This window comes from Harpia harpyja, chromosome 5, assembly GCF_026419915.1.
Source record: "Harpia harpyja isolate bHarHar1 chromosome 5, bHarHar1 primary haplotype, whole genome shotgun sequence".
Taxonomy (NCBI): domain Eukaryota; kingdom Metazoa; phylum Chordata; class Aves; order Accipitriformes; family Accipitridae; genus Harpia; species Harpia harpyja.
This window is the reverse complement of record NC_068944.1, coordinates 79,715,795-79,787,099: the sequence shown is the minus strand read 5'-3', so window position 1 is coordinate 79,787,099 and position 71,305 is coordinate 79,715,795. Positions and strand designations below refer to the sequence as shown.

At 43.6% G+C, this 71,305-nt stretch overlaps 3 protein-coding genes across 4 annotated transcripts; 2 read left to right on the top strand and 1 right to left on the bottom strand.

Annotated features, from left to right (window-relative positions):
• The first annotated feature begins 2,074 nt into the window (after positions 1-2,074).
• Positions 2,075-3,879, top strand: CCDC166 (coiled-coil domain containing 166). The gene has a single exon (XM_052788041.1). The coding sequence runs from the start codon at positions 2,325-2,327 to the stop codon at positions 3,345-3,347; it is 1,023 nt and encodes a 340-aa protein (XP_052644001.1). The 5' UTR covers positions 2,075-2,324; the 3' UTR covers positions 3,348-3,879.
• Positions 3,880-7,433: 3,554 nt separating this feature from the next.
• MAPK15 (mitogen-activated protein kinase 15) lies at positions 7,434-34,059 on the top strand. 2 transcript variants are annotated; one of them, XM_052788040.1, is made up of 14 exons: positions 7,434-7,617; positions 12,198-12,296; positions 12,742-12,771; positions 15,436-15,526; positions 16,075-16,205; positions 16,379-16,542; positions 17,474-17,613; positions 19,028-19,085; positions 24,112-24,249; positions 24,493-24,598; positions 28,448-28,748; positions 29,210-29,361; positions 32,376-32,603; positions 33,808-34,059. In XM_052788040.1, the coding sequence occupies exons 1-13, from the start codon at positions 7,549-7,551 to the stop codon at positions 32,580-32,582; spliced, it is 1,686 nt and encodes a 561-aa protein (XP_052644000.1). In that variant the 5' UTR covers positions 7,434-7,548; the 3' UTR covers positions 32,583-32,603; positions 33,808-34,059. The 2 variants fall into 2 exon arrangements, with proteins under 2 accessions (XP_052644000.1, XP_052643999.1); XM_052788039.1 differs by having other exon boundaries at positions 32,376-34,059.
• A 1,754-nt stretch (positions 34,060-35,813) lies between these two features.
• Positions 35,814-68,437, bottom strand: FAM83H (family with sequence similarity 83 member H). Its single transcript, XM_052788038.1, has 5 exons — positions 68,135-68,437; positions 47,438-47,898; positions 46,257-46,421; positions 45,778-45,902; positions 35,814-41,090 (listed from the first exon to the last, which is right to left on the bottom strand). Exons 2-5 carry the CDS (start codon positions 47,882-47,884, stop codon positions 38,444-38,446), a joined length of 3,384 nt encoding a protein of 1,127 aa, XP_052643998.1. The 5' UTR covers positions 47,885-47,898; positions 68,135-68,437; the 3' UTR covers positions 35,814-38,443.
• Between the last annotated feature and the right edge of the window lie 2,868 nt (positions 68,438-71,305).

The window sequence follows — 71,305 nt, the reverse complement described above, 5'->3', positions numbered from 1 at the left end:
CAACCCCAGTTCCCTCGGCTGCTCCTCATAAGACTTGTGCTCCAGACCCTTCACCAGCTTCATTGCCCTTCTCTGGACACGCTCCAGCACCTCAATGTCTTTCTTGTAGTGAGGGGCCCAAAACTGAACACAGTGTTCGAAGTGCAGCCTCGCTAGTGCTGAGTACAGGGGGACGATCACTTCCCTGCTCCTGCTGGCCACACTATTTCTGATATAGGCCAGGATGCCGTTGGCCGCCTTGGCCACCTGGGCACACTGCTGGCTCGTATTCAGCCAGCTGTCAACCAACACCCCCAGGCCCTCTTCCGCCGAGCAGCTTTCCAGCCACTCTTCCCCAAACCTGTAACGTTCCATGGGGTTGTTGTGACTGAAGTGCAGGACCTGGCACTTGTCCTTGTTGAACCTCATACAGCTGGCCTCAGCCCATCGATCCAACCTGTTCAGATCCCTCTGTAGAGCCTTCCTAGCCTCGAGCAGATCAACCCTCCCTCCCAACTTGGTGTCATCCGCAAACTTACTGAGGGTGCACTCAATCCCCTCATCCAGATCATTGATAAAGATACTAAAGAGAACTGGCCCCAAAACTGAGCCCTGAGGAACACCACTTGTGACAGGCCACCAACTGGATTTAACTCCATTCACCACAACTCTTTGGGCCCAGCCTTCCAGCCAATTTTTTACCCAGCAAAGAGTACACCTGTCCAAGCCATGGGCAGCCAGTTCCTCCAGGAGAATGCTGCGGGAAATGGTGTCAAAGGCTTTACTGAAGTCTAGGCAGACAACATCCACAGCCTTTCCCTCATCCACTAAGCAAGTCACCTTGTCATAGAAGGAGATCAGGTTAGTCAAGCAGGACCTGCCTTTCCTAAACCCCTGCTGACTGGGCCTGATCACCTGATTGTCCTGTACGTGCCGCATCATGGCACTCAAGATGATCTGCTCCATAACCTTCCCCGGCACTGAGGTCAGACTGACAGACCCATAGTCCTCCAGATCATCCTTCTGGCCTGTCTTGGGTGTCACATATGCTAACTTCCAGTCAACCAGGACCTCCCTGGGTAGCCAGGACTGCTGATAAATGATGGAAAGTGGCTTGGTGAGCACTTCCACCAGCTCCCTCAGTACCCCTGGATGGATGCCATCCGGCCCCATAGACATGTATGTGTCTAAGTGGTGTAGCAGGTCGCTAACCACTTCCCCTTGGATTATGGGAGATTCTTTCTGCTCCCCGTCCCTGCCTTCCAGCTCAGGGGGCTAGATACCCAGAGAACAACTGGTCTTACTATTAAAGACTGAGGCAAACAAGGCATTAAGTACCTCAGCGTGACCTGACAGGACAGATTCACAGAACCACCAAATAGTTGAGGCTGGAAGGGACCTCAGGAGATTGTCTAGTCCAGCCCCTTGCTTAAGCAGGGTTAACCAGAGCAGGTTGCTTAAGACAGTGTCCATGGCACACATTCCATAGCCGGATCTGGGAGGATGTTTCTTTAGCCGTTATCCCCTTTATGGTCATTCTTTGACTCTCTCTGTATTCATAAATACTTAGTTATCTGTGTCATATCTCAAATGACATTACAATCAAGACAATGTCCAAGAAGATACCAGTTTATGTTACCTCAGGCAGCAGAAGGATAAGAATGTGGTCACTCTCCAAAGTGAGCAAATGCCTTGACTGATCATTAAAGCCCTAGGTTAAAACTGGTGGCAACATTTCCTTTTCTGCTCTCATTTTGTAAGACAATACTGACTTAACTTTCTAAATCCAGGAAAAGGATGCAGCTATCTCTTCAAATACAAATACAGGAATCTAACATTGATGGAGGGACAGGGCTTAATGTGTACTACTGTCCATAACATTTTCTACAGGTAGCTTCCAGTCCAGCATGATGACTTAGCAGCTGTATTTTAGAATTTGCTTTATGAATTTCTAAGTTTCGGGCATGTCTCTGTTAGTACTTCAGTACTTACCTGCTGCTGAAGTTTTATGGACAAGATCTACTGCCTACAGAAAGACAGTACACAATATACAGCCATAATAATTCACCAGTGGAATTTGACTTTGTACTCCAAACTACAGAAATAACACAACATTATATGACAAAAAAGAAGTCTTAAAAAGATGTGTATTTTTAGATTAGCAGAACCACTCCTCCATTAACTAGGAATGTAAAAATGCACATGCACATGTGCATGTGTGCTTCAACTCAAGACATAGACGAGACATGAGAAATTTTAGGTGAAACATTTTAGCTGCCAAAATGATCAGTTGAAAACATAAGAACATAAGAGGGTATGACTGGGGAAAAAAGCAACAGTCATACATGTGGCATAAATGCTCGCTTAGAATTTGTAATTTTTCATTCTGTTACAGTTTGCCAGAGTTTGATACTCCCATACTCCCAGTGTGGGATATGGCATCCAAGACAAAGCAGATGAAACAAGATACCATGCGTGCTGGGAAAAACAAGCAAGAAGCAAGAACCAAGAATGGAGATATATCCAAAGGAATAAGTGACATGGAAACACTTGTCAAAGAGAGGAAATTGTACTTGCAGAAGGAATACAAGATTCTCACTGAACATATGAACACATACATGGGAAGACTGGAGCATTTCCTGCAGGAGAACAAATTTCTAGAAAAGGAAGCCCAACGGAATCAGGAAGAGAGCAATGCTTACCTCTCTTATATAACGAAACACAGCCAGAAGTGCCAGAATCTGATAATAACACTAAATGACCAGAATCACACTGATCTGTCTCAAGTTCGGATGCAGAAAGAGAAGGTAATCTCACAATACACAGAAAAAGAGAAGGAGGTAAGGAGCGCTCTGATGAATATGGAGACAAAGTACTCTCTTATGAAAAAGGAGGTTGAAGACCTGCAGCCTTTCAAAGATCCATCTGTTCAGCTGGAACAGATGAAAAAGATTAAAGAGCTGGAGGAGGAATTGTTGGTCACAAAGATACAGCATTCAGATGAAATGCAGAAAATCAAGAGCAGATTTCTGCAGGCCAAGGCTGACTGTGAGATGGACTTTCATCAGAAGATCCAAGTTCTCACCAAGAGAGCAGAAGCAGCAGCAATACAATCTCTAATTCAGCATATCAAACAAGTAAAAGCAGAGAATTGGCATCTGCGCCAGGAATTGCTCAGACTCATCCAATACTCAAAAATCCTTCAAGAAACCAAAGTTCAACTGAGAGAGCAGCAGCAGCAGCTTCTTCGGGAGAACAAATACACTCAGGACATGGCACACATGCACCACTGGTTACACCAGCATGAGGCACACAACACAAATGGCAAAACCTACAGCTCTCACAGCCCGTTCAGATGTGTCCCTTAACCTAAAAAAACACTTCTCCACTCCTTGCTCATGCCAATATATCAGTAGACATAGCTGGACTGTCAGCTGTTGCCACTATTAGTTAGTTAACAGAGTATACAGAAGTAAGTGTTCTGCAGGTGGATGAAAGGATTGATTTACATAGCTCATGCTCAGCATGCAATCCAGACCACAGATCTTAAAAGTAACCTCAGCTTTAGCTTTCATGACATCTGTATTAAGACATTTGGAACTGCAATCCTTTCACATCCCAAAATAAACAATGACATTTTCTCTTTGAGATCAGAATTTGATGTTTCATTAATTAGTAATTTACCATGGGCAAATTATATTCTTAGACATAGTAAGGCAATCTCTATGTTACTTTTCACTACAAACTACATCTACTGATACCATAGTATGAACCAATGTCAGCCAGCTCTTCCTTTCAGCAACATTCATTTTCCCAAATCTTCTACGTGGCAAGGACTTTATTTTACCTTCTGCTAGTCTCCAAAGGAGAGAAAATAAATATGCAAGCAACCAAATCCTTTAAACAATATAAGCAGTTGAGGTATTTGACCGTTGGTCATAACTATCAATAAAATACATTCACTGAATATATTCTTATCAATTTTTACTTTCTTCTCATTCTTTTCTTCCTTTAGTGTTTCACTTGAGAAGCAAGATGTAGAGAGTTCTGTTTCTAATAGACTGCTGCTACCTTCACTTTCCAAGTTTAACACTTCTGGATTTTGATTACCTCATCAACAATGACACCAGAGGTCGCCCTTACTTTAAGTTTTAACATTCACACTGGGATCTTTTATACAGAAGCAGACCTTAGCTGAGATTGGAAGAGACCTCAAAGAAGGGTCAAGCAGAGCAGGGCCACTTTCAGTGGCTTTTGAGTATCTCCAAGGATGGAGACTCCACAGCCTCTCTGTGCAGCCTGTTCCAGTGTTTGACCACACTTACAGTAAAACAAGTTATTTCTTACATTTAAATGGAATTTCAATTCCATCACAAATTTCAATTTCAGAACAGTCCGGCTCTGTCTTCCCCCTGCTCCACCTGATATTTAAACACTTTAGTAAGATCCCCTAAGCCTTTTCCAGGCTATACAATCCCAGCTCTCAGCCTCTTCCTGTATCACAGATGCTCCAAGCCTTAATCATCTTTGTGGCCCTTTGCTGGACACAATCCTGTATGTCCACGTCTGTCTTATACTGGTGTACTGGTTTTGTGCGGCAAGGTTTTGGTAGCGGGGGGGGGGGGGTTACAGGGGTGGCTTCTGTAAGAAGCTGCTGGAAGCTTCCCCTGTGTTCGAGAGAGCCCATACCAGCCAGCTCTAAGACGGACCCGCCGCCGGCCAAGGCCGAGCCAATCAGCGATAGTGGTAACACCTCTGTGATAACATTTTTAAGAAGGAAAAAAAAGTTGGGACGGCGGTATTCGGCAGCCGGAGAGAGGAGTGAGAACATGTAAGAGAAACAACCCTGCGGACACCCAGGTCAGTGAAGAAGGAGGGGGAGGAGATGCTCCAGGTGCCGGAGCAGAGATTCCCCTGCAGCCCGTGGTGAAGACCATGGTGAGGCAGGCTGTCCCCCTGCAGTCCATGGAGGTCCACGGTGGAGCAGATATCCACCTGCAGCCCGTGGAGGACCCCACGCCGGAGCAGGTGGGTTCCCGAAGGAGGCTGTGACCCCGTGGGAACCCCGCGCTGGAGCAGGCTCCTGGCAGGACCTGTGGATCTGTGGAGAGAGGAGCCCACGGAGCAGGTTTTCTGGCAGGACTTGTGACCCCGTGGGGGGCCCACGCTGGAGCAGTCTGTGCCTGAAGGACTGCACACCGTGGAAAGGACCCATGCTGGAGCAGTTCGTGAAGAACTGCAGCCCGTGGGAAGGACCCACGTTGGAGAAGTTCGTGGAGGACTGTCTCCCGTGGGTGGGACCCCACGCTGGAGCAGGGGAAGAGTGTGATGAGTCCTCCCCCTGAGGAGGATGAAGCGGCAGAAAATAACGTGTGATGAACTGACCGTAAACCCCATCCCCGTCCCCCTGTGCCGCTGGGGGGTTGGTAGAGAATCTGGGAGTGAAGTTGTGCCCGGGAAGAAGGGAGGGGTGGAGGGAAGGTGTTCTGAGATTTGATTTTATTTCTCATTATCCTACTCCGGTTGATTTGTAATAAATAATTTGTAATAAAACAAACTGAGTCTGTTTTGCCCGTGACGGTAATTGGTGAGTGATCTCTCCTATCCTTATCTCGACCCACAAGCTCTTTGTTATATTTTCTCTCCCCTGTCCAGCTGAGAAGGAGGGGGAGTGATAGAACGGCTCTGGTGGACACCTGGCGTCCAGCCAGGGTTAACCCATCACAACTGGGGAGCCCAGAAGCGTACAAGATACCCTAGGTGTGGTCTCTCAGTGCTGAGTAAAAGGGAAGGATTGCCTCCTTCAAACAGCTGGCAAGGTTCTTCCTAGCACAGCCCAGGATGACGTTTGCCACCTTTGCTGCAAGAGCACATCTGCTGGCTCACGGTCAACCTGGTGTCCACCAGGACCTCCCGGTCCTTTCCTGCCAAGCTGTCTTCTAGCGTGATAGCTGCCAGCCTGTACTGGTGCAGGGGATTATTCCTCCCCAGCTGCAGGACTTGCCTTTTTCCAGTGATGAAGCTCACAAGGTTCCTGTTGGCCCATTTCTCCAGCCTGACAGGGTCCCTCTGAATAGTAGCACGACCATCTGCTCTGTCAACCACTCCTCCCTGTTTGTATCATCTGCAAACTTGCTGAGGCTGCACTCCAGCCCACCATCGAGCTGATTAATGAAGAAACTAAACAGTACTGGCACCTGTATTGACCCCTTGAGTACACCACTAGCAACTGACCTCCAGCCGGACTTCACGTCACTGATGACAAACCTTTGGTTCCAGCAGTTCAGCAAGTTTTCAGTCTGTCTAACCATGCACTTAACTAGTCTGTACTTACTCAGTTTGTCAACAAGGACATTGTGGGAATCAGTGTCTGCCAGAACACGCTGCTAACAAGAAAAGATTTGCATTGTTGGCATTAGCAATAACGGTTGCTAGATTAAAAAAAAGTAGGAATTTTTTTTACAGTGCATTTGAATGATACCAGGTGCTGAGAGCAATGTCTGACACCCCCTGCTGACACTAGCACACTTTAAAGTTATCGTGGTTCAGCCCCAGCTGGGAGCCAAGCACCACACATCCACTCACTCACTCCCCCTGCTCCCAGTGGGATGAGGAGGGGAATTGAAAAAAAAGTAAAACTTGTGGGTTGAGCTAAGAACAATTTAATAACTAAAGTAAAATAAAATATAATACTAACAACAATAATAATAAAATATAGTAATAATAGTAATGAAAAGGAATATAACAAAAAGAAAAAAAAAAAAACAGTAAGAAAAGTGATGCACAACACAGTTGCTCATCACCTGCTGAGCAATGCCCGAGCAGCAATCCGCACCTCCCGACCCACTCCCCCCAGTTTATATACCGAGCATGACATGCTATGGTATGGAATATCCCTTTGGCTAGTTCGGGTCAGCTGTCCTGGCCGTGCTCCCTCCCAGCTTCACGTGCCCCTGCTTGCTGGCAGAGCACGGGAAACCGAAAGATCCCAGACTTCGGATAAGCGCTACTCTGCAACAACTAAAACACCAGTGCATTATCAACATTATTCTCGTGCTAAATCCAAAACACAGCATTATACCAGCTACTAAGAAGAAAATTAACTCTGTCCCAGCCGAAACCAAGACAAACGGCAGAGGACGCGCTACGCTGGAGAAGTTTTACCCGTGGCCTGCGCCGCTCCCCCGCCGCACTCCTGGGAGCGGAGAGCGGCAGCGCGGTCGCGGCCCGCCGCCGCCCGAGGGGAGTCGTCCGGCGGCACGGTGCTCCCCCAGCAGCCGCCCACGGAGCCAGCAAGCGCGGCCGAGCCCGCGGCAGCACCTCCGGCCGCCCAGCGGAGCGGAGCGGAGCGCAGCGCCCGACGGGGAAAGAGGAGGAAAAGCCGCGGCAGCGCCTCCGGCCGCCACCTGCGGTAGGCCTGGGGCCGCTTGGCGCACGCGTTGTGCGGGGGGGCTGTTTCCATAGCAGCAGAAGGCAACGGGAAGAGCGCCGCGCGCAGCCTAGCGTGCCGTGCGGCGGGGCGCTCGTCCGCTCGCCGGGCGCGGCGCCCGCCGCCTCAGCTTGCCCGCCATGAGCGTGCCGGAGGTGGAGGCCCTCGTCTCCCAGAAGTATGAGATCAAGAGGCGCCTGGGCAAGGGGGTGAGTGCCCTGGGGGGGGGCCTCGGGAGCTCGGGGAGCCGGGCGGCGGGGTCCAGCGCTGCCCTGCGGGCCGTCCCGGCGGCGCCTTTGTCTGCGGTCTCCCGGTCCCTGCCGCGGGCCGCCGACCTGAGCCCCGTCTAGTGCTGGAGGTCTGAGAGCTTATAGAGCTGAAGAAAAGCTGGACTCTGAAATATTTATTATGCCTAATAGAGAAAAAAATCGTTAATCGTAGCCTGATAACTTTCTGTGACTTCTTATAGTTGCTTCGCAGCTAGATTTCAGAGGAAGGTAAGTGTTACGATGTAGTATGTGGAACTGAAAATACCTTTAAATTCCCCATCAGGTTTTTTCCCCGTAATTTACTGGAGAGCAGCCACACAAAGCACCGACCTTGCATGTACACCTGGTTTATAGCCAAATGAATCTGAGTCTCAAAGTATATTCTCTTTGTGCCTGCCAGATTCTTTCACATTTACTGTAACCCCATTACTTCAAGTATTGTGCTGCATCAAGTAATTTTTCCCCATAAAATCATGTATTTTTATATGTGAGCCAGTGTTAATTTCTAAGATCTTTTTCCTCAGGCAGCCTCTAAACCCTTCCTGATTTTCTTTTCTGGCAGCTCTTTGCCATTGTTTAGTTGTGTTAATACTAGTAGTTAAGTATTTCATGTGCAATTACAAGGGGGCACTTGTGAGAGGCTCAATTTCTTCATTATCCTCTAAGACAATGTTTTGGTTTTCTCCTTTTGAATTCACACTGATCGTTCTTATGGCTATATTTAATTCTAAGTTTGGCTCTGACTTGCAAGGTTTGCTGCCATCTTGTTACTAGTTATCAGCTTTCTCCCTTTGACTGAATGTAATATATTACATCTTTTAACATGCTAGGTTCTTTGAACAGAATGACATTATTCTTTCATCTGAAATATCAAATTGTTTGAGAGTTCTATTTGGAGACTGTTTCACAAACATAACTACATACATTCAGGTCTTGAAAGGACTTTAGTGGCTTCAGGTCCATCATGTAGGCATCACTGACATTATCAAAACTACTAGTCGAGCTCTTAACTCAAGTGGTTCCAGCCTCCTAAATACCTGTGTTTTCTGCCTCTTGTATGCAGAAAGTTCTGTATGTATTGTGTATGTACACAGCTGATGCACGTACCTGAGCACTTAAAAGGCTCTTGGAGTCCCTGAAACACGTGAGGACTGCCCAAAAAATAAACAGAGAAGTGCAGCAGCAAGGGAGATAAGCTGTTCCTGTACAGTGAGGGAATTCAAAGAGTTCTTTTTTTCACTAAGGGAATGGGAACTTCTACCCGAGTATTCCCTATTCAGATGACTATGTGATACTTGCAAATGGTGATTACTCAGTCTCCCTTGTGGTACAGATCCAGTTTTCTTATTTTTAGGTCATAGATTTGAATCTTAACTTTCCACATTCTAGGAGATGCCTTACATCTGCACAATGGGGTCATTTCTCACTTAGAAATGCCCAGTTAATGTTTAAATACTCATACAAAGTAAAACAGCTACAATATGTGATATTGAGTGATTTTCATGCTTAAATACTCAGATAGCGACATCAAGGCAGACTTCCCAAGAATACATGTGATCCTGGAGTATGGGTTCAGGTCCTTTGCCATGCATCAGGAAGTATAAACAGTTGGCGGATAAGTGTCTCGAGTAAGTGCTATAATACTACACTGTTGGCAGTTGGGATGTCTCTTTTCTTTTTTCCCAAGTAACAAGTGATAGGATGAGAGGAAATGGATTCAAGTTGTGCCAGAGGAGGCTTAGGTTGGATATTAGGAAAAATTTCTTCACCAGAAGGGTTATCAAGCATTGGAACAGGCTGCCCAGGGAAGTGGTTGAGTCACCGTCCCTAGAGGTATTTAAAAGATGTGTAGATGTGGCACTTAGGGACATGGTTTAGTGGTGGACTTGGCAGTGTTAGGTTAACGGTTGGACACCATGATCTTAAAGGTCTTTTCCAACCTAAATTATTCTATGATTCTATGATACTGTCGCTACAGGCCTTAGTAAAAAGTCTCTCTCCATCTTTCTTGTAAGCCCCCTTTACGTATTGAAAGGCTGCAGTAAGGTCTACGCAGAGCCTTCTCTTCACCAGGCTGAACAACCCCAACTCTCTCAGCCTTTCTTCGTAACAGAGGCGTTCCAGCCCTCGGACCATTTTTGTGTCCCTCCTCTGGACCTGCCCTAACAAGTCCATGTCTTTCTTGTACTGGGGACCCCAGAGCTGGATTCAGTGCTCCAGGTGGGGTCTCACCAGAGCGGAGCAGAGGGGCAGAATCCCCTCCCTCGACCTGCTGGCCATGATTCTTTTGATGCAGCCCAGGATATGCTTGGATTTCTGGGCTGCAAGCACACATTGCTGGCTCGTGTCCAGCTTTTCATCCACCAGTATCCCCAAGTCCTTCTCCGCAGGCCTGCTCTGAATCCTTTCATCCCCCAGCCTCTGTTGATACTGGGGATTGCATCAACCCAGGTGAAGGACCTTGCACTTCACCTTGCTGAACTTAATGAGCATGTACATCTGCTATTGGCTGCTTTGGGGTCCAGGATGCTTGACCTTGTGGACCTTTGGTCGGACTCAGTGTAGACATTCTTAGTCCTTGACTCAACCAAGTATTGCTCATTGGCCTAACCTCTCTTTCTTCTAGGTAGCTGGTAATTACCTCTTCCTTCAGTCCCTCTGTTGAGTATGTTCTGCTTCCATACTTGTTGTGGTTTAAGCCCAGCCAGTAACAAAGCACCACGAAGCTACTCGCTCACTCCTCCCCACCCCAGCCCTGGTGGAATGAGGAGGAGAAAATACTCACTCTTCCCCTGCTCTAGTATGGGGTCCCTCCCACCAGAGACAGTCCTTCACGAACTTCTCTGGCATGGGTCCTTTCTGCGGGCCGATCTTCAGGCACAGGCTGCTCTAGCACAGGCTTTCCCATGGAGTCACAGCCATCTTTGGGGGCATCCGACTGCTCTGGCATGGGGTCCTCCATGGGCTGCAGGTGGGCATCTACTCCCGTTCACCTCCGTGGGCTGCAGGGGCTTTGCCTTCATGGGCTGCAGGGGCACCACCTCCTCCAGCGTACCTCCTCCCGCTCCTTCACTGACTTGGGTATCTGCACAGGGGTTTCTCTCGCATTCCAATCTCCTCTCCCGCTGCAGGCTTCCCGTCTTAAATGTGTTCTCCCAGAGGTGTGTATTGGTTTTGTGTGGCAAGGTTTTGGTAGCGGGTGGGGCTACAGGGGTGGCTTCTGTAAGAAGCTGCTGGAAGCTTCCCCTGTGTTCGACAGAGCCCATACCAGCCGGCTCTAAGACAGACCCGCCGCCAGCCAAGGCCGAGCCAATCAGCGATAGTGGTAACGCCTCTGTGATAACATTTTTAAGAAGGAAAAAAGTTGGGACGGCGGTATTCGGCAGCCGGAGAGAGGAGTGAGAACATGTAAGAGAAACAACCCTGCGGACACCAAGGTCAGTGAAGAAGGAGGGGGGAGGAGATGCTCCAGGCGCCGGAGCAGATTCCCCTGCAGCCCGTGGTGAAGACCATGGTGAGGCAGGCTGTCCCCCTGCAGTCCATGGAGGTCCACGGTGGAGCAGATATCCACCTGCAGCCCGTGGAGGACCCCACGCCGGAGCAGGTGGGTTCCCGAAGGAGGCTGTGACCCCGTGGGAACCCCGCGCTGGAGCAGGCTCCTGGCAGGACCTGCGGATCTGTGGAGAGAGGAGCCCATGGAGCAGGTTTTCTGGCAGGACTTGTGACCCCGTGGGGGGCTCACGCTGGAGCAGTCTGTGCCTGAAGGACTGCACACCGTGGGAAGGACCCATGCTGGAGCAGTTCGTGAAGAACTGCAGCCCGTGGGAAGGACCCACGTTGGAGAAGTTCGTGGAGGACTGTCTCCCGTGGGTGGGACCCCACGCTGGAGCAGGGGAAGAGTGTGATGAGTCCTCCCCCTGAGGAGGATGAAGCGGCAGAAAATAACGTGTGATGAACTGACCGTAAACCCCATCCCCGTCCCCCTGTGCCGCTGGGGGGGGGGGGGTAGAGAATCTGGGAGTGAAGTTGTGCCCGGGAAGAAGGGAGGGGTGGAGGGAAGGTGTTCTGAGATTTGGTTTTATTTCTCATTACCCTACTCCGGTTGATTTGTAATAAATCAAGTTAATTTTTCCCCAAACTGAGTCTGTTTTGCCCGTGACGGTAATTGGTGAGTGATCTCTCCTATCCTTATCTCGACCCACAAGCTCTTTGTTATATTTTCTCTCCCCTGTCCAGTTGAGAAGGAGGGGGAGTGATAGAACAGCTCTGGTGGGCACCTGGCATCCAGCCAGGGTTAACCCATCACAAGGTGCTACCACTGTGGCTGATTGGGTCGGCCTTGGCCAGAGGCGGGTCTGACTTGGAGCCAGGGAAGCTTCTAGCAGCTTCTCACAGGAGCCACCCCTGCAGCCCCCTCCCCTGCTACCAAAACCCCTCCACACAAACCCAAAACAACCCTGAAGGTCTGAACTGTGTTTAAGATGTCATAGTACACTTCATCTGTCCTTTTTTCTCCCTAGGCTTATGGCATTGTATGGAAAGCAATCGATCGCAGGACAGGAGAAATAGTTGCTGTTAAAAAGATTTTTGATGCTTTCAGGAACAGAACAGATGCTCAGGTGAGAAATCGTTGTTCTAACATGTCCTGAAAGATGTGGTGGGTGTTCATAGATATTTTCAGGATTTATATCTCTGAAAGATGTTAGTTATTTGACAATTATGCATGTAGTAATACAGTCTACAGCTATATTAGGATAAAAGGGAGCAATAAATGTCAAGCTTCGTTATATCATGGCATCTACTGTTTGATGTCCCTGAGGAAAAAGTGTCTTTATAGGCATGCACAATTTGATTCTCCCTTATGTTGTTATGCTATAGTGCCTAAGCACAGAGAGCACACTTGTGACTCTCTACTGAGCAACTGGGTTTTTCCTAGCCGGTCTACCATATAAGGGTTTCCTCTGCTTTAGAGATTAGAATGGATTTAGCCCTCTCATTGGAAGTCCATATTCTGTTCTGTCATTCTGTTGAGGTGACAATAAACTTTTTTTTGTTTATTTCCAGAGAACATTTCGAGAGATTATGTTCCTGCAGGTAACATCCATTTTTCCCCTTCCTCTGATTTTTAATTATCTCTGATATTGTTCACATATTTTCTTCCCATTCTTTTTCAAAATGTGCTGATCATTGCTGACAATTCTATTCACTTCTTTTCTGCACCATCTTGGCAAACAGTCTTTTCATCACTGGGCAAAAACACCTGAATGAAATGGAGAGTTGGTCTTATTTTTTCTTTGAGACATGCTCTGTCCTTTCACCATTTTTAGCAGTATGTGTACTCTAGGATAACCATATTGACTTGCACTCTCTGTCACTTTTTACATCTTTGTGGACGGAAAGCATTTTTCTTAAATTTTAAATGCCATGATTGAGAGGTGGGACTGGGGTGTAGAAGAGGTTTACATGCCAAAATTTTTTTCCTCTGTCATGTGGGAAGCAACTTGACCACTTGAAATAATCAAAGCAAAACTAAAAGAGATGTTCTGTATGGAATTACTTAAGGCTGCTTTTGTTTTGATATAATTGACCCCACACTACGCCTTATTACCTTATCAGTGGCATTAAGATTACCTGTCCATTACTGCACAGACTTACCATGTAGAAACATCAATGTTTTTGAATAGTGATAATGTTGTTATAGCTATGATTTTCTAAGGACACAAGGAAAGCAGGGCTCATAGGAAGAGGTATTTCCTAAGACTGTCAAGTTTAAGTAGGAAAGAGATGGGTTTTTTTTACTTTTTAATCATTCTTTAAGCCTGAAATAGAAGCTGCAAACTTAAGAGCTAAAAATGTATGAGAACAATTCCTTAGAAGTTAATTACCTGTAGGTTAGATCGTCTCTGAAAGTATAGCACTTCTGGAGTAGATGGGTGGAGGAGGAGTTGGGAGAAGAAAAAGAAGGATATTTCTCCTGAAGGAAGGGACGAGTCATTTGGGGGGAGGGAGGTTAATGTGCCATTAAGCCCTTACTTTCATGACTTTAGATGCTCAATAGACTTAAGAATTTTAGTTTCCCCCCCCTATTTTTGAAGGTATTTTATAGCTCTTTCTTGAGGTTCAGGACTGAGAGATCAAAAAGGGAAAGATGTAAGAAATACTCTTTCATTGGTGACTGGATGTTTGTCTTAATTTGCTTGTCTGTGCAAATTCCTTCCTGTGCATAATGATTGCTGAGTTTAATCTGTATGTTTATCATAAGGGCATTTGATGGACTGGATGAAGTTTATTTTAATTGAGAAGTGTTGATGTAGAATCTAGGCATTTTGATGATTTTCTTCTGGGTAATACGTAGTATGCTGCTCATTATGCTGCTTGCAGTTTTTATGCTTATAGTTCAGTATGGCTGCAGATCTGTTTGCTGTATTTTGGGCCACATTTTAGAATGTTATTTTTGGTAATTACTTTAGTGAGAGCATTGTTCTGTAAGCAAAGATAAGTAGGACTGGCTCTGACAAGATTTTTTTCAAGGTAGGATTTTTTTTAGTAGAGGTTGAAACTTTTTCATAACTTTCCATTATCAGTTCCAGGGCAAGACAGGGTGAGACAATGGGGTTTTCCTTCAGTGTGAAGTAAGTTCTTAAACAATACTCAAGTAACACTGTCAAGACTGATCTGCATCTCTGGAAAAATATCCCTTTTGGATAAAAACTTTCTTTAGATTATTTGGATGGGCATTCTGAATATTGTCCTCAGAATAAATGCAAAGGTATTTGATGGCCTAGGTGTATATTACTGCTTTGCAAGTGTATTTTCATGAGTCGCTGCAGGTGAGTGTGTTGGTTTGTGGATTTTTCTAGACGATGTACATTATAACCAATTCTTTTCTTGGCCTCAGAGTCTAGGAAGGTGATGGTGTTGTAAGACTGTGCTGGAGATAGCTTGATATTATGATTTATGATACTGTTTATAACTGAATTTGTGATAGATATAGGTAAAGAGTCTGTATTACTGGTTCAAATAACAAAAAAAACATTTATGTATTTTAGATACAAGCATAGGTTTTATGGTGCAGCTATTTATAATTTTATACTTGGGGTAGTTCATGAAAATGTTGGCGTATTGTGAAGTGTTCACAGTGCCTCTAGCTGCGCAGAAATGTTAGCTATAGGAAATAAAAGTTGTTAAGACTGAGGATGAAGTAAATGATCTTGACAGTATCATCAGTCTGCAAATGTGAGGATAGAATTCACCTACAGTTTAAGATACCTGTATTTAGGTATCTCTTTGTATGCTGACTGTCTGATCTCCAGTTACAGTCAGTTCAATCAATGCAGCCTGTAGTGTTTCAGCCTACCCTCAGATAGACACTTCCTGGTTGGTTGGGTTTTTTAATTATGAACGTTGATGGCAACTTTGTTCTATTTTCACTGCCACAATATTTCTTTGCGTTTAGTTGGAAATATGAGGTGCGTAAAGTTGACTGGATTTTATTCAGACAATGGTATGGAGGGATTTTTAGAACTAATGTCTCAGACAACAGAGATTTTGGGTTTTTAGATTAACTGGCTGGTTTCATACTGTGGAGCAAGTTTAAATCCTTTTTATTATTATTTCTTTCATTAGAAACATAATGAAGGAAATAGCATGTTAACATTTGTTCTAGACAATAATACAAAATGCGATAGGTTATTGTCCTTTTTTATGATTCACAAGCAAGACACTTGATTTTGACAGTTGGGTCTCTTCCCTCCGCAGGAATTTGGAGAACATCCAAATATCATCAAGCTGCTTGATGTTATCCGAGCTCAGAACAACAAGGACATCTACCTCATCTTTGAGTCCATGGGTGAGACTTAGCATTGCATCAGCCATTTAAATACAGCCTGTCTTATGAGTTAGTTACCTTTGTTCCCTACTTTGATAGTAGTGTGTTGATAATTTACATGAATATTCATGTAAGTAGACATATAAGTAGGAGCAGTACAGGGTTTTTTTATATATGTCGGTTGTGATTAGATGGGAATAGCAGTGAAACTTTTAAAGGACTAATAATTATATGAGAAGTGGCTGGTTGAGATGAAGATGGCAGAGAGCAATAAATTAGAAGTCTTGCAGAGACAGAAGAGTTGCATGTGGAACAGACTATGTACGACTTTATTATAACAAAAGTATGCAATAATAGAACAGTAACTGTAGCATGAGCTGCAAGTCAAACTGATAATATAGAGAGATTGCAGTACTATTAATAATTGCAGTGTTAATTTCTGTTGAGAATGCTCTTGAAAGATGACAGTTTCGACTATGATCTATTCTGGCCTTGCTTTGAGGAACTTATATTCACAACTGGGTAATCCTTTACTGATGTAGATATATTACTGATGTAATATATTACAGAGACAGATTTACATGCTGTGATTAAGAAGGGGAATTTGCTGAAAGATATCCACAAGTGTTACATTCTCTACCAACTCCTGAAGGCAACTAAATTCATCCACTCAGGAAATGTTATTCACAGAGATCAGAAGGTATATTTCAGTCATAGTCTTTATCCTTCACTCAAGTTTTCTGTTAAACACTAAATTTCTGTTAAACACTAAATTGAAAAATATGAAAAGGGACACTAGCAAAAGAACCGTGATAATAATCTTCTGCCGTTCAAAGAGTAAAAAGCTTATTAATTTTCCTTTTTTCAATTCAGCCTTCAAATATCTTGCTGGATGCAGACTGCTTTGTTAAACTTTGTGATTTTGGGCTGGCCCGTTCTTTATGTCAGATGAATGAGGACCAAGGCAACCCTGCTCTAACAGAGTATGTGGCAACACGCTGGTACCGAGCCCCTGAGATCTTACTTTCCTCTCGGAGGTAACTGCTTAATATGAGTGAAGGGATGAGTTTCTATAATTTCTTCACCACTGGGAAGATTTATTGTCTAAAAGTCTTAAATCTTTTCATTTTAGATGTCACCAGATGCAATGTCATGTCAGCAGTCCATTTTCTCAATATGCATTTAAACTTCAGTTCTGCAACATAAAAATCTCTCATTACATGTACATTTCCTTCCTGGCTTCTTAGATTGTCCATTTACATACATTATCAGCTCATCTGTTTGTCATCCTTTCTCCCACTAGACTTATTCTTTCTCCCCTTAAATCTTCATCTTTACAAAATTTGGTTGAGTACCTTAATCCTCTTCTCCAAGTTTAAGGAGAGTTTTTTGATAGACCTTCGGAAAATATTCTGTAATCAAATGTTAAATCAGCTGCCTGTTGGTCAGGCTTAGTCCTTTTTTTGACTTAAATATACAAAATCTTATTGATCAGAAAAGAAAATAAATATAGGTTGGGTTAGTATCCCAAATTTGAAATGTGGATGTTTTGCAAACTGTCATTTACCCTTTGTTTGGCATTTACTTTGCTTAAGTAATTATAACTACTTTCTAGATACATTATGCCCTGAAAAGTCAGCTGTTTCCAAACAGCAACTTGTATCTTCACTGTTGGTCATATGAAAAGTATATGTTACCTTGTCCTGGCGTTTATCTTTAATATACTTCCTTTTATGGTTTCCTAGAATAGGCTTCTAGTAGGATATATCTCCTTTCTGTTTTATGCTTGCCAGTTTCATGATTCCCAAATCTCATTCACTTTATAATTAAAACCTGTGAGCATTTGTATTCAAGCAGTCATCAAGCTTGTTTTTCTAGCCAAATAAGCTAATGTAGATGATGTGAATACCAGGTACAGAAAAATATTTGATTGATTTAGTCCTAACTCTGTTCTATTCTTATTTGTAGTTACACTAAAGGTGTAGACATGTGGAGCATTGGCTGTATTCTGGGAGAGCTGCTACTTGGAAAACCTCTTTTTCCTGGAACATCAACAGTGAATCAAATAGAGCAGATCTTGAGGGTCATTCCTGCCCCATCCCCAGAAGGTAGGACTCTTCTACGGGAAAAGGTATTTAGAGAAGAGATTAAAAGAGTGAAAGAAAGCAACCCAGCTGGATCAGGGAAGAAGGTATCTCTTGTGAGTCATTCTAACATCTTTTCAAGGAAATTAAAGACTTAATTGTGAAATGTTAGTGTCAGAGGAAAATAAGCCCATACTTGATTAGATGAGAAACAAGAACCAGGCCTTCAAAACATTTTTGAGATTTATAAGAGGATGACAGTTTAAAACAGAAGTTTAATACGTCTGTGGGATTTGCATAGTAAAGGTCAATTGGACTTTTTGGTCTGGAAATCTAAACACAGAAGTGAAAGCTGGAGTAAAAATATGTTAAATCCAAAAGAGGGGATGATGATGATGATTAATATTGTCTTCCATGAGTTCCAGTCTAACAGCCCATACACTTTATAAACTTTTACAATATTCTATGTTCTAACATATGCTCTATGTTTTACAATATTCAATGTTCTAACTGAGCTAGCAAATAGTTTTTAGAAAAGTAACTACCTTCAGTTTAAGGACATCACAGTTTTGGAGAATTCCATTCGAGCTTAAAGTAACTTATAGTTTTTATTAGAGATTTGGTCACTGTGAATGAAATATGAATGGAAATGTGTGCATGAAAACACCAAAACAGGAGTTAGAAGAACAGCCAGCACTAATAACAAAAAATGCTATTTCATTCTCAGCAATACAATTGAGGAATGTGTTGATAATGTCAGAACCAGAAGGTCTGCACTCTAAGACAAGACAACAGAACAAATGACACAGTAGCAGAAGGTCCTGTATCCTTACCACAGGACAATGGCTGCAAGGTTGCAGCATATCACAGGCACAATTTCTTTTTCTTTTAGCCAAACAAGTGAAAACAGACACTTGTTCAAAACATTATTGCAAACAAGGAAAACCAACCTATGAGCAGCAACTTTGCCTAGGATTTATGGGGACCAAAGAAGCAAGATTCTGAAGCAAAAAAACATTCCATAGCAACTGTTGACTCTTTGAGAGTATGACAAATATGTTCAGAAAAGAGTTCATCATCACCAGTCAGAAAGAACCCCAGCGGATGTGATGAGGAAATCAATAGCTGGTATCCCTTGTTCCCTGTGTCCCACACAAGTGATCCTGGCCAGATCATTTGGCCTCGAATATCTTGGAGCTTCTGCATATGTGGGTATAAGAATGCAAGTTTATGAAATCTATGATAGAATGAATAGGAATTGAGAAAATCAGCTTAGAAAATTTCTAAGTAAATATTCCATCCCCCTTCCATAGGATCTCCCATTGAGTTTTATTAGCATGATTTCCTATGTTAATATCAAATATTTGCTTTCCTTCATAAACTGTGTAGCTCTGGTAATCCTAATCTTGGCATTAACAGTATCTTTTCATTATTGCAGATATTTTGGCTATGCAATCAGATTACAGGGCCTCAGTTATTAACCGCATGAGTTTCCGGTAAGCCTTGAATGTTCAGTGTGTCTCAGAAGTCAACAGTCTACTGTATGACGTTGACGAAATGTTCCCCTGAAGTTCACCTTCCAGTGTTCACCGGTAGAAATTATTTCTGCTCTCTGCAGATTCAACCTACCTCTAGGGAAGGGATGTAAAGTTTAAAAAAAGAAAAAAAAGAAGATGAGAAGACCAATGACAAAATCAGGGAATAACAAAAAAAAATTAGGTTGGGCCTACATTCCAAGCTATTGCCATGTGTACTTTCTCAAAATTAGAATATTTTCCTATCCTGAGTCATTTGGGTATCTGCTGACATTGGTTCACACATGGAAAGCCCGAATCTATTCAGGCCGACTGCCTCATTCCAGCTGCTTAATGACTTTCACTGTGATTTTTTTTTTTTTTTTTCTCCTTATATCTGTCATGGTTCTTTTGGATCCTCCAGTTATGTACACAGACTACCACATAATTCTGCATTTATTACATATCTAATTAGTAAACATTAGTAAACTTAATGCTTTTACACTATCTTATGGCCACAGCAAATTACTCACCAGTCTCCAAGTATTCTCCACTTGTATCTGCCATGATACTCAGTGGGCATCCCTTCTCACTGGGGAGTCTGCAATATGCATAGCCCAGCTATGTGTGGTATGAGTTCTCTGAATGTTTACTGATAGGTTTTTATAGGTTTAGCTTAGGGTGGCTCAAACCATAAGCTCTAGCAGGTCCCTTGCTGTTCACATGAATAGCATATGCCTTTTCATGATGACTTTTGCTGGCTTTTTCAGTTGGCATCCTGGAGCATTACTCCCTTTCATTCAGGGATGCCAGGATTCCTGTATCAATCTATGCCAGGTAGCTGAGGAACTGAGACCCTTTTGTCCCTGCTGATTCAACTGTCAGCACAGCATGTGTGTTTGACCTTGTCAGCAGGAAGTGGACGGTCACAGTATCCCATAGGAATTTCCCTTGATGCACTTGGGAATGTTGCTTCTCGTCCTTTTGCTGTGCACCTGTACTGGGTTTGGTTGGAATGCAGTTAGTTTCCTTCACAGCAGCTTGTATGCTGCTGTGTTTTATATTTGTGACCAAAACAGTGTTGATAACACAGCAGTGTTTCAGCTGTTACTTAACAATGCTTGCACAGCAGCCATCAAGGCCATCTCTGTTTCTCACTCTGCCCCCACAGTGAGTAGGCTAAGGGTTGGCAAGAGACTGGGAGGGGACACAGCTAGGACAGCTGACCCTTCTGACCAAAGAGATATTCCATATAATATAGTGTCATGCTCAGCAATAAAGTGAGTGGGGAGGAATTTCTCCAAAGTAGCTATTGGTTGGACACTCGCTGAGTATCGGTCTGCTGGTGGTAAGTGATTGCTTTTGCACAACTTGGTTTTTTTTTTCCATTTTTCCCTTTTTTTCCCATCCACTTATTGAACTGTCTTTATCTTGACCCATGAGGTTTTCTTGCTTTTGCCCTTCCGATTCTCTCCCCCATGCTACTGAGGGGGAGATAGTGAGTGACTGGATGGGGTCTTAGCTGTCAGCTGCAGTCAACCCACCAGAGTCCTTTTGGGCATCCAGCATGGGGCCAAAGGGGTTCGACATCTTAATAGATTTGATTGGAGTGTACTAGACAGGATTTTATAGTAGTTACACCTGTTTAGCTGGTTTTGGTCATAACATTGATGTATTTGTTCTCAGCACTGGTTTATTTGTTCCTTTACCTGATCCGTGGCATGCTGCCTCTCTTGCTGTACATCAAATTTGAGGGCTTGTAATGGCTGCTTTCAGCTTTTGCAGTTTGCCGTGCTGTTTAGCACTTTTTTGTGTTTTGCCTGGGAGAGTTATGATAAAAGCACTAGCCTTGAGCCTAATCTGGTATTTAGGCCCTGCATTGGTTCTGTCCCAGTACTTTGGGAACCATCCCATGGAGAAAATTAACAATTTCTCCTCTTCTCATCCGAGAGCAAGTTTGTAGAGGAAATGAAGAATGGTACCTCCCCCTTCCTCTCTCCTGGGGTAGATTGTTTTTTTGTCTTGTTACAACAGCTCTTCAGTTTCTTGAACATCCTTGGGTAACTAGAATGCTTGTATTGGTATACATCAAGAATCTGATTCTGGCTTTTCCTAAGGATAACCAACTATTTGTGAATGCCACACAGGGATGTGCCCTGAGGTAGTCAGGTCATGGGTCACAAGTTGTGTAGGAGAATTTGTGCAGGTACCTAGAGCAATTTTCACGTCCAACGGTGTGAGACTTCACACCTGAACAAGCGTGGCATCCTGTTGAAGTGACAAAACACCTAAAGAAAGGATGCCTTGTCTATGTCAAAGAGACACAACTTCTCACACTGTGCTGGGGCCTGGCCTACACCTACCTCAGTGGGGTGAAAGGGTCTCTGGATCTGAGGACATAAAAATGGACACTGTGGCTAAGTCAGAGACCCAACCCTTGAGGAAAACAGTTGCTCCTAAACAGTGGGAGAGGAAGTCAATTTGGTTTGTAAGAGAGGAAGAAGCTTCTAAGAGGGAGCAGGAGGAAGAATCAGAAGAGGCAACCAGTTCTGCAGTAGAGCAGCCACAAGGACAAGAGGGGGAAGAGACAGAAATCATGAATGAGTGTAGAAACCACCCAGTCCCTATCCCTGAACAAGCTGCAAGATATGCGGAAAGATGACAGCTGTCATCTAGGTGAGCAAATTATCACTTGGTTGCTGTGATGCTAGGATACTGGGGCCAGTGCTGAGTCAGGAATTAGAGGGTAAGAAAGCCCAGCAACTGGGATCTCTTGCTAAGGACCGGGGAACTGGTGAAGAGATCGGAAAAGGGGCAACGATCTGCGGCTTCTGGAGGCAACTTCTGTCGAGCATGAAGGCAAGGTATCCCCTCAAGGAAGATCTTATAAACTACTGAGGCAAGTGGATCACCATTGAGGGAGATATCCAGCATTAGGGAATTGGTGGTGGAGGTGATCTACAGCAACCTGGGCAATAACTAGAGCTCCATAGATCCAGGTGAAATCCAGTGCACACGGTCAAAAGTTTGTACAGAGCACACCAACATTGTATGTCAGCACCCTGACAATAATTGTACAGACATTGAGGCACCAACTGTGGACAGACTGGCTGGCCAGCTCTGGCAATACAAAGAGAATCTCTCTACCTCCCCAACCCTATGGTCCTGTATCTCAGCTGTAGAAAAACTGCCCCAAAAGTTCCAGCAAATTCAAAGGGAGTTATGTTTTCCTCCTTACCCATACAGGTTGGCATCTTAGCTATCAAGAGTGTCGCATGGAGTCAGCCTTTCTCTGCTCAAAGGAAAGGGAAACATGCATGCCACCTTGTGGTTCTACCTGCATGACAGTGGGAAGGACATGAGGAAGTGGGACAGTGCATCTATCTCAAGCCTAGAAACTTGTGTATGTGAATTGCAAGGAAAAACAGCAGCCAAAAAGGGTCCATTCAGAAAGATGACTGCTCCGGTTGCTGTTGAGCAATTGCCCAGATGCAGTGGAAGCACTGATCCTACTTCTGATCCTGGTTTGCAATTACAGGAGTCGGGTAATGAATGCTCTGATCGGGAATAGACGGGCCATGCCTCCAGCCAGGCAGAGGAAAGGCATAACTTGGGTTTATTGGACTGTATGGATTCAATAGTCTGGCACATTGAACCCACAGGAGTATAAGGCTTTGCTGGACACCAGTGCACAGTGACCCTAGTGCCATCAGGATACAAGGGGATGGAACCCACCTGGATTTCTGGAGCGACAGAATGATCCCAACAGTTATCTGTGTTGGAGGCTGAAGTGACCGTAACAAGCAACAGGTGGCAAAAGCATCCTATTGTGACTGACTTGGAGACTCGGTGCATCCTTGGCATGGACTACATCAGGAGAGGCTACTTCAGGGACCCAAAAGGGTACCAGTGGGCTTTTGGTGTAGCTGCCATGGATACAGAGAGGATTAAACAGCTGTCTAGCTTGCCCATCCAGTCTCTTAGTGAATCCCTCTGTTGTAGCGTTGCTGCATGTCAAAGAGCAGCAGCAGCGGGTGGGGGCTTAGCTGCCAGTGGGGGTCAACCCACCACAGCACCTCTGAGAAGAGCTCTCTCATTTCTATAACCCTTCTCTGAGTAGTGAGAGACAGCAGCTGGAACTCTCCATTCATTCCTGGCTGAAATGCATTTTTATTTGACAGCCCTACTCTTTGGATGTTGTCGTCTTTTTTTTTTTTTTTTTTTCCCCTCAAAACATGTGAAAGTGGCTAAGTTCTGATAGATGGCTCCAGCTAGGTAAAAGAGCAAGTGAAATCTTAGTCTTCAAAACTGAAAAGTTTTTTTTCTGAGCCACTCAGTCCAAATGCTATGTTCAGTGATGGATCATTTTTCTAAACTAAAAGAATGTTGTCATGGAGTAACAAAATTATTTAAAATATGAGTAAGAATCGTGTTTTAAAACTGATTTTTCAAATGTATTAGACAGTCTCATGTTCCTTATGTTAATTATTATCTTTAGGATTTCAAAATGCAAAACCAGATTTTTAGACTTCATCTTCTCACTGCAAATTATACAGAAATATATTTCTGTGGTCTCAGGGCTGGATTCATGGGATCTTTAACAGTTCAACTGAAACATCCAAGTTAGGAGTTTGGGCTTCCTGCATTGTCAAAAGAACAAAAGAAGAACTTGTTGTCCAGAGGACTCATTACTCCCCTGTGTCTGATACTGTCTGATATCTCTCACTCTTTCCACTGAAACAAGAGAAAGACTAGACTTGCAAGTTAGGCACTTCACGTAGGTTCCTAGTGCAGGGAGGGAGGCATTCAAACCTAATCAAAGGGGTAAAAGGCTTTAACGTACTCACAGGCCTATACTTTAGAGTGTTCCAGGATTATGACACACTACTTGTGAGTGAATGCTCAAAAGGAGTCAGGTGTCACCTTGCTCTGATTCCCAGAACTGTAATTCATGCCTTCACTGTAAATTAGACACTGGGAGCTTATATCATTGTTTTCTGACTTCTAGGCAGCGAGTAACATTTGAGGAGATTTTACCATCCTCTACTCCATTACCTGCCTTGGATCTTCTGAAGAAACTTTTAGTATTTAACCCTGATAAACGACTCACAGCAGAGGAGGCTCTGCAGCATCCTTATGTGAAAAGGTGAGAGTAATACCAATGTGCAGTTTCCCCTGATGTCTTCTGAGATGTTATAGACCTGCTCTTGGCACAAGTTTTCTTTATATGCATGATAGAAAAAAAAAAAAGACAAAGCTAATTCTTGATTTTTCTCTAATGCCATTTACACTAGAGGTCACACTAGATGATTTAACAATCCTTTTTAACATTATATTAATCTGTGGTGCTGTTCTTAGTGAATTACATTATGTGTTATCATCTTCTTAGATTTCACTGTCCTGCCATGGAGCCCTCTCTGGATTATGATGTGATTCTTCCTTTAGCTGATGATATCCAGCTGTCTGTGGCAGAATATCGAAATAAATTATATGAGGTACTTTCTCTTATCCTATTTTCCAAAATCCTAATCCTCCAGGTAACCTGCCCTTCTTGCACACACTTAATGAATTCTGACATTTTCTTCTATTTGCATTCCTATAGGCTTTCCATACATGTTTACAGTTACATCTTGGTGCATCCTATCAGTCAGTGCCATACTGTCATAATTTTTGAGAGGTCTTTAAATCTAGGTTCCCACTGGGAAAAGAAAAGTCTGTAAAGCATGATGACTGAGAAAGACTGTGTTAGAGGAAAATGTATTATGCTGGATCCAACAGCCCTAGAGGGGCGAGGCTGCTGCCACTCTGTGTCCCCAGGTCCAGCCAGTAGCAAGGCTGAAGATGTATTCTCAGTAGGCACATGCGTAGAGATAACATGTACACACTACGTATATACATATACACAGGGCTGGCCACGTGGATCACAGACAGGCACTCGGAGCACTCACACAAACATAGACAGCACCAACAGCCTCATCGTGCTCCCTTCTCTGGCTGAGCAAGGTGGAACTCCACTCGTGAGAATATATATACATATGTACAAGGTGGATCCCTGCAGCAGCTGGTCTCAGACACTCAGTCTGATCCCAGTCTCCTCAGCTGCTGGCTCTTGGATATACAAGCCCCCAAGGCTGCAGCCCCATTCCAGTTGCTGGTACAGATCATGCAGGCAAACAGCTGGCCAGGACTTTCCAGGTCCCTTAGCTGACCTCTGTCCCCCTGCCCCTAATGTTCTCACCCCTAGAGATACACAGGTGCTCTCACACCCAGAGCTGGTCCTTAGAGGCCTGCTCACCCCGTTGCTCCCAGGCCACTTGATCTTTGCTAGGGATCAGACACTCACTTGCACACCTGCACTCTCTTCAGTTGCTGGCACCGTGGACACACAGGCCCTCTGACCTGTGATCTGACTCTAGCTGGTGGCACTCACACCTGCATACACACATGCAGACAGAATAGACAGCCTCTCTTCCAGGAAAGAGAAAGGAATTTAAGAAGATAGAGCAAACTGCATTGATCAGGTGCAGGGCATTGCCAGACAAGCTTATTGACCAGCCAGCTATTTACACACGACTGACGGTTTTTATACCTCTTACCCCCTATTTCCCGCACTCGTTCCTCCCCAAATCACCTACACCCCTCTCTTTTCCTGCTTCTGGTTCCTACCCTAAACATCCCATAGTAAGTCCTGTGTGATCCCAAATGGCTTTCCCCTGCATCCCATAATGTGTCCAACCCCTAGGCAGCAACCTCTACCCCCCCCCCCCCCATACCCTGCCACCCTTAGTCCAGAAGGTGATCCAGAGAAATCTGGATGACTCATTGTAATGAGTTTCATGCCCGGACAATGGGGCTGATAGCTTTGCTGGGACAGCAGGGGCCCAGACAAGGTGTTGAGAACCCCTTGATTTGGGTTCCCATCTGCCATGGTGCATCCCTGTGCTCCTCTCAGCCTGTGCAGATGGGCCTTTGATGGGCTGATGGCTTCTGTGAATGGGTCAGGGTGTAGCTCGGCAGAGTATTCTTTGGGCTCCCCATCCTGCCATTGTCTTTCTGAGCTCCGTTGTGGGTGTGCAGACAAACTGTTATCACATAACCTAACACACTGAGGTTTTTTGCTGGACCGTCATCAAATGCAATTCCATGCCGCACCACATACAGAGAACTATCAGATTTCAGAATAATTAATTAACAGAGGAGGAAGAGTAAGTGAAGGATCAGTGTAGCTGATGTGCTAATAATAAAGGACAGTGATGTTTTAGGAGACATATTTTGAATGCATTAACATGGGGAAATAGTAGTACTTGAAAAATCTGGAAATGGTGTTATAATCAAGCAAATAAATAAAAAAAAGCTGATGCAAAATCTTTAGTTGTACAGGGAAAAGGAAAGATAGTACTTTTGATGCCATTTGGTATATGCAATAAGATCAAGAGAAAAATTAAAAGTTGTACTTTCCCTGTAGACAGTGGGATCAAGTGCACCCTCAGCAAATTTGCAGATGATGCCAAGCTGTGTGGTGCGGTTAACACACCTGAGGGACAGGACATTCAGAGGGACCTGGACAAGCTTGAGAACTGGGCCTATGCAAACCTCATGAGGTTCAACAAGGCCAAGTGCAAGGTCCTGCACCTGGGTCAGGGCAAACCCCGGTATCAATACAGGCTGAGGGATGAAAGGATTGAGAGCAGCCCTGTGGAGAAGGACTTCGGGATACTGATGGATGAAAAATTGGATATGAGCCGGCAATGTGCGCTTGCAGCCCAGAAAGCCAAGTGTATCCTGGGCTGCATCGAAAGAAGCATGGCCATCAGGTCAAGGGAGGGGATTCTACCCCTCTGCTCTGCTCTGGTGAGACCCCACCTGGAGCACTGCATCCAGCTCTGGGGTCCTCAGTACAAGAAAGACATGGACCTGTTAGGGCAGGTCCAGAGGAGGGACACGAAAATGGTCCGAGGGCAACCTTTGAGCAACCTGGTCTAGTGGAAGATGTCCGTGCCCAAGGCAAGGGGGATGGACTAGATGGTCTTTGAATGTCCCTTCCAACCCAAACCGTTCTATGATTCTACGAACATTTGAATAATGTCTAAAGAAGTGAAAGAAGAACAAAGATAAATATAATTCAGAACTAATTATAAGAGACACTGAACTGATCTGGATGATGTTGTTGAGGCAGTAGGGGGAGGATAGCCAGTGAATGCTCTAACAATGAAATATGAGGAGCAGCAAAAGTGGAAGTAAATCAAGCCTTCAGAAGGAGAAATTGGTTTTGGCTTAGTTTGGAGGGGCGGGGAGCTGGTTCCCCTTTTTGCAGTGAAAGAAATTATGTAAATGCCATGTTATGAGGCAAAGGAACTGGAAGATGGTGGGAAGAGCAGGAGTTGGAATGTAAATGTAGTAAAAGAGGCATTGGAAAGAATGACAGTGGGAAGAGAAGATTGAAAAGGAAGCTTAGAGATCAGAAAATCCAAGACTGGGAAAGACTGATAAGCATGTCCACCTTCCCAGAGAGAGATGAAAAGTGTTATTGCTTCTATTAACAGCAATTTAAATTGAAGAAAGAAAAAATAAAATTGAATTTAAAAAGTTGAACCTACTTAAAATTTCTTTTAAAATTTCTTTTAAGGTCTTTAAGAGAAAGAAACTAATAAACTCTACTGTGTTAGAGTGTTAGGAGTCATGAGCAGATGAATTAGTAAAGTGAATACTGAGCACAGATAGAAAAGATATTCTAAATGTCAGTAGATTGGTCACAGATAATCTAGGTACAAGGTTAAGAAACAAGTGAATAGTTTTGAATAATCTTACTGATAGGGTGTCAAATTTGGGACGACTGTGATTACAGGAAGTTGAGACCAGATTGTCTGCACCAAGACCCAAAACCTTGGCAAGGATTCTATTGCTAGATAATAGTGTGTAGAGGTAGGTGAGAAATAATTATGAACTAACCGGAATGAATGTTGCTTTGACCATTAAAAAATCAGCTTTGCAAAGTCCTAGAAGGGGATGGTAAGAAAGAACATAGTGTTAATCTTTTGGGCACACAAAGCCTGTCTTTTCCAAGGCTAATGCCCATTTTATTTAGTCATGTTCTCCCTCAGGATATATTGAAATTGCCTGTTTACCCAATACTTTTTCTTAATGCTTCAGCCTATTCTTTCTTTCCACTGAGAATATTATTTCTATCTTCTTTCCAACCCTAAATTAATTTTAAAATTATGCTTGTTACCTATCCTGTGAAATAAATTGAAGTTATTTGTAAGTCTTTCTCTTTGTTTCTATGTTTCGTTCCTCTGCTCTGCTGTGTAGCTGTGTTGAGTCTAACCAACTTCTCCTTTCTGTAGATGATCCTTGAAAAGAAATTAAATAGCCACCGAAAGGAGCAAGTGCGGAGAGAAAATATTCAACTAAGTCAGTCTGAATCCAGGCCACTTCTTCCAAATTCCAGTTCTGTGAATTTATCTACCAGGAAAGGTCAGAGAATACCAACACCGCCTCTTCTAAAAACTTCAGATGTGCATGCTGGAACTACATCTAGTGTTCAGCCAGAAGTATCCAGGCAGAGTGAAGATTTAGCAAGAACTTTATGTCAGAGATCAAAGATCAACATGATATACAATCCCATAACGCATACTGCTGTTCAAAGTAGGTACTACCCTCCTACAGTGGGATGTGATCCACCATGAGGCATTATTATGGGGTAGAAAGAAGAAAAGGGATCGAGTGGGGAAAAAGAAATAAGGGGAATTTACATGGCAAAATGAGAGGGTGAAAGTGTGGGAGGAAAATCACGTAAGAACAAAACACTGTTGAATGAGTTTTGAGTGTACGACATTCTCTTTGGCTTTTTCCTGCCTCAGCCTTGTCTCTATGTTCCTTTCTGTTTTCTCTTTGCTTCTCTACTGCTATTATCTTTTCCCATGCCCATTTGAACTGGTTTTGTTTGCTAGTACATTCTAATTTTATTCTGAATATTTTTGTTCTGTTTGTGAGATGAAGCGAGGTGGCAGGGGCTGACTCAGTTTTTATGTTCTATCCCTGCATCAGTCAGTGTGTTCTCTGTCCTCATGATTTTCCTACTTTCTCTCATGTTTTTTCTTCTGCAGGTAATGCAAATTCTGGTGCTGTGATCAAGAACTGTTCTGCACCACCTTCTCAACAGGCCAGAATCTCCAACAATAGGAGACTGGGGAGACAAATCACATGGGCAAATGCAAATGCTCAGCTACCTCCTACAAGTGTACAGAACCTTTATAATGTGAGTAGCAGTTAAAAAAAAAAAAAACTGTTAACTTTTCATGGGCCAAAATGATCTAGACACAAAATATCTTAATTTGCAACTTTGTAAAGATACTTAAATGAGAGGCAAGACATATTGCTCTGTGAGTGACTAAATTAATAAATTTTTACTAGTTAAAATTACTTATGACAAAGATATACACTGCAATTTCATTGCTTGTATGTAGTGTCAGTCAAATGGTACCAGTAACCTAGTTTGATAAGGCAGTTGGGCTTGTATAGAGTATGTTCCCATTACTAGAGAGCTGAAGAGTGTGCTAACTGAAGAGTTTCTGCTAGTAGGGGAAATAACTAGACATAACTTGCCTCTAATATGGGGTAGATTCATATAGGAACTTGCATATTGCAGTCTTCAGTATTGCAATACCTACGTTTTAGGTGTTTTGTCCACTAATGAAGTTTGTGACCCTGAGTTAAGTTCTGTGCATGAGGCAGAGTGTTGAGAGGAAGACCATCTAATAGTAATCACCAGGAAATGCCAAGGGCACAGATGTGGCTTAAACCTTACATGTCCAGCATATGTAATGCTGATCTTCAGCTAGTCTGGGTTTATAAACACTAACTTTCTCCTGGAGTTTTACGTCTAACCCCAGTCTTTCAAAAAACCCTATCACCTGTGACTTGAGGAGCAAGAGTATTTTGCTGCCGATAGGATTAGGCAGGAGTTCTGTGAATGACTGTTGAATTTAAGTACGGGAATTAGGTGTTTCAGAGAACATGAAGTAACACAGCCCTTTTGTAAATCTAGGTCTCTGCCTCATTAGCAGTATTTTTTTCACAAAGATTTAACTGTAATGGATCATATATGTCAGCTAACTGTAATCAAAAAGAAAAGTAGAAATATCTGCAGATTCTCTGCCTCTACTTCTTTTTCCCCAACTTGAGTTTTCAATGCAATGTCTTTGAGATGTGCTGAGATATATGACTTTTTTTCCACTGCCCTTTTCCTAGAGGACAGGCTAATTTTGGACTCCATTCTACTTTCAATTTTATCACTTCAGACAAGTGAGGATTTGAACACCATTTCAGATTATCACATTGTTCAGGTTGTCAGCAGCACCAAAAACTCCCTTTGACTTTGAGAATCACAGATCAGTTGCTTTTACATTATCTTCAGCGATGGCTTGTCCTGTCCAAAGTGTGTAGGTAGCAAATTCTTTTTTAACCAGATTGAGAATGTTGGATATTCCAAACTTCGCTGGAGAATTCATATTACCTCTGGACTCAACCTAATGGATTGCTGTTGCTGAACAGTGAAGGCTTCAGTCCTGTCCTCTCCGCTTGTCCCTCTTCCCTGTTCTTGGCCACACTTCCTTGTAAAAGTTGTTATCCTCGCTGGGTTCTTAAATGACCTTCTTGCCCCTGCTTTTTCTTTTTCCTGAGCTAGATCAGAGGAAGCTTATGGCAGAGGAAGAATATGGAAGGAGGGACCACAGATGACTTTTTTTTTGACACTAAAGATTGACTTGTTTGTCATGGGACTTTCTCACATCCCCACAAAAGAATACTTGAGTGTCTATGTGCTGGAGCTCCAAACCATACAAAATGTGTGCTGAGCACAGTTGTATGAAGGGATTTCTGACAGACACCACTATCAAAGATGAGTTGGGTGGGATCACCTGCTTCGTGTCAGCATGCAATATCACATTTACCTTAAGGCAAAGCATTTATTTGAACACAGCTCTGGATGATCTGAACCATTGCAAGCCAGAAACAAGCTGCAGACACTGTTAAGAGTCAAGCTTGTTCCTACTGGATCTCTTCTTACTGTTGTGATTGATATGAAAATATGTATGAATAACTGCTAAAAGGAGACATGATTGCCAGTAACTTCCAAGTATGTCCACGTGCACACTTGCAACCCATCTTTCAGCCCCTCTGCTTTGGAATCCCATTCAAAATGTTTTGAGAGTGAGAGGAACCGTTTATTCCACAAGTGTGGAGCAAGCGTGGAACCCTTTATTCCACAGTAAGAGACTGTGGAGGTTGCTGCATGTGCAGATGTACATATGAACAATGCATTTTGAAGAATCTTTAGGTAATTGTGACCAACTTCCTGTTACTGGAAGAGCATAATCGGGAGATCACCCTACACATGCCCTGTGCTTTATATTTGTTCCCTGAGAGGCTAATACTGACTAGTGTCAGAGACAGGATATTGTGGTAGAAGGTCATCAGCATTGTGGCTGATCTTACGTGAATGCTGACTTTTCCATCTTTCTCATTCAGCCTCAGCAGAAGCTGAAAAGTTCTGACATTCCAGTTTGCTCTGCATTCAGTCTGCGTTCATTTTCAATATCCTAGCAAGCTCATGAAACTCTTGTTCTCAGCCATTTGACCAGGAAAGACTCCTGTAATGGCTGGGGTGACAGCAGCCAGTGCCACAATAGTGAGTGGACACTCTTGCCTTTCAGTTAACTATAGAGGTTCACAAAGCATAAGCCGCAGTGAAACAGCTCTCCTCTTGAACTGCAGATTCAAATGTATTGTAATGTATTATGTATTGTAATGTATTAATAACTTTTCCCCACAGGGGCTGATAAACACAGTATCCATATGTAGCTTCCAACTCAGAAAGTCACCAAGCTATTTGATTGGCAGAAGCCAGGAGGATATACTGGGGAATGATGATGATGATGATGATGATCTGTCTTTTGTACATATATTTAAAGCATTCACTACTGTTGGAAACAAGATATTAGCCAAACAGGACTTTGGACTTTTGCTCCAGTGCAGGATTAGTTTGTTGTATTTTGCTCCTCGTTCTCAATTCGCCCATTCTTAAACCCTTCTCCCTCACATCATTCTCACCATCCTATTCTTGATCTTACAAAACAGTCTGGTTTTTTATTATTCATATAACATTCATGATCTGTCCTGCTCCTCAGCTGAAGCAAAATCTGTGTTCCTTATTTGTATTTTAGAAAGCTGATTACAGGTTACTAACTATCTTGGCTTTTCTTTCTCACACAGAATCCAAGAAATACTCAGTTTCACAGCAAAGATGTTCATCCGCTTCTGAAGTCCAGTAAAAAGACGTTCCAGATTACTGCAAATGTGGGAGCTGCTGGTGATCCAAAAGCATCAATGGGCAGTTACTCCCAGGCCTATGGAACCATATATAAATCTGCACTGCAGAGTCTTCCAATATCAAAATCCTCCCAACAACATGAGCAGTGAATATGGAAATGTTCTAACCAGGTGAAGTACAGCTCATCTTATCAGTCCCCTAACTGAGCCAGTAACAGCAAGTGAGAGCAAAATGTAACAGGCATTTGACAGTCACCCCAGCTGAAGGAAAATGCTTTATTCATTGTATGGAACAAGGTACTACTTTCTTCTGGACAAACCAACAGGAAAGAAAATCTAACCCCTGTGCCTTCCGGTCTTACCAGACAAGGGCACAGCACTATTTGCTCCCATACTGTGAGAACAATGAATGCTGTCAGTTCGTATTCCTCATTTGAATTATTGCAAAAAATTACAGAAAACTGCAATATTGTGATACTTGAATGTATTTAGACATATTCAGAATATTCAGGGCCTTTAGATATACTCAGACACATTCAGGGCCTATGTGAACCTCATGAAGTTCAAGGTCCTGCAAGTGCAAGGTCCTGCACCTGGGTTGGGGCAAGCCCCGGTATCAATACAGGCTGGGGAATGAAAGGATTGAGAGCAGCCCTGTGGAGAAGGACTTCGGGATACTGGTGGATGAAAAATTGGATGTGAGCTGGCAACATGCGCTTGCAGCCCAGAAAGCCAAGCGTATCCTGGGCTGCATCGAAAGAAGCGTGGCCATCAGGTCAAGGGAGGGGATTCTGCCCTTCTGCTCTGCTCTGGTGAGACCCCACCTGGAGCACTGCATCCAGCTCTGGGGTCCCCAGTACAAGAAAGACATGGACTTGTTAGGGCAGGTCCAGAGGAGGGACACGAAAATGGTCCGAGGGCTGGAACACCTCTGTTACGAAGAAAGGCTGAGAGAGTTGGGGTTGTTCAGCCTGGAGGAGGCTCCGGGTAGACCTTACTGCAGCCTTTCAGTACTTAAAGGGGGTCTATAAGAAAGATGGAGAGAGACTTTTTACTAGGGCCTGTAGTGACAGAACAAGGGGCAGTGGTTTTAAACTGAAAGAGGGTGGGTTTAGATTGGACATGAGGAAGAAATTTTTTACAATGAGGGTGGTGATACACTGGATCAGGTTGCCCGGAGAAGTTGTGGATGCCCCATCACTGGAAAGTGTTCAAAGGTCAGGTTGGACGGGGCTTTGAGCAACCTGGTCTAGTGGAAGATGTCCATGCCCAAGGCAAGAGGGTTGGACTAGATGGTCTTTGAATGTCCCTTCCAATCTATTCCGTGATTCTATGATTCTTTAGCGCTGCCTAAATGCAGATTTTTTTTTAACAGAACGGATAACTAACTGTTCTCTGAAGACTAAGAAGACTAAACTCTTCACAGATAATCTTAAAGCACTTCATTTTGTTTTCCACTAATTTCTATGACTCTTCTGGGGTAAATTAACATAATCAATGGTGGCTTATGTTCATTGAAATCAAGTAGAAGAGCATTTTAAATATAGGTGGATTGTGCTACAATATTTAATAGCTTATCTACCATGTAATATTGTAAATATTGTAATAATAAATACTTTATATGGCACTACAGAAAATCTTTGTCCTTCAATGTTTGCTGTGTGTGAAAGGGAAAAATACAGGGGTATCTTTGTCCTGGTTTCAGCTGGGATAGAGTTAACTGTCTTCCTAGTAGCTGGTACAGTGCTATGTTTTGAGTTCAGAGCGAAGAATGTTGATAACACTGATGTTTTCAGTTGTTGCTCAGTAGTGTTTAGACTAATGTCAAGGATTTTTCAGCTTCTCATGCCCAGCCAGTGAGAAAGCTGGAGGGGCACAAGAAGTTGGCACAGGACACAGCCAGGGCACCTGACCCAAACTGGCCAACGGTGTATTCCATACCATGTGACATCCCATCCAGTATAGGAATGGGGAAGTGGGGGGCAGGGATTCGCCGCTCGGGGACTGGCTGGGTGTCGGTCGGTGGGTGGTGAGCAATTGCACTGCGCATCATTTGTACATTCCAATCCTTTCATTATTGCTGTTGTCATTTTATTAGTGTTATCATTATCATTATTAGTTTCTTCTTTTCTGTTCTATTAAACCGTTCTTATCTCAACCCACGGGTTTTGCTTCTTTTCCCGATTTTCTCCCCCATCCCACTGGGTGGGGGGGAGTGAGTGAGCGGCTGCGTGGTGTTTAGTTGCTGGCTGGGGTTAAACCACGACAATCTTGTTCAATGAATAATATGGTAAATTTTTTTGGCTTTCAGAAAGCAGTGTTCCAAGAGATAACTGTTGCTGAAACATCATGAAGTTGTTATCAGGCAACAGTGGGACTACAGTAAACTTTAAAACTATATTCCTGTTTAATGCTGATTTTTGGTACATTCTCCTCCTTAACTTGAAGTTCTTATAAGAAGTCTCTGTCCCTGAAATTTTACTTCACCTAAGATAAATGATTGTTATTCCGGAACATTGGGACTACAGTTACAGAGGGGATTCAGGCACTAAATTCCAACACGTGAGTACCACTGCCATTGATAGAATATCCATTTTATCTTTTAGTACCTAAACACCAAAGGCTAGTAAAAAAATAGTACATTCACTTCTGGTACCAAGTGTGGTCACTTAAGTCTGATAATACTAGGGAGCTGGGAATACAGCTCACAGGAAGTCCTGGTTTATTCTGGTATATTCATAAAATAGGCATTTCCTGTCTATCTCAGGTACAGGTAGATACAGGGAACGGCAATGACAGGGTGAACATGTTGTGCAGGCAGTGCTCTGTGTGGCACGTTGGCTCTTGTGAGGCCAGTTCTCATGCACAGAAAAGGGAGCCTGCTGCTTAATTCAGAGTTGTGACTTCCACTGAACACCTAGCGCCTAGCAATTTGACGATACAACATGACATCTAAGATCCTCTGTGAGCTTAGTCTCAGACTGAGAGGTGATGGGCTATAAAGCTAACTTTTTATCCTTAAAATGGCTTTTGCTATTACCAAGCGAATTAGTTATTCTGCAGTATTTGTATACACCTACAACATCTGGTAATCAATGTATCACTAAAAGTGTCATTCTAGTTCTGGTCAGGAACATACTTTTACACTGAATGCACCATGCTGAGCAAGATTAAATTCTACAAATCTGAACAAATACAGCAAAATTATAAATGTTAATGTAATCTGTGATTATAGAAATATTAAATTTCTAACTTGTCTGTTACAGAATGATGCCGGAGCAGGTAGGTTTGGGAAAGGCTGGGGAGGTATGGAATGCCGTAAGAATTACACAAAATAGGGCTACCATATATATATATATATATATATATATATATATATATATATATAAAATAGTATATATATCTATGTCCTGGTTTCGGCTGGGATAGAGTTAATTTTTTTTCTAGTAGCTGGTATAGTGTTATGTTTTGGATTTAGTATGAGAAGACTGTTGATAACACACTGATGTTTTCAGTTATTGCTAAGTAGTGTTTAGACTAAGTCAATTTATACTAAGTTTATACATAAAGTCAAGGATTTTTCAGCTTCTCATGCCCAGCCAGCAAGAAGGCTGGAGGGGCACAAGAAGTTGGGAGGGGACACAGCTGGGACAGCAGACCCAAACTGGCTAAAGGGGTATTCCATACCATGTGACATCATGCCTAGTATATAAACTGGGGGGAGTGGGGCTGGGGGGAGCCGCCACTCGGGAACTGGGCATCGGTTGGCAGGTAGTGAGCAATTGTATTGCGCATCACTTGTTTTCTATATTCCAATTCTTTTATTTTATTATTATTATCATCATCATTATCATTATTTTTCTTCCTTTCTGTCCTATTAAACTGTCTTTACCTCAACCCAGGAGTTCTACTTTTTTTTCCAGTTCTCTCCCCCATCCCACTGGGTGGGGGGAGAGTGAGCAAGCAGCTGTGTGGTGCTTAGTTGCTGGCTGGGGTTAAACCACATCAATCTATATAGCCTATCTTCCTCTGTAGAGTAAAATAATCTCTATCTGCATCATCTGGCAGAGAACAACTGTATTTATCATTACAGTTCATTTTGGGACCCACCAATAACTGGATCTGATTCATTACTAAGAGCAGACAAAATAAGTATACATACAGCATTCATTTACGAATTTGTACGTATGTAACAAATTATGGGTTGTATCTGAAATGGTATACATTTATACAATATGGAATAACCGTAAGAAATCCATTTCAGCTTTTTTTCCAATGTTGGCCCTTCTTCCCTCCTTTCTTTTTTTTTTTCTCACTTAGCTTTATTTCTAGGTTTACCTCCTCATGTTAAAATGATAATTCCTCTTGATTCTTGCAGATTTTTACCACCATCTGTATTAATATGGAAATCAGCTTAATTTTTTTTCAGATTAGACAATCTATTTTTCTGCACATTCACTTCACAACATTTTCAACAAACAGTAAAATAATCGTTAATTGTTACAGATATGTAAATTATATAAAGCCTGCTAAATTATATAAAGACTGCTACCATGGGAGCTGGCATCCTAAAAAAAGAGCTGAAGTTTTAAAGACCCTGCTGAAGTTACCTTCAGGAACCGATGCAACCTCTTGCCTCCATCTGTCAGCCACGTACCTGAACTGGTTTGCTGAGCTTGCAGCTAGCATCACAAGTGGGTAATCATGAAACCCAAGCTAACGGGAATGGGAAATTCAGAAGCCTAGTTCCATGTGAGAGCATTCTTCCCTGCCATCTCTTTAGACTATGGCACAAAGATCGGGGAGGGGGGGGAAATCCCAATTTGGCAATGCTGCTGGATGCCAAGCAGAGACAGTCCAAGCTGAGGAAAAAAACCCCAAACAGCTAAGTAACCAAACATTATGTACAGCGTTTTCTCGACAGCCTCTGGCTCTACGTTCTGTCCTGCAAGACACTAACACAACAGCATGAACCTACAGGCTAATCTGGAGTGTTTTAAAGCTGCATGGTTAAGCTTGGTACCAAACTACTACAAGAAAGTTACATGAGATGAAACACTTCTGAGCTTGTAAATTCCAGCAGCCTTATTCCTTCCATTGTTATGAGTCCCTTCTTTCCTTGTCTTTACATGGAAAGATGTGCTAGCAAATGAACGTCCCCTCCTCGCCGCAGTCACTTAATGAATTGGAGTTACATTGTCAAGAAAGTTACTACTTGGCCAAGACAGCATTTTAGATACTTAATTAAACTCCCCACTCAGCTAAAAAGGAGCCCTAAAAACAGGTCTTTCTCCATTAATAGCATGTCAATTTCTTTTTTTATGGCCTTTCAGCTGCTTCTTTCAGCTCACCGCCTAAAGCAATACTTCCATTATACATAAGGAAACAAACCAATAACAAAACAGAACCAATAGGCTTAGAAAATGGTAAATACGAAAGCTGAGCATGTACTGCTGGACAAGACCATAACCATAGATAAGGGCAAAAAGTTGTTTACAATATTTTTTCTCCTGTAAACCAAAAAGGTGCCTCCCATATTTGATTCATTATTAGATACAAAGAAAAGATAACTGTACCTGAGAAACAATTGGTTTTTGAACAGTTTTTCCAGTTAATGCGCATGTGTGCCATGTCTGTGTGTATTTTTCTTTCCTGGACTGCACCAAAGTATTGAATTTTCTATTTTTCATTCTTCCCTTCTGAAAGTGGAATTTTTTTTGTCTGCTGAAAATATTTCCTGAGCATAACATAAAGAGACTCTTACTTTAGTTCTTTGTTTTAAGCATCTTGGCAATTTAATAATTTTATTAGAAACATACTGTGATAAGGTTGCCTGATACCACATGACTTTAATGGGCAAATTGTGCCATAGGAGTCTAATGCTGAACACATTTCCACTCACTAACCACGAAGAGTACTGCCTATGGTGCTTAGAGGCATCATAAACAAGTTACTTTCTCATTCCCCTTTGACAGTCAGTGATTATATGGAATTAAATAGTATTTCTATGATCATTTTTTGGTTTTGAAGGTCCCCAGGATTTTGGGCATGAATTTTCCCATCTTCTTGTCTTTGGCATCTGTGTCATACTCCTCTTCACTTGGACTTGTATGTTCATCCTTTTTGCAGAAGACCTCAAATCTACTGTAGACTCGCTTCTCCTTCCGCATATTCTCCATTTTTTTCAGAAGGGTATCTCTATCCTCTGATGGTTGCCGCTGAAGATTTCGTTTCTGGCTCCCAAAACTCTCTGACCTGTGGATGTTACAGCTTTTCTCTTTCTCGCCTTTCCTTTCCAAGCTTGTAGTTGACTTAGAAAGATCAGGATTACTAGTGGATGGTAGTTGCTTGGCCAGTTCAGCTCTGTTCTTCTGACTGTTTGCAGAGATTTGTTCCAAAATCACCTTGGTATCATCACGGAGGTTGCTGCTGTACAGGATGTTAGCTGTGGATGAAGGAAATCTCCCCTGTGTTAGCTGGCTGCTTTTGGGGGGAAGTGGTGTTGCAAATTTAGGCGTTTTTTCTTCCTCCATCATTTCCTGACAGTCCCCTATGGAAGATCGTTTGAGAACCACAGCCTGCTTGTCAGATTTTCCACTCTCAGAAGTGGATTCCTCCTCCAATTTCTTTTCACCTTTTGGGTTCAAAAGCTGCTTCAGCCGTAGTGACCCTTTTCTTAAAAATTCCATTGGATTTTGTTCTTGTTTTGAACAGTCTTCCTCAGATTTATTGAGAGAGCTGTCAGATCCTTGACTTCTAGATAAGTTTTCAAGAACTGATGTGGTACTTGTCCTGATCTGTGGTTTCTTCAGTTCTGTATTGACTAATTTTTGAGAGTCTTCTTTGAATGTCACTCTTTCCTTCTTCTCTGGAAGAGTCAATTTCTGAGTGTCTCCTACAAATATAAGACTCTCCTTCTCTGGAAGAGCAGGTTTATTCTCTATGGGGTAAAACCGAGATGATAATTTGTCCACCTTAGTGCTAATGTGTGCCAGGGGATCTTTACTCAGTGTGTCAACAAGCTGGGGGGTTGATGAGGCCATTCCAAATGGTCTGTCAGCCTCTCCATGCACTTTGTAAGTACTGCAGGAGTCTTTGGAGTCTAGTATCCTACTCTCCAGAATCTTATATTGCACAGATTTGGTACATTTCTTCTCTGTGTTCTGTGATTCTTCCTGTAGATAACTGGAAACAGCTTTGGTATGCGTGACTGCAGCTCGCTCTGTGTCTTTGCCCACAGCTTTGTACTTCTCTAAAAGTTCTGCCACTTTAGATGAGGCAGCCATCTTTATAGTTTCATTGTCTTTTGTCAACTCACTGGACATCTGTTCTTTTTGGATCATCTGAACCTTTTCTATTGCGGTGTTAGGCTGATCTAACTTGGCAGCACTGAAAATCAGAGAGGACCTGAGTCTTGAGCTCCTCTGGATCAAAGGATTTATTCTGGACCTAAAAGCATCTTGTTTCATTATAGGCGTTTCTTCACCTACTCTATCAGGATCTGCAAATTCTTTGGCACTTTCAATTCCCAGTGACTTGCTATTAAAAGACATAGGGGACTTGAATGCTGGGATGAGGTCAGTGGGGTGCTTTGTGAGGGTATCCCCAAGAACATCATTATATGCCTCTGATTCCATAGGCATTGGAAGACCTTCTTCCGGTTCGGACTGGTATGCACTAAGGTATGAAGAAATCCTCCAGTTACGTAAACCTGTTCTATTTTCCTGTGTGTTCTTGTCTTCATCTTGGTCCTCATCTTTGTCTTGTAGGAACAGGCGTTGTTCCAGACTTTGCTTCTGTGTAGGAGATGTCTGGCAAATAAATTTCTGTCCTATATTCTGCCTTCTTAACATCATTCCCATTGGGCCGTTGCCTGCAGGATTCAGCTGATCAGAGCCATGTCTCACTTCCCTGGAAGAATTTGAAGGTACGTAATCCAGCCTTAAGGGGAAACCCTCCTGTGGAAAACTGGATTCAAGTTCAGGGTATCTGGGTCCCTCTCCATAGTCTTCCAGTTCATTGAATCCTGGCCTACCACCTCGGATTCTCTCAAAGAGTCCCTGAGGTCTGCCAGAAAGATGGGGATGTTCAAACTGATACTGGTAGAACTGATCCTTCTGAAAATGACTAGATTGGATTTTAAATTCATCCATATTGTTCATGAACATCTGCCTGGCATACTGTTTAGAAGAAGCAAAATTTTCAAATGTTCCTTCTGCAAAACTGTGTCTCTTAAAAGCATCCAACTCCAACTGCTTGGAACGGAGAAAACCCCTGACAGGATCCATCTGAGCATTCTCCATTTCTACCTTTTTATACATTCGCATGGCTGACCCCTCGACAGTATGGCGCAACATGTCATCCCGCCTGAAATTTGACAGGAAGTACCTGTCGGGATCAATTCTGTCCATAAAGGAGGGAAAAAGATTGTCATCCCTCTGGAACATCAGGGGTGCTTTTTTGGGAAAGAAAGGCATGTTACTGCCAAAGGGAGTCATGGCAAACGTGTTCTCTGCCTTTGCCAAGACATTGGCTGGAGGAACAAGAGGTTCTGACTGTGCAAACAAAATTCGGAATTCTTCATCAAAGCTGGCCACCAGCTCGCCCTGAAAGATGTGTGCAATGCTTCTGTGAATCTTCTCAAAAGACCACATAAAACTACAAAGAGAAATAGAAGTAATGATAGTGCATTAGCATCAAGTAACTCGATTGTACCACTTTACATTAAACCATTTGCTTGCCTGAAGAAAATTCTCCTGATGTTATTTACTGCTCAGGCAGCCATTCGTTACACACTATTGTTTCCAAGTCTCATAGTTATGAATTAGAGCAACCAAGTTGGTGAGGGGCCTTGAGCACAAGTCTTATGAGGAGCGGCTGAGGGATCTGGGGTTGTTCATTCTAGAAAAGAGGAGGCTGAGGGGAGACCTTATCGCTCTCTACAACTACCTGAAAGGGGGTTGTAGTGAGGTGGGTGTTGGTCTCTTCTGTCAGGTGGCTGGAGATAGGACAAGAGGAAATGGCCTCAAGTTGAGGCAAGGGAGATTTAGGTTAGATATTAGGAAAAATTTTTTTACTGAGAGGGTTGTCAAACATTGGAATGGGCTGCCCAGGGAAGTGGTTGAGTCACCATCCCTGGAGGTATTCAAAAAGCAAGTGGACAGGGTACTCCAGGGCATGGTTTAGGGAGCATTGTTAATGGTTGGACTCGATGATCTCAAAGGTCTTTTCCAACTGAAATGATTCTATGATTCTATGATTCTATTCTATGAATTGATTTGGCATCACATCTTTGCATAGGATTTTACAAGACAATAAATGACTTCTGTTCTAAAAAAGCCAGTCAGTTGTAACAACAGCAAGAGAGTGAGCTGATGATAATCCTTATATGAAGTAGATGTTCCTGCAATTACTTTGGGTTGTAATTGGTTTTTGTAACTCAAATGTTGTGCCCATCTTTGAAAAGAGCAAAAGGATCAACTAGGAACTACAGCAAGTCAGCCTTACCTCAGTGAGGGAAAGTTGTGGAGCAAATCTTCCTGGCAGCCATTTCCAGGCACAGGAATAACAGAAAGACAACTGGGATCAGACTGCAGGGATTTACCAAGGCAAACCATGCCTGACCCAATCTGATTGCCTTCTACAAAGAGAAGGCTGGCTGCGTGGACAAGGGGACAGCTGAAGATGAGGTTTTTCTTGACTTTAGCAAGGGTTTCCACATGGTCTTTACATAAGTATCTCTGTAGCCAAATTGGAACACTGCAGACTGAACAAGTGTGCCACACAGTAAATGGGAAACTGTTTGGATTGTCAGGCTTACCTCGTGGTGGTCAGTGACTTGAAGTCTGACTGGTGGACAGTTACAAGTGGTGTTCCCTGGGGGTCAGGGCTTGGGGAAATAGTCTTTAACACTGCCATTAATGACCTGGACAACAGGATGACACCAGATTGGGGGGATGGCGCAGCTGATGTGCCAATCAGGGGGACCTCAACAGGCTGGGGAAATGTGCTGACAGGAACTTCATGAAATTCAGCAAAGGCAAATGCAGAATTTTGCACCTGGGATGGAGCAACCCCATACACCAATACAGGCTGAGGATGACTATCTAGAAAGCAGCTTGGCTGACAACGACTTGGGGGTTCTGGCAAGCAACAAGATGAAAAAAGACAGCAGCATCTTTGCAGCAATGGTGGCTCAACACGTACAGGGATGCAGTAGTAGAAGTGCAGCCAACAGGTCAATGGAAGTGATTATCCCCCCCTAGTCAGCACTTGTGAGACTGTATCTGGAGTACTGAGTCCAGTTTTCACAGAATCACAGAATGGTTGATATTGGAAGGGACCTCTGGCAGTCCAACCCCCCCGTCACGCAAGGCCACCTAGAGCCAGTTGTCCAGGCGGTTTTTTAATACTTCTAAAGAAAGAGACTCCACAAGGTCCCTGGGCAACCTATTCCAGTGCTCAATCATCTGCACAGTAAGAAAGTGTTTCCTTATGTTCAAATGGAACTTCCTGCGTTTCAGTTTGTGCCCATTGCCTCTGGTCCTGCCACTGGGCACCACTGACCAACCCTAATCCAACAGCTCCCTTCAAAGCAGAACAGTTAAAGAAACCAAGGAGTAGGCATTTATGTTTCGAGAGCAAGTTACTTGTATGGAATTACCCATGCCTTTATTGTTAACAACTATACTATACCCATGTTATGCCCGAGTATCTCAGTCAAGGGGTGTATGTTATTGTGTCTCATTTTCTATTGTTAGACCAAAGCATATCTTATATCCTTGCTCGTAACCAAAATCTACTCCAGTCTGTCAAAATCACTGGAATAGGTTGCCCGGGGACCTTGTGGAGTCTCTCTCCTTAGAGATACTCAAAAACCATCTGGACACAGTCCTGGACAACTGGCTCTAGGTGGCCCTGCTTGAGCAGGGGTGCGTGGAATGAGTGCTGGAGGTGACTTATCGGTATGTGTCCCCCACTTCTTAAGGGGAGGTAAACCTCCAGGGTGGAAACTAGTGGATATGCAAGGAATCTGTTCCATAATAATTCCCTAAGCAACATAACCTGCACCCTTAGATGTTAGCAACACCAAGGGAGCTTGGTGTGCTGACCCTAAGAGAAGCAACACAGAGGGTCAAGCGGAGTGGAGATGCCACAGCCAGGCTCTGTGATATCATCGCAGGGACAGGGAACTGCAAGGATAGGAACAAGAACAGTAGGTCCCTGCACTGAATCCACTGAAGCAAGGAGGTGAAATAATGGGGGTTCTGTCAACGCTACTGTCTTACTTCTGATTTATATCATAAGTGCCCAGTTCTGGAGTAGTGACATGCTAAATCATGTTCTCTGGGTGAACTTTGCTCATTATAATACCAAAACACACCCCCATCCCAAAAGCTACCTGCCTTCAAAGTGCAACCACCCCTCACTGACCACGTGCTCTGAATTTTCTCTAGCATATACCTTTAAAAGTAAAGCAATAAGATTTTACACCAATCATAATAAAGGTATGTATGACTAGAGTCACTCAAGCTCCACCTAAAAATAAGAAAATATAAAAGGGGTTAAGAGACGAGGAATGTTAGGGAAAACACCATCATAGACAAGTTGGGAAGACATCGCTGACTTCTGGGATCAGTCAACAGGCCGAACCTCTCTTCCCTGCCATAGGGATGCCTATTGGGTAAGATTCGAACCCTCAGTTATACTGAGTGCTTCCCCGGGAAACTTAGAAGTCTCTATAGAGTTTTTTCCATAATTTAGTGTGCTTGTAGTCGACTGTATTATTATTTGCACATGCTTTGCAGACAGTGTATTTATCACCGGCAATCCAAAAGAACCTGTACTCCTGTTGCTTTAATAAACTGTATTAATCTAGCTGTGATAGTTCATTGAACGCAACCAAACTCCCTAAGTCTGGCAATTCTAGTCCATTGAATGTGGCTAAATTGAAAGTACAGGGCACTATTAGTGCATCCATAATCACGATAGTTCAATATATTGAACGCGACCAGACTTACAGTGCTGAATTGGACATCACTCAGAATTTAAACCTAGCCACCCCCAGCCCCTCTGACATCTGAGGATAAGCTGGTATGCAAGGGGATTTATTTTCTGCCACACTTCTTTATGCTTTAATGCAACAGGGGGGTTGGACAAGACTGCCAGAGGTCCTTTCCAACCTCAACCATTCTGTGATTCTGTACAGGAAGGAGGAACATGTTCAGTCTTATGGTGTTTGTCTTCCCAAGTCAAGCTCTGCTTTCCTGGGAATGGCTAGATATCTGCCTGCCGATGGGAAGTAGTGAATGGATTCCTTATTTTGCTTTGCTTGTATGTGCAGGTTTGCTTTAGCTATGTATTGGGTCTGGCTGAGATGGAGTTAATACTCCCCATAGCAGCCCTCATAGCACTGTGCTCTGCATCAGTAGCTAGAAAGGTGTTGATAACACACCAGTGTTTTGGCTACTGCTGAGCAGTGCTGGCACAGCATCAAGGCTGTCTCTCCAACATTTTTGCCCCCCCCTCAATGGCAGGCTGGGGCAGGGCAAGATCTCGGGAGGGGACATAACCAAGACAGCTGACCTAAACTAACCAAACAGATATTCCATACCATATGACGTCAGCTCAGATATAAAAGCTAAGTAAAGGGAGACGGAGGGGGGGCATTTTTGACTTCCGGAGCAACCACTACGCGTTCTGAAGCCCTGCTTCCCAGGAAGTGGCTAGACATCGCCTGCTGATGGGAAGTAGAGAATAATATCATTTGTTTTTCTTTGCTTTCGCGCGCAACCTTGGCTTTCACTTTATTAAACTGTCCTTATCTTGACCCACGAGCCTTTTGTTATATTTTCTCCCCCCTGTCCAGCTGAGAAGGGGGAGTGATAGAGCGGCTTTGGTGGGCACCTGGCATCCAGCCAGGGTCAACCCACTACAAGCTATTAAACTGTCTTTATTGCAGCCCATGAGTTTTCTCACATTTGCCCTTCCAATTGTCTCCCACATCCTGCTGGGAGCAGTGAGCAAACATCTGTGTGGGGCTTAGCTGCCTACTGGGGTTAACCCACACCACCTTATAATTACTGTATCTTTTTTACAGATCGTTTAGACTCTTGATGTGAAGGAAGCTTGGCTTTTGGTGTCTGGGCTTGAAGGCTTGTTTAATTGGTGTATCTACCTCAGTTGCAAAATGGTGTATTTTTCCTAAAAATTGCTGCCCAGTATCCTTCAGTGATAAAAACTTTTGCCACTGACGTTCATTTGGAAGTGCCAAAGCACCGCTTTACCAATTAACCAGCCTCTTTCTCACTGAAACTGGAACATGTAACATTGCAGGGCTTCTCACCTGTAGTTGCCACTCAGCACCACCATGCAGTCCACCAAGAGGAATTTCTCTTTCACATGGCCTTTGAAGGACATCCCTGTGCGGCAGTAGTAGGTTGGACCAGAAACTGTCCTCACCCTTAGGAACTGCAAACCAGACAAGGCACTGACTCAGTTGGAAGCTGTAACTTCCCTCCACCTGCCCCTCCTTCTTCCCCTTTCTCTTTTAATTTCCATCCTGCCACCATTTTTATACTTCAACTCCAGTGATTCTGTCTGCATACACAATGGATAGATAAACCCATTTATTAGCGTGTCCCCAGCCTTCAGCCCTGTATTGTTGTGCCAGCTCTCCTAGCTTTCTTCATACTCATCTTTCCCTAGGCTCTGACCCATTTTCCCCTTTCTCAGGTTTTTACTGTGGTAACAGCCCTCTGCTTCCCAGGACATATCCCCCTCAGGATGTGAATTAGGAGCAGGGCAGGTCTTTGGTTTGCTCACCTCCACATAGTTAAGATTGACTCTGCATTTAGCAGCTGTATCGAGAAAAAGTTGAGAGTTCATTTCATCCAGCAAGATGTACACAGGCACTCTGCGAGCAGCAGCATCCAACACCTCAAAAAGCAGATCCACATCAGTGAAAATGTCCATCACTATGGCTACCACCTAGGAAAAGAACACAAGAAAGACGTCAGCGATCTGTGCCTGCTCCTGCCCCGACTGATCATGTTGCCCAGCACCTCACATTCCAAAGCTGCACTGCTGCACCACCTCCACTTCAACTTCCTTTTTAAGCAGGGACCTTCCCATTTAAAGGTTCCTTTAAACATTGTGGGCCCCAGAACCGGAAACAGAATTGCTATCTAAGGCACATATTCTGTATATGAGGGTGAGAAGTGAGGGTAAAATGTCACTGCCACTGAGCGTTCCCTTACTTATTCATCCAATGATAGCAGGTATTTTTTTTGGTCACATAACCACACTGGAAGGCTGTATTGAGCTGCTTGGCCACTACTTGCTCGCCCCCTCCAACACACCCATGCCATTTTTAGATACCTTCCTGGCAAACGTTTAGTCAGCCACTATATAGCTGCATCTATATGCTGATAATATGGGAAGTAGCTTCAAAGCTCTATCTCCCTCTCCTTCCCAACTCTTACTTTATCAGTGAGTATAAAATACCTGATGGAAGGGTGTAAGGAAGATGGAGCCAAACTCTTCTCAGTGGTACCCAGTGAAAGGACAAGTCACAAGACACAAATTGAAATATAGGAAATTCCAGTTAAACATAAGAAAAACCTCTTTTACTGTAAGGGTGATTGAACACTGGAACAGGTTGCCCAGAAAGGTTGTGGAGTCTCCATCCCTGGAGATACTCAAGGACATGTCCTAAGTAACCCCCTCTAATCAACCCTGCTTTGAGCAGGGGGGCTGGACTAGACCTTCTCCAGAGGTCCCCTTCAACCTCAACGATTCTGTGAACTCTTGGTATATTTTAGCATGGCTTTACACACTTTTCCATGAGATCAGAGAGCAGAGAGTAACAGTTAGAATCATCCTTCCCCTCTGTCAGGTCCTGGGAGCAAAGTAAGGGAATTAGTAGAGGACCAGATGCATTCTGATTCATCTTTTGCACACATATAATTTTATCTCTGCTCTAGCTGGGCTCTTCACTGTCTCACCTGTTGAGCTGCTCGAATCATTCTGCGGGCCTCCTCCTTAATGCTGGGATTGTCAGGGGGTGGTGGTTGCACGAGGGTTGTCACCTCTGTTCCCCTGAACCCAAAGACCATTGGCCAGCCCAGGTCAAGCTCAGGAACAGCAAGGTCTGAGTTCATGGGCCAGTAAGTCCCAGAAGATCCATCCATGTCATTGTCACCTGCGGTGTCTGTGCTACCTTCCTGGTTGGCGTACTGGGGTTTCTGGAGATTCTGTATGATGTGATCCACCTCTGAGTTGCAAAGAAAATCAGGGGCTGCTTCATCTGCCAGGAAGCGTTGGTAACTCTCTTTGCCCTCTTCAGTAAGCACATCCAGAGCTAAGCGGTAATACTCCTTGTAATGGGGGGGAAGATAGTTAGGATCAAGGGGATTGTCCCCCTGTGAGGAGCTTTGAGATCGACGAGCCATGAGGGGAGGGAGAGCTGTAAGAAAAGAATAACCAACAGTGAGAGCAGTTTCACTCCAGTGACACATCCATCCTCATAAATGGTGAGAGTTGGGAGTTCATGATGGCAAAATCAAAAAGGAAGAGATTCAAAGCACACAGACTAATGTTGGAGAAAGTTCATTCCAAATGGATGGGGAGCCTTAAATTAGGCAAAGGCAGTAATCACTTAAGCATTACTTTAACATAGTTAAATGGTTTGGGGCAAAATAAGGAACAAATCGAATCAGGCAGCAGTGTGATGAACAAGGATGATGCGTCTAACCAAATGCCCAACTTTCTTTTTTAGGCTGCCGATTGCTAAGCTTAAATTTATCTTTTGTTTTAAAGCTACCTTTTTTGTGGGTTTTTTTTCCCCCTCTAAAGAATAATGCTGCTGGTTATTATCTGGGCTCCATTAAAACTCATTTCCAAATGCTACAAAAATTATTAACTGTAATATGGCACTAACCAAAAAGCATATGCACATATACAAATGCACCCTCTGAATCCTTATAAATTGAGTGTTATAAACACCTCAGCATATGAATAGAAGCAGGGTATGAGTGGAACGTAGGCAAGTATAAGGGTATCCTGCTGTTGTAACATGGTCAGAAGTCAGACAAGCCTTCACGAGATCCATGAAGAAATAAAAAACAAGGGACATGATTGCTTCTTCAATCTCTTGATGTTAGGAAAAATCTGAGCTGAAGGGGCTCATATTCAATATTTGACAATTGTCTGTAGGGAACCTATTATTTGAGACTAAAGACAAATTTTATTTTAACCAATTCTTGGAAAAAAAGGTTGTCGTGCCAGAAATACAACTCGATAAATAATATCCTACTGATTTGCAAAGAACTCCAAAGCACTTTGGCTTCTGACCCTCAGTTAATGTCAATGCTCAGACATACTTTTCCTGGGGCCCCAGCACTGACATGCCAACAGAGGCTTCCTCATAATCAGAAAAAGAGCATGGCTGTCCTTGACCACTCATGCAAAGTTACAGTAATAGGAAGTGTGAGTATAGAGGGTGAAAGTGGATGCTATTGTCATTGCCATCCAACACTTCTGCTCCCCAAATGGAAGGGATTGCCATGGATGTGGGAGGAAGAAAAAAAGACTTCAGGCCCGTACTATCACTCTCATTAATAGCTGTCAGTATAAAGCCAGAATAGTTTCAAGATAAAGCCTAGAGTGGACTTTCTTATCTGACTACCTGCATAGCACTGATAAGTGCTATGTTACTCCTGCCTCAAACTCCCACAAGTTACTCCTGCTTCAGACTATAACTCCTAGTAGAGCTGCATGATACAATAGGAAGAAATATGGTCTTAATATAAAGATAGCACCTGAATCTAACAGGTCCCCGTGCAAAGTATTCCAACAGATAATTGTCTTTATAGCGTACACATGTAGCCTTATTTGTAGTCGAATTGTCTAGATTTATCTTCCCACTCTAATATCTCATTCTATCTTTTTTCTCTTAAAATAAAAAGCAGTCCACTATATACCTCCATTTTGGTGTGCTCAAGTCGCCTATTTACCTGCTCTTAACTATTTTAGTAGTGTCTTTAGCCTTTCATTTTAAGGAAATGCTCCCAGCATTCCATTCATTCTTGGATATGAGACCAACATATTCAGGTATAACCCGCAAAGGGGATGAATGGTCATGCAGACAGCAAACTGCTCATAATGCTAGCTTGCTCAGAACAGTAATGATGAGAGCCAACTACAGAAACAAATGAAGCAGCACCAGCAGAACCTTATTATACTGACTGGACAATCAAAATGGCAGAGGGAATATAATGTTGATGAAGTGGTGAAGCAACCTTAATTTTGTATTTTATTGACTAATATGATTATTTCAATACTGTTATAAATCAAGGAGAAGATGGACCTTTAAAGGAAAAGTGTCAGCTAATGCTAAGCATTATTAGGTGAGGAATAGAGAACGTAATACCACTACACAGGTTCGGAGGGAACTCACAACCCGAGTGTGCTGTGACTATGAAAGTCTCATTCCTCATGTCTTGAAAAAGGCTACTATAAATCTGAACTATGACTCTTTAGTCTAGAGAAGACATTTACAAAATATGACCAGGGACAGCTGTCCATTTTCTACTCCAGTACAAGAACTAAAAGGGCATAAAATTAAACTAGCAGGTAGTGGGTTCAAGTTGAACACCAGGAAGCACTTCTTCTCAATTGTACCTGCTCTGCAGAACTCCTTCCCACAGGATGTTTTAGGATGGTTAGAGAAAGAATGTACAAAGAGGACAGGCACGCAATACTTTGTCAGAACACTTTTTGACCATCCCACAATTTGTGGCTGGAAAGATAGGTCAGGAAACATAGGGGGCAGGCTACGTGGGGTAGCTTTTACAATAGGAGAAGTCACCGAGGATCCGTGGCAGTCAACGTATTCCCGAATAATCAGGAAAAATAGTACCAGCGAAGAAACAAATTTGATGCAAAAGCAGAATGATCCTGGTGGTTTTCTCGAAGCCACTGGCCCCAGGGAGAAAACAAATGCGGAGCCGGAGGGACTGCTGGCACGACTGAAGATGGCGGTCGTAGGCGAAGCGGGACAGAGGGTGCCAGGAGCGTCACCGGCCTGTGAGGGACGCTGGAAGGGGACCTGTGCTTCTCCCGTAACGCCGGGGGACACCTGCGCCCGACCGTGCTGCCAGAGTAGGAACAGTCTCTCGGGAGGGCGCTGCCTCCCCGCCTCTGTCGGAAGGTTTCATTTCGCCGTGTGTGGATGGAGGAGCGCCTGCCGCCGGCTGCCCGCTCCCCTGGGTGCTGGGCGGGCTGGGCGGCGGGGCGGGCAGGAGGCCGGTTTGTCAGCACCCAGCCTGGGACGCTTTTTGGGCCACCGGCCTTCACGCTGCTCGGCCTATCTCCCACCTCAGGCCGTGCCCAGGAGTCTCGAGTCTCCGGCCTCCGGGGAGTCCGCCAAGAGCGCAGCACTGCCCGGAGGCAACCCGGCCCCCCTGAGCCTGAGCCTGAGCCTGAGCCTGAGCCTGAGCCTGGGCCTGGGCCTGAGCCTGAGCGGGCGGGCCGGGCCGGGGCGACTCGGCCAGGCCTCCGGACGTCACCTTTACCTGCGAAAACAGGTCCCGCGGGCCGCAGCAAACACCCGAACTGGATTACACCAAACACCGGAGCATGGACAGACCTCTGGCTGACTAACAAGGCTGGAAAATCTGCACCGTCACCCTCTTTGGCTCACAAGGAGAGAACGAAGGAGGGAGATGCTGCGTCCTACTTCAGCCAGCTCCTTCTTAGAAGTTAATGCTGAGAAAGCACCATCAGATCCTGCTTGGAAAGAACCTGCAGCCTGCTGAGTGTGCCATTCCTGTGTTTGCCCAGGCAAGGTTCTAGTCATTAAGCCTCCTCACTTCCTTCAGGTGGTTTTAGTTTCTTCCAAAATAGACGCACAAATCTCAGAACTGTGAAATAAAAACCAGAAATTATGTTTCTGCCTCCATAAGCCTAAGCAACTCGTGACCTGCAAGGATGTAAGGATAGGGCCCCAACCAGTGGGCACGATAAATTTAAGAGTAGCTACAGGAAGTGTGGTTGACCACTACGCGGTTTCTAGGGAAAGGCAGGAAAACTGGAAAAAATGTATCCTCCCCCTGCCCCGCAGGAAGACCCTAGATTACCCTGAGCCTAAGTGTGAAGAAATTCTAGAGTTGCTCACTTTTAAAGTATGGCTGTCATGTACTTTGATTCCCCTGAATAGATCCTCATTTTTCTTTTAGAAATGAAGTTCAGGAAGAAGCTGAAGATTTCATACTTTTGTCTGGATTGTGTGACAACTTGTTTGCAGCAGCAGTTGTAACTCTGAGTGGGCAGCCTGCTGTGCGTGCATAGATGAACTCCACAGTGTCCTCACAGAAGTTCAGTGCCCCCAGGTAGTGCCACAGTAATAGCACTAGTGCTACACAGAAAGTCTGTGCGTATGCAATGAGGCGAATACTCTCAGGACACTTGTCATAGCTGCATGGATAGTATAGGTAAGCAAAAGCAGCAATTTCAACCACACACACACACTGCACTTGCTGTGTATGCACTGGAGTATATCTCTTCATAGGATCCTTGATAGAATTAGATCAATTCTGGTTTGAAACAGCTTACATGATAACTAAGCGGGACTTTAATTTAAAGAATATCTTAAATATTCAGCAACTCTTAAGAGAAAACTAACTTACTGAATAGGATTCCAGAGAGTGAAAGCACTTGAGAGTTCTTGGGAATTATCTGGAATGCATTCAAAAAGATATGGTCCTGTTTGCACTTGTGATGTATCTGCTGGTATGGCAAAGTGGAACAAGCATCTGCACCTTATGTGTGTGCAAAATGGGAAGCCGAGGGTCTACTGATACAGATTTAGAGTCTGCGGAATAAAAACAGTTTCAAGAGTGACTGCTTGTGTCTACATCTGTAAGGAAAGATTACCATAGACTCTGGATACAAACAAGAGTTGAAGAGGTTGAAGTTTCTACACATAAGGAGAAAAAGCCTGAGCTACTCAAGGTATGTTACCTCAAACACACAGGCAGCTGACTTCCTAGACCAAAAGGATACTATATGGGCAGGAGTTTGTTTATGGAAGCAGAGAGGTATGCTACCATGTTCCGTTTTATTCCATATGGCAGTTTTCCTTACAGCTACTCATCTAGAGTGCTTACTAGTTAGTAGCTATTACCATTTATACCATTATATATAGAAAAAATTTTAGATAATAGGTAAGGCAATGTGATGTGCTTTGCGTGTTTTCTTCATGCTGCAGAATTAATATCTTAATCAATGACATGGAGAGTGGGATTGAGCACACCAGCAGCAAGTGTGCTAAGCGATGCAGTTGATCTGCTCGAGGGAAGGGATGCCATCCAGAGGGACCTTGAAAGGCTTGAGGAGTGGGCCCATGTGAACCTCAGGAAGTTCAGCAAGGCCAAGTGCAAGGTCCTGCACCTGGGTCAGGGCAATCCCAAGCACAGATACAGGCTGGGGAATGAATGGATTTAGAGCAGCCCTGCGGAGAAGGACTTGGGGATACTGGTGGATGAAAAACTGAATATGAGCCGGCAATGTGCACTTGCAGCCCAGAAAGCCAAGCGAATCCTGGGCTGCAACGAAAGAAGTGTGGCCAGCATTTTGAGGGAGGGGATTCTCCCCCTCTACTCGGCTCTCGTGAGACCCCACCTGGAGCACTGCATCCAGCTCTGGGGTCCTCAGCACAGGAAAGACAAGGACCTGCTGCAGCAGGTCCAGAGGAGGGACATGAAAATGGTCCAAGGGCTGGAACCCTTCTCCTGTGAGGAAAGGCTGAGAGTTGGGGTTGTTCAGCCTGGAGAAGAAGAGGCTCAAGGAGACCTTTCAATACTTAACTAATACTTTAACTAATTTGAAATCCTTCTACGACAATGTCACCCACCTAGGGGATGAAGGGAAGGCAGTGGATATATTTTTTCTGAATTTTAGCAAGGCTTTTGATACTGTCCCTCACAGCATCCTTCTGGACAAGTTGTCCAACTGTGGGATGAGCAGATACATGGTGTGCCGGGTGAAGAACTGGCTGCACAGCAGGGCTCAGAAAGTTGTAGTGAATGGGGCTACATCTGGCTTTTGACCAGTCACCAGCAGTGTTCCTCAGGGTGCAATTCTAGGGCCTGTCCTGTTCAATGTATTTATCAAAGATCTGGATGCAGGACTTGAATGCACCATTAGCAAGTTTGCTGATGATACTAAACTGGGAAGTGCTGTTGACTCTCTCGAGGGACATGAGGCCTTGCAGAGCAATCTAAATAAGATTGGAACATTGGGCAATCATCAATGGCATGACATTTAACAAGAACAAATGCCAGGTTCTCTACCTGGCACAGAGTAACTCTGGACACAAGTATAAACTGGGAGAGGAGTGGCTGGAGAACAGCCCTGCAGAAAGGGATCTGGGGGTGCGGGTCGGCAGCAGGCTCAACAGGAGCCAGCAGTGTGCGCCGGCACCAAAAGATCAAACTGCATCCTGGGGTGCATCAAACACAGTATAACCAGGTGGCCAATAGTGGTGATTATCCTCCTGTATTTAGCGTTGGTGCGGCCTCACCTTGAGTACTGTGTGCAGTTCTGGGCCCCACCATTTAAGAAAGATGTGAAGGTACTTGAATGCATCCAGAGGAGGGCAAGAAAGCTGGTGACAGGGCTGGAAGGCATGTCCTATGAAAAGCGGCTAAGAACTCTGCGTTTGTCTAGTTTGGAGCAAAGGGGGCTGAGGGAGGGCAACCTCATTGCTCTCTGCAGCTTCCTGAGCAAGGGAAGTGGAGAGGGAGGTGCTGATCTCTTCTGCCTGGTATCCAGGGCCAGGACGACTGGGAATGGCTCAAAGCTGCATCAGGGGAGGTTCAGACTTGACATTAGGAAACATTTCTCTACAGACAGCATGGTCAAACACCGGAACACCTAGAGAGGTGGTCGATGCCCCATGCCTGTCAGTGTTTAAGAGGCATTTGGATAATGCCCTTAATAATATGCTTCAACTTTTGGTCAGCCCTGAATTGCGCAGGCAGTTGGACTAGATGATCATTGTAGGTCCCTTCCAACTGAACTATTCTATTCTATTCACTCTGCTTAAAGGGGGCTTATAAGAAAGATGGAGAAACACTTTTTACCAAGGCCTGTAGTGACAGGACAAGGGGCAACAGTTTTAAACCGAAAGAAGGCAGGTTTAGATTGGATGTAAGGAAGAAATTCTTTATAATGAAGGTGGTGATACACTGGACCAGGTTGCCTAGAGAAGCTGTGGATGCCCCATCATTGGAAATGTTCAAGGTCAGGCTGGATGGGGCATTGAGCAACCTGATCTAGTGGAACGTGTCCGTGCACAAGGCCAGGGGGTTGGACTAGGTGGTCTTTAAAGGTCCCTTCCAACCCAAACCATTCTATGATTCTATGATTCTGTTAATTGGTTGGCATGCTTTAATTCCCTGATCTGCAACAAGAACTATACTAGGTTGATGAATTCTGTTTGCATGAAGAATGCTGGTTTATATATATATATATAAATATATATAATTGATACGGTGCATTTGTGTTACACCATTTCTAAGCCTTAAAAAGTATGGGCAATTTCTGTGAAGAAGTCTCTCAGGAACACTTAGCATTGGCATCATCCCAATAATCTCCTTCTAGCTTCTCATGTGCTGCTCTCTATCTACAATGAATATATTCTATGCTTTGCATGACAAGAGATGCACAAAATGATTGATACTCTTTCAGTAGTCTTTCAAACTACTTCCCTGTCAATTTAAGCAGAAGGGGAAAAGTTAACTGGAACCTCAAAGGTTATTATCTTTCATCACTATGGTAAGCGTGAGCTGATCTCAGGTCAATGAATAAATGAAACTTTACAAAAGTGATCTAGGTAGCTCCTAGGCAGAAGCTCTGCTAAGAATGCTAATTCACTATGAGGAAGCAGAGTCACGTGAGCTTTTGGATTCCATGCACTTGCTTGCAGTCTTTGCAAGTACACTCCTGCTACTGTCCATCTTGCGGAATTCATCTAGATTCTGCATTTAGGTAAGGTATTTTTTATGGGTTTTTTGCTAAGTTGCAACTCCTGGGAATAGCTATCTGCAACTGGCAGAACTCTGAGATGCTGGCTCAAATTTGATGTTGTTAAGCTGCCAACTGCAAGGCTGTGTCTCTAGTTCTAGGTCAAATAATCCATCATTTGATAAGTAATTCCCCTACAAATTAGCTGAAAATGATAACATACCATTTATGGCCAATATTTGTTTGCCATAGTGAGGTTTCTAAGATATAATTCTTTTTTTAAACTACTGCCTCTTTACATCTATGTTAACTAGTTTTGATCCATTCAAAATGTGTCAGTTACCACAGTGCAATGCTGGATTTTGTGGAGTACCACTTCACATGCCTTAGAGAAGATGAGATATATTATTAAGTATGCAGTGTTGCCTTGTTATTGTTTGACTCTAGAACTACATATTCTGTTTATTTTGTAGGGCATTCAGGATGTATAATGCCAGGAAGGGCAGCTGAGTATAAGTACTTTCTCATTCTCTCTTAAACCTTTGGCTGTTGTCATGTAGGAGGCCTGGAAAAGCAAAATGAAGGAATTATTTGGCAGAAGCAGCAAAATTTGCGTGAGAGCTCTGTGACATGCATAGCCCACGTGGGCCCTTACTTCCTTTGAACCGATTGTCAAAGGCTCTCATTAAAGTTAGACAGCACTTCTTCGCTTTTATGCTTTGGTTCCTTTAGCAGGAATTCACTGAACACCTTGTCAGATTTCTTCAGTCCAGAGTGACAGAAGATTAGGGCACACATTATTTACTAGTATTCTTGAGTGATGGCTGTATTTTCCTAGATTATGGTGGCATCTAAAACAAAAGAGGGACTCCAAGAAGTTGCCTCTTTGCTTGAACTTCACCTGCAAATCTATTTTCTGCAGCTTCATTCACCCCAGAAAAAGACAGATGTCATATTTTTGAAAATCTGAACCATTACAACTGTCAAAGAAACTAAGCCACAACTGGAAATATACCAAATGTATATGGAAGCCTGTAACTACTGTTTAATAGAGAATTTCACTTATTTATATGCTTGTTTATTTTATTTAATTAGGAATTTCATTTTATTTTAATTGCTAGTCACAGTTTACAAATTTTTATGACACAAGCTATAGGGAATTCAGTGAAAAGTGAAGATGCTAAAAAGACTAATGTGTGGCACCCCCACATTGCCCTTGAGGGTCTTTATAAAGGGTAGTAAGATATTCTGTAGTCCAGTTATAGTTCAGGAACTGAACTGTATATGGTTACAGGAGGAGAAGAGATCACATAAATCCAGCATCTGCAATTGTGAACAAGCTATGTGACATATGATCAGTCCAAAAGGAACTACTGAACATCCCTCCTTCCATTTACATGACAAGTACTGGAAAAAGTAAGACCCTAAAGACCCTTAGTACAAAAGCTCCAGAACCATAAAACCTACAATGTACTACCAGAAGAGAACAGGAAAGCTCAAGCACACCACCGATGTCTCTCATGCCTTCAGCAGCTGCAACTTTATCAGGAAAAGCATCCCAGGAAGAGTACTGCCCCTATACTGTACAAGAAAGCAGAGGACTCCTATTACATCCTGCCAATATGACCTGGGAAAAAATACCAGCAATTGTTTTAAACTTGATTTTATGAGCAGAACACACCAATACGGGACCTGAGAAGTTCTTTGAGACCACTAAGCATACTGGCATGTGCCAATACTTTCCTGCTGTTCAGTCCCTGTTGTCTTAAAGGAAGATGAAAGAAAAATTCCAGAAGCCAAATTAGGTAGCAAGGGGAAAAATTCTAACTTCTTCCCAGCACCTAGCCCTTAAGCCTTGGGTAAATTAAATATAAATAAAGTGCAAACAAACTATAACCAGGGGAGCAATTCAGGTGTCTACACACAGGTGTTTAATGTCACTTCAGATGCCCTAAGGCATCTTGCCTGGCCTCCAGCTGCTGGTCAAGAAGGGTGTGAGTCTCTCATAGGGCTTGTGCCACATCTGCTGTGTTTTAGATACCCTAAGGCACCCAAAATGAAACTAAACACCAAAGTCTAGGAACCAGGATTGCTCCTCAAGGGTCAGATTCATTAAATAAACGCAGGTGTATAACATGCCTACATGCAAGCTAATTGCCTTGTGTTCCCCTTTATACTTGATGGAGAATAAGTGAATAAAATCAGAGCATGGGTTGAGATTCATCTTCTAATATAGATGCTTACATTTGGCCAAGTCTTCTCTTAATCTTTCTCCCAGAGACATTAACAAATCAATCTTCCAAAGCTTCAGTGCTCAGTCTTCAATTTTTTTAACTCCAAGATTACCTTTATCCTCTCAGTTGTACTTTCAAACCTAACTTCTACAGTACGACAGATCAGTCTCACTCAACTTCAGGCATCTTCATTGCAGAACATCTCCATGAATGTCTGATGTCCATACTACTATTGCCAACCACCAAAATCTAGTCAATACAGTGAAGTGAGTAATCGTCTCACACTAAAGTAGACACCCTCATCAATGCTGATGAATCCTACCATTACTGTACAACATTTTGTGACCCATCAAATTGTACTAATAGTTCTTCTGTACTCTGTTGCAGGTCCATTTTAAAATGCAGGATCACAGCTGAACACAATATTCCAATGGTTCTCTTACCAATGCTGTATTTGAGACAAAACTGCCTCCCTATTCCTGCTTGTACATCCGTGGATGTTGCCATGGCATTGCACTGCAGCTCATTGGCTACTCTGATACCCATTAGTTTTTGCAGTGGTTGTTGGGATACAGTCTCCTTTTTATAAAGAAGAAATGGATTCTTAGTTAGTACGTGTAATAACTAATTGTGATGCATCAGCTTATGAAGTGATTTAAGTTCCTCTGTACACCTGCCCTATCTTCTATCTTTACTTACTTTCCCAATAACCAAGTACCTAAAAGCTTTATCACAATTGTTTTTATACTTCATTGATCAAAATATTAGAGATAAAATGTAACACTGAACTTTGTGCAAGTCTGTTAAAAACAAATCTATCCAATGATGATTTTTTTTGAAACAAAACTTCTTAATAATTTAAAGTGCCTATTTTAATTTTGAACTGTCTGTTGTCTAGTGTATATCACAACTGCTTTTTAAAAGATTAGGAGTACATGAAGGGGGACTATTATATCATCTGATGTAATACTGCAAACCATTAGCTTAGGATTACCTTTTTACAAGGGCATGTAGTGATGGGACAAGGGGTAATGGCTTTAAACTGAAAGAGGGCAGATTTAGATTAGATGTAAGGAAGAAGTTCTTCACTGTGAGGGTGGTGAGGTACTGGACCAGGTTGCCCAGAGAGGCTGATGGATGCCCCATCCCTGGAAGTGTTCAGGGCCAGGCTGAATGGGGCTTTGAGCAACCTGGTCTAGCAGAAGGTGTCCCTGCCCATGGCAAGGGGGGTTGGAACTAGGTGATCTTTAAGGTCCCTTCCAACCCAACCTGTTCTATGATGCTATGATTCTATGAATATTGCAAGTCAATGAGTAGCTGGCTTGCATATTGCTATTTTAATGTATAGATGGAAGAGCAGTAGCCATGATTAGCATGCAGCACACAGTCCTACTCTACAAAAAGCCTGACTGATAGTAGAGAAAAGCACAGCTGAGTAGAGTAGAAAAGTGCAGGTATAAAGGGCAAAAAAGAGCCAAACAATCTTTCAGCCTGAACACCCTAATCATTTGTACACACAGGTGACAACATTCCTCCCAGTAACTATATTTTAATATATATATTAGAAAGATCATTTAAAAAAAAAAAAAACAAATAGCTGTGAATCAACCTTTTTCTTAGCAAGTGACTTCAGTGTTCATTTCCTTTCATTGCAGTGAAAATACATCTTATTTCACAAAGTAATCTTTAACTTCACATTTTAACTGTATTATAATGCCTCTATTCACACGATTGACAAATTACCTAATACCAGCTCTTTTTGTCTGTTCAAATGCAGTGTAAATCACTTCTCAGCTTTCTCCATGATAGACTGAACAGACCTCCTGTTGGTAGGGTTTGTCTCCTGTCCCTGGACAATGTTTGTGGCTTTTCCTTAAGAATTCTCTGAACTTTTTCTGGTAATTTAATTCATTCTCACATCACTGAATCTTCAATTCTATAATTGCAACCTTCATTCTGGATTTCTGTATATCATTTTATATCTGACAGTATTAAAATACATTCAGTCAGATAGCAGCATTGTGATTTTTACTGTTATTCAGTAAATATGAGATTTATAAACATATTCACTGTTTCCTCAAACTTTGTGTTACCCTTGAACTTTACTGAGCAGCACTGGAGAAAGACTCAATTACTGGTAAGTCTGATAAAAATGAACATTATTAATAACTTCTCTTCAATGATTGATATTAATAAATTACTATTTCATTAACTACCTAATGCAAGACCTGGTAATTTAGCATAATGTAGGATTTTAATCACATTTCAGAAAGCATTTATTTAGATGATTTGGAGAAGTCGAAGCTTATTAAAATAAGTATACTTACACCTTCACCAACCAAAACTGTGTATTTCCTTGAATCCCAGAGGCCACACAATTAGATCAGGGTTTTTCCTTCGTATAAATTACCTTGCACTGGCAGCACATGGTTTCATTTGCATTATCTTGGCCTTTCAGCTCACTTGGTTAGTTTTTTTCCAAAGTTCCCTGCAATTATCTCTGGATTTAATAATTTTAGTGTTTATTACCACTTACTTTCAGTAAACTTTGTGAGAGATCTTATTAATGGTCTTTTGAAAGTAATGCACTTTTTTACTCCCTGAAACGATTTTAGCATATTTATCCAGCTAACAACTGGCCATTAGGGTATGGATTTGTGATCAAATTACTGCGAAGTAAACTAAGTTTGCACAAACATAATGATCCACAGTACCCACCATACACGTTCCTTGTCATGAATGAAAGACGATTACTTCTTCAACAAAAGTGAACTGTAATACCTTGCATTTACCGCAGGGTATTATAAAGTAAAGGTACATGCATGCAGACAGCTGCTATGTAATCGTTACTCTGTGATGACACACCTGTGCGTACAGCGTTTTTGTGTGCACCCACATCCTTAATCTGAAACTGCATTCAAAATAACGTATTTCCATCAATTTTCTCTGTGTAAATTACTGACATGTCTTTTCCTCACATAAATCCTGATGATTTAGATTATAATCCTCCAGAAAGAATATAGTTTTTCCCAATCCCATTCCATGCAGTATACTATACTTTATACTCCTGTGTATTGTCATCTTCTATACTAAATGTTTGTAATGTAAAAGCCCCTCTGAACATCTTTGCATTTCACCTGCCATTTACTCGTGTCAATTTCTGTATTTTCTTTCTGGTTTCTCTAAATAAAGAGTGCACAAATTCTAAGTCTCTCCAGGCTTCATTCTCACTATGTCTGAACCCTCACTTTACTGTATGTTCCTGGGAGAACAGAACATAAAATCAGCTGTACTGGATCGGATGAAAGGTCCATCAAGCCTAGAAACCCATCTCCAACAGGGACTAAGAACAGATGATGTGGAAAACATATAGGGACAGGCCAAGCATTTATGATGCTTCACCAGCTCCTCTAAGTCAGTTTTAGCTACTTGAGGCTCAAGAACCTCCTGACCCAGATATGCTTTAATGACTGTAGATAGCTTCAAAGGATTTTGCTATCATAAACTCACACAGAGGTTCCCTAAACCCATATAAAATTTCAGCATCTATAACAGCCAGAGGCAAGGAGTCCTATAGCTCAGCAATACAGTCAAGAACAGTCTCCTTCTCTTTTGAATCTGCTGCTTGTACTTTGGTTTTTTGCTTTAGATAGGAAAATCAACATCTATTGACCTGTGTCATGCCACTCTGATTTTATACATCTGTCAACTCTCCTGTCACTCATCACCTTTCCAGATGGAGAACCCTAACTTACTCAACTGTTTCTTACATGGAAACTGTTCTGTGCCTCTGATGATCCTCCAGTCTAGTTTCTTCTCTGAATTTGTTTCACTCTACTGTATTCTTTTTTGAGATGGTGGGACTGGAACTGCAAGATGGAAGTGAAATATATTGTGTTTACATTCCATTCCTTTCCTAATATGTCATTTGCTTTTTGACCACTAAGGAGCAATGAGCATCCTGCTCATTTATAGGATAGAATTACTATGCTTTGTGTTTTTTTCTTTTAGTCCTGTTGTTGCTGACCTGCCCCAGTGACAACCAATTGATTTTCCTGAATCCCAAGAGGCTACAGGCAAACAGCCTTGATGGTTTGGTTGAATACACAGTTACAGTAAAAGATTCTGATGAAGAGTCAGAATCCCATTGTACTAGATGAAGTACCAGCAATTATTAAATTGGGTCTTGCTTAAGATGGTCTCATAATCTAGGCCCCATTAGACATGATAAACAGATGAAAGAGAAAAATGAGCCGAGAGGTACAAAGGAACAACTGGCAGATGTGCAAATTTAGCATTGTACATATAATCAGTTGTGGAATTAAGTGGTCTGTAGACACGGTATATAAGGACACTGTATATAAGCTTCTATAAGGACATCTGAAAAACAACTTTTGATGGAGTTTCTTAACGTAAGGAGAAGCATGGGAGAACCATCACAATGCCTAAAGGACAGGCATCAGTAACTGGCATCAGACAGATAAAGTCTGTTAAGGAACCGTGTGCATGGCCCATGTGGTCCTCCATGAAGAGCACATGGACCAAGATGAAATATTTGTGAATTTATTTTTACAGGGATTCCAGACCAGCTTTCATTTATCATTTGACAAGTCACCACATGGGCTCCCATCTTCTCCATACAAGCCCTGCAGTACTTTGCATTTACTGTTCCTCTGATTTTGCAGTCACTCAGAATTGGTATTTCATTAAGTCAGGAAAAAAAGCACTGATCCACAGTATCTTCTCTCCATGCATTCTAGAAGGCTGTTATCATTATTTGGCATTTCATGCAGTTCTCTGCTATCCTAAGCAATCATTTAATAAAATCATGTTCATAAATTTAGAAGTATCAAGAACACCAGTCATAATCAGAACCTTACCGTATTAGATAATGAGTGAACTGAAACTACAAACTTTAGTTCCTTCGCAATAAATCCTTCCTCTAAGTATAGTAGATGGGACAATGACAAACACAGACAGGTACACAGAAGGCTATAGAAAGAAGCAAGTACTCAGTACACCAGTTCTTTAGAACTTACTTTTTAGCATGCTAATATAGGATAGCTGTTGGGGTTTTTTCAGGAGGAAGCTGAAGGAGAAAAAGAAGGTAGGCTTTGTAGCTGTTTATGAGTAACTCCTCCCATGCTTAGGGGCAGTGGATAAAGGAGAGCACGAAGGAGCTTGTTGAAAACTTAACAAGTGGGAGATGAAGGCTGATATAATAGGCTGATGAGAGGCAGAATTCAATCTCTCAGCAGCAAAGGTCTCCTCCACCCGTCTGCCTGGGCTTTCCCAAAGACACTGGGTTGGTTGCTACTGTGCCAACGCACCTCTGCACAGGGAGTACTAATGCAATCGCTCACCTCCTCAGCCAAAAAAACATTAGCAGGGGAGAAACAGGAGGAGAGAAAGAAGCATGCAGCTATCCATGTGCAATTATCACGAGCTTTTTTGGAGGAGGGAGTCTCCAATGGAAATTTCCTTTTGGCTTGGCCTGAGGCCTGCTTCTGTTCACATTGGTGTAATCGGGAGTGACTTTACTAGCTTTGATACTTATCACAAGCATTCGGTTTTTGTGATCCGCAAAAGCTATCAGACCCTCTTAATATTCGAAAGAGTAAGCAGAGATGTGATCACAGTCTACAACTATCTCTGCACAGAAAAACGTTCAACCATAAGGAAATGTTTAATGTAGGCAGAGCAGGCAAAAGTAACTGACAGATGAAGCTAGATGTAAAAATTCTCCTTTTACCTCTGGATTAATACTAAGAGCAGACACTGGAAAAAGTATAGACCTATTGGTTTGTGCATCATTTGCTGCCTGTCCATATCGTGTTCCATTTCAATGGACTTTTAACTTTTTTTTTCCTAAAAGACTAGCATGAAATTCTAGTTTCAGCTATGCTGAGTGGATGCCCTACAGATTAAAAAAAAAAAAAAAAAAAAGAACCTGCATTTTTCTTGATTCTTTGTGCCAGGTGTGAATCAAGAGCGATGGACTGTATTTATCCAGTGTAAGCAAAAGGAAACTGGCTCAATGTTTCCTTTCTCTCTCATCTGCTGCTGCCTGATGTCAGCCCCTGCTGATGTCTCAGCACCTCAGGCTGGCTCTATCTTCCTTCCCAATGCTGACTCCAGTGCTTGTTGTTACGTGTTTTGCCTGCACAGCAAGTTCCCAGACTGCCTCTCTCAGATGATCACTTCCCTGGATGGACCTGCTTCTCTGCTTCAAGACACTCCCAAAAGCTGAGGCCTTTGTCGGTCTTTATGCACCAACGGAGGGAACTGCCTGAGAGGAAGCAAGGCTGTATCACTCCAGCTTGAAAGGGCTAGTAAGATATGATCTCTGCCTGAGACCCCATGCTTATGTGCAAGTATAGGCACGATTTGCTGGGCTTAAACACCTTGTCTTTTCATTGCCCTGGATACCAGCAAGAAGAGAAGGGCAACACAGACAGAAGAATTTACTTTAGCCTGATGGACTCCACAGCCAGCCACAAAACCCCTCTGTGCTATTACCATTTGAAGGACTCCCAAACCCTGGTCAAGAAGTTAAAATGATTTTGAGAGTCAACGAAGCAGCAAATGGTACATCCATGAGAAAAATGTAAAGCAGCAATTTCCAAACAGTGATCCAGCAGACAGGAGTGTGTGGGCCACAGCTGCGCCATGCACCGTGTTTGATGACATCACTTACATCTCTTATGGTGGGCTCTGAAAAATTTTCAGGCTTCCAAAACATCTAGAATGCCTGGAGTTTAGAAATCAATTATTTTTTTAAAAAATTATTTGGCCTGATAAAATAGAAAAGATTATATGAAGACAGGTTGCTAATATTCTGGAAGGGTCAGTTTTAGAAGAGGACAGTAATGCCTAAGGTAAAACTACTTGAGCAGACATTGTGACAATAAGACATGGAAAATGTTGCTTTGCTCTCAAGAAAAGGTTGTACTAGGTAAATGATTTGGGGAGGGACCTGTCTCCTGGCATATGGTTTAAGGTGTGAGTTTTTTTAATTCTGCATTGGGTGATGGAGGGACAGCTAGTGCCTTCTAATCCTGCTGCAGCAGACTGAATAACCTATATTAACAGTGACAGATATGCTCATCTTTTCCAGAAACTACTCCTACATGTGCTAGCTTTCTGTACTACGGATTGGACTTGTGCTGAGAAAGGATCTCTCAGTTTAAGGCCTCTCACTTGCCAAGCTCACAGTGATGTGCCTGTAGCACCTTTAGTTTTCAAGTGTACCCCAGAATTTCCTGGTTTAGCCATAGCACATTGCCATGGAAATTTTACAAGAGCTATGGCAAAGGATGCTGGTTACCTTCCTATTACCTGCTCTTCTCACCAAGCAAGGATCAGATACATTCCCCAGAACAGTATGGTGAAATCTGGGTCATAGTCTGAATTAGAACCCTTTCTCAGCCACCACTGTGTCTGCTAAGTCCTCACAGCAATTATTTTTCCTTTTTCGAATTTCCTTTCTGTATTTTCTGCTGAAGTCTCTGTGTTCTCATTCTCAATGTTCTTTCAGTTTTAGGCTGTAAGCTCAAAGCCTGTTGTTACTGTTAATATTTCTGTTTGGAAGATGAAAATACGGAATTTGTTATTCCTGTTACAATGTCATGTATACAACCCCCAGGCCTTTTCTTTTGGTCACCTGACCAGCCTCTACTGATCACCCTGAGTGATTGTGATCCTGTTCCTTACTCTAGATGGTCTTATAAGGATCTCAGTCATCATTTAAAAAAATGGTATGTCTACCTGCTGTAGTCTAGGAGTTTCACTTCATCTGAAGTCACGGTCATCAGATGAGAAATTGCTTCAATTAATTTAATCAATTCATTCACTGAGCTTCCAGAGATTACAACCTTATCTTCCATATTACATACATTTGTCAGAAGACCCTACAAACTGGCATAATAAACTCTTTTTGTGTCTAAGGTGAGTAGTAAATGGACTGAATGCTACAGGCATGTGGCAGAGTAGAACTGGGAGCCCAGTCAGCACCTCAGAACACCTACTGGACTCCCACTCGCCCCTGCTTAATAGTCAGTGCAAGGGATCCCACAAAATATTCTTTGCTGGACAATCAGAAAATTAGCCGGACAATCAGAAAATTAGCCAGACAATCAGAAAATTAGCCAGACATTCAGAATGTCCAGGGGATCTTCCTACAGGCCAGAGGAAAGGAAAAGTAGCAGAAAAATTACATGTCGTAATTTTCCTTGTGAAGTGGTTATTGAGACAGCATGTCAGCATGTCCATCTTAACTGTCCTATGCAATAAAGGGTATGGAGTGGCATGTGTAAATCCAACCTGTAGAGAGTCACTAGGACAAAACCTGATGTTTACAGCTACTGAAAAATGAAATGTGATCCTGTGTGCAAAAGGGGCCTCTTACAGAGAGCAGATTACCTGAAGAGATAAGATTCACAGAATCATTTAGGTTGGAAAAGACCATTAAGATCACTGAATCCAACTGTTAACCTAATAATGCCAAGTCCACCATTAAACCATTTCCCTAAGCTCCACGTCTACGACAGCAATGCTCATGCCAAGCTTACTCTCTCAATCCCTTTCCCTGGATTTTTATTTACTAGGTAGCAGGTATGAGGAAGTCTAAAACAGAGAACCTCAAGAAAAAGTCCAACAGCGTAAGGTATAATTTGGCGGAGAACTACATGCTGCCCTTGACTTTTACTTTCCCCCACATCCTGATTTTAGAAATGCAGTCATGAAATTCCTATTCCTCATTAGGGTTACAAAAATCCAGCCAAACGGGGCCTGGTAAGCGGTCCAAAAGTGTTCCATTTAACCGAAAAATACAAGGAAGTCCAATACTGCAAGGAGTGGAGGTGAATTTCAGTTGCTTGGAAAGTTGTGACTGCCTGAAAAATGATGTATAGAACACAGGTGTCCTTGTCCTCAAGCATGACACTGCTCTGGCACAATCATACCAGACTCTGGTACATGACACTTTCACTTTTTCTTTTCACCTGCAATTTTCCCTACAACCACACAAAGAGCATAACTTTTTTTTCCTCAGAATACTACTATTTCCACTGCCAGGTGACAGCAAATACAGGTCTCTCTTAGTCCCTCAAATACAACTCTAAAGCCCCTCAGACAAATGGGAGTTAGGCCAAAATGCAAAAAACTTTCTCTCCCCAAAATGCAGACCTTCTGTGGCCTTGTAATAGGGTGAATGTTATCATGCTATGCTTTTTCTGTCTGCTTGCCTCTTCAGCCAATGAAAACACATGCTATCGTAGGCTGTGCAAAGGGATCCCAGGCCACCAGTGTTCTGCACCGCTTAATTGTCACTGCTCTGTTTTGGAGCTAGTTTGTTGTCTAGAGTTGTTACTCATGTATGTTTGGCCTCTATCACAGACGAGCTTATTGCAACTTTTCATGAATTAGATGTCTTCAGCAGAAGGATGCTATAGACACTTCTGTCCCTTTCCAAGTGCCTCCTCTCCCTCTAACTGTTTTAGAAGATAGAGAACCTCGGTCCTCAGGCCAGACAAAAGCCATAATTGACATTAGTCAGTTTAGAGTGATGGGAACACAAGACCTTCCCCTTCCTCTCTGCTCACACACAAAACCTGAGGTCTGTCAGACAGGCTCACATCTGTGGAAAAACTTAGTGAGTATATGCACGTGTGCCTGTGCACGCATGTGTCCACACGCATCTGTCTGTGCTTTTGCATGTACGTGCATGAATGTCTGTGTCGCTGCTTGCAAGCCATGTCGGCAGACAGCTACACACCCATGCGTGTGGAGTGAGGTCAAAGCAAGTAAAGGCGCGGTGGGCCTCAGGAGCTGTTTCTTGGCTCTTAGCCTACTGCAGACCTTGGCCTTTCCAGCGCTACCACCAGTGAAGTCCTCTTTGTCCCAATCTCTTGACCACACATCCCTACAGCGTTTCCTACCCAAGCAGAAGGCCAGCTCAGGCTCTATCGTGGGAAGCTGGGCCAGGCTGCAAGATCTCTTCCCGAAGACTGGGATAAGTTCGGAAATATCCACTCCTTGGGGCTTTCTCACAGGAGACGGGGGACAAGTTCGGTTAAGTGTTCACTAAGCAGTTTTGACCAGGCTACCTTAAGACTGACAGGTCTCTTCCCTCACCAGCCCCAAAGCCTGCTGTCTGTCTGTGCTGGGACGTTCTCCCTCCCCCCTTGCCTCTCCCCTCTCCTCCTGGGACCCTCCTTTCTCCCACGGGGGCAGTCAAGGCGTGGCTGGGAGCTCCTGCTGCTGGAGCCTTTCTGCGTTGAAGCGGCCACCTCCTGCCCCCAGACTGCCTGCAGAAGTCCCTGCCCCAGATCCCGAGCGCCCAGCCCTGCGCAGAGGAGCAGGACAGGACCTCCCCAGCCCTTTGCCCGCCAACTCACGCAGCCATTCAGGTACCCCAGGAGGTGCCAGCACTTCTCCTACCTTCCCAGGTGAGCCAGGGCAGGTGGTGGGTCGTGCTCTCCGGCTCTCCGCTCCCCTGGACGTGCCTGCAGCCTGATTCACGGGCACCTCTGAGCCAGAGAGAATCAAGCTCCACCCAGGGCAGAGGGTGAGTAAGAGCGAGAGAAAGGCAAACTCCGGAGAGTTATTCCCTCCCAAGGATTGCAGGGGAGCCAGAGATAAGGGCTGCACATTCCTGAGCCGCAGGCGGCCTCTCCCTTCCCGTCTGCCCTGAGCTTGTCAGACCAGCTCGGGCCTGGCTGCGGAGCAGGCCTGGGAGCAGACTCGGTGCTGGCAGCCGGGCATGGACCCAGGCCACCGGTCCCAAAGACTCGGCCCAGCACACCTCAGTCCATCAGCTGCCCAGGGAAGGAGGGTTTGGGCTCATCAGGGACTTCTCACGCTCCGGGGTCCATTTCGGGGAGGCAGCGGCGTGCTGCAGTAGTAGCTCCTGGGCAAGGGCACCATTGCAGCAGGAGCGATCAGGGTGCAGGGCCCTGTGCCTCCCTCTTCCACAGCAGTGTGCTGGCAAGCCTGCAAAGGCTACCTGTGCCCCCACCCCAGCTCCCTGGGGGTGCCGTGCAAAGGGCATCTGAGGCCGTACCCGTGGCCTCCCTGCTTCCCCCCCCATAACTGCCACTCGCGCCCCGGCCTCGCTGATGGAGGGGCAGCCTGGCTGGCAGCGCAGCCTCCCCTGCAGCCGGGCCCACTGCGGGCGCAGGCGGAGAAGGGTTAAGCGAGATTCCCCGCAGCCCCGGGCGTGGCAGCTCCTGTTATTTCGCCTTTCATGTTCTATCTTATTCAGCCTGGCAACCGCCGCGGCTGTTGTGTGCCGGGCGGTGCCCGGGCGGCTAGGAGGGCGCGGCGGGAGGCGGCTCGGCGGGAGGCGGCGGTGACTCAGGCCTGGCAGCCCGGTTCTGGCGGGCCCGGGCACCGCGGCGGGTGGGGGCAGGGGCCGGGACGACACGGGCGCCGTGTGATGGAGGCGGGGAGGGGAGCGGTGCCGCTCGGCCGGCCGCGGGCGGGCGGCCGGCCGGCCTCCTTCCGCGGCGGCAGAGCTCGCCCGACGGCGGCCTCCGGCGGGAGGGCGTGAGGGAAGGAGTCCGCGCGTTCGGCGGCCGAGGGATAAGCGCCGCAGCAAGGCCGGACACGCGCCCGGCGGCGCTAATGCGTGGTGGAATCGCACGTACGGCGCAGGGAGTGCGTGCCCACACGTCCCGTCCTCTGCGCTCCCTAAGGCCCTGTACCTGTGTGGCCGTTTGGTGTATGCATTATAAAGAAGTAATTTAATATTAAGGTGCCAAGGTGAGAGGGGGTGTCCTCAGAATTCGGAAATAAGCATGGTGATACAGACTTCAATTACGTATTTGTAGGCTATTTTTTCTGTAGGAACTTCACTCAGTGTGAAGGATGGAGAGTACCAACTGAGGAGGTAACCAGTCAATACTGCTTTTAATCATCCTTCACTGTGTTGCCCTGGGCGTTATTCACCACATGCCACTTAAACACCGCATTGAATGGAGTTACTAACTTCCACGTAGGTGTTGCCATGCAGTTCACCAGTATCCTACTGGAATGCTCCACAAACATCAATTAACTTCTCAGTACTCAATTGGGCTGTGATGGTGTGATTATCCCTATTTTGGAGGAAAGGAACTGGAGCAGAAATATTACATTTAAAACGCTACACTTGCTGTAAGTAGTTCAAGGTTTCAAGAATCACACCTTTTAGGGTCTCCGGCAGTTAAGGATGTAAGGAATGCAGGTTGGATGGCCATCTATACACATAAGACAATCTTAATTCCGTAATTCTTTTTTCAGTGATTTCAGCGTCAAGTACCTGCTCTCCAGTAGCACATTATTGTGTGACTAATGTCTTTTCTCTGCCTTGTTCTATTCTCTTCCTCTCCTCTTGGGTATAATTCTCTATGTCCTGGAATATTTTGCTTTGATAGGGCTTTTATATTCTGTTCTTGTTTTTAATGTGCAGGTTGCTATCTGTGTTAGAAAAGACAAGATCAAAGAAATGTGTTTTGAAATACAAGTAAGCATAAGCAAATTTGCACTCTGATAGACAAAGTTCTGTTGTGCCATTGGGATGATTATGGCAGTCTTTATCAGAACATCAGATGAGCTTTGTATATTCTGTGTGCACACAACTTAGAATTTGGGTGTTTATCCAAAGAGAAGCCAGTGCAAGTAGTACTTGGTCGTTTAATCTTCTTGTGGTTAACACGCTGCTGAGGAAATATTCTGCAGTATTCTGTAAAGTTAAGGTCTGATTGGTTAATCCAACTCATCATCCAGTGGGATAGGACTGAATCCTCTAGGAGAAAGTGTTATTCATTAAGAAAGAAATAATAGAATAAAGTCAGAATAATTTTGGTTGGAAGCATCTCTTGGGAGTCATCTGATCCAACAGCCCTACTCCCTGCAGATCTCATTAGATTAAGTTATTCAATGCCTTGCTTGTTTGTTTTTTGAGTGTATCCAAGAACAGATCCCACAGCCCCTGTGGGCTCCTGTTCCTGTGCTTGACACCCTCACAGTGATTTTTTCTTTCTAATATTTAATGGGAGTTTTCTTTAAAGCTGCATATGTCTGAGAGTCTGATAATGCATCTAAACTACACACTGACTGCTCCAATTGTATGTACCTTCAGCCAAGGAAGTGTACATGTGATAGAAAGCTTTCCAAAATACTTTTCATTTACCTAACATTATAACCACTTTCTTGCTCAGGTTCTGCTTTGACTAACTGGTTTTCATCCATGAGCTGATCTGAACCTTCTGTGCTGTCTTGATAATGTAGGCAGGCTGTGGCAAAAGACAGGTAGGGCTGTGTGCATCACTTGCATGCTGCTTGTCTTTGAGCCATGTCATCTGACCATTTTCCCTAAGTACAAAGAAAACTGACATTGTAAGTGAAAGGTCTGTTACAGACATGCAGATGATTCCTTCCCTGACTGAAGTTATCAGCAGTTCAGTCATAACTGGCACTACAGTTTTAATGCAGCATCTTTTAAGAAGGATGTATGTCAGACTCACAGACAGCACAGCCTAGGATATACTTCCTGAGTTACCCAGTTCTCTGCTGCCAATGCTGAAAAAGCAGTTTTAGCACCCTTGTCTTAAAGAAATTTCAAGGTCCTTT

Bases quoted from the DNA above. Each gene is read 5' to 3' on its own strand.
- CCDC166 (XM_052788041.1), top strand. From the start codon at position 2,325: ATGTGGCATAAATGCTCGCTTAGAATTTGTAATTTTTCATTCTGTTAC.
- MAPK15 (XM_052788040.1), top strand. From the start codon at position 7,549: ATGAGCGTGCCGGAGGTGGAGGCCCTCGTCTCCCAGAAGTATGAGATC. The intron at 16,206-16,378 runs GTATATTTCAGT...TTTTCAATTCAG, and splicing joins TTATTCACAGAGATCAGAAG to CCTTCAAATATCTTGCTGGA. The intron at 28,749-29,209 runs GTAGGTACTACC...TTTCTTCTGCAG, and splicing joins AACGCATACTGCTGTTCAAA to GTAATGCAAATTCTGGTGCT.
- FAM83H (XM_052788038.1), bottom strand. From the start codon at position 47,884: ATGGCTCGTCGATCTCAAAGCTCCTCACAGGGGGACAATCCCCTTGAT. The intron at 46,422-47,437 runs GTGAGACAGTGA...TTCTTTTCCTAG, and splicing joins TGATTCGAGCAGCTCAACAG to GTGGTAGCCATAGTGATGGA. The intron at 41,091-45,777 runs GTGAGAAGCCCT...TTCTCTTTGTAG, and splicing joins GTGCTGAGTGGCAACTACAG to TTTTATGTGGTCTTTTGAGA.